General features: G+C 43.2%; 1 protein-coding gene across 1 annotated transcript; it reads left to right on the top strand.

Moving 5' to 3' along the window:
• The first annotated feature begins 12,029 nt into the window (after positions 1-12,029).
• Positions 12,030-38,617, top strand: ALG6 (ALG6 alpha-1,3-glucosyltransferase). The gene is made up of 14 exons (XM_056845327.1): positions 12,030-12,159; positions 17,140-17,224; positions 21,611-21,700; positions 23,466-23,554; positions 26,794-26,876; positions 27,912-27,976; positions 30,194-30,364; positions 30,868-31,003; positions 32,696-32,781; positions 33,126-33,210; positions 36,443-36,513; positions 37,419-37,487; positions 37,629-37,827; positions 38,344-38,617. The coding sequence occupies exons 1-14, from the start codon at positions 12,078-12,080 to the stop codon at positions 38,539-38,541; spliced, it is 1,509 nt and encodes a 502-aa protein (XP_056701305.1). The 5' UTR covers positions 12,030-12,077; the 3' UTR covers positions 38,542-38,617.
• The last annotated feature ends 33,472 nt before the right edge of the window (positions 38,618-72,089 follow it).

Here is a 72,089-nt window from a genome sequence, read left to right as displayed (position 1 = left end):
GAAGTCCAGGGTTACTGTGCAGAGGAAGGCACTGGCAAACCACTTCTGTTAGTCTCTTGCCATGAAAACCCCAAAAAGAGGTCGCCATAAGTCGGCTGCGACTTGAGGGCACTTTACACACACACACATAGTAAGGTACGGCAGCACAATATAGGATATCACTGCTGAATTTACACCAGAACACAGTGCAAGAGACTATTAGAACAGTACTGAAAATGCTACTTCTCTCTTAAAACTCAAAGTATGCTGCTTGCTTCATAACACCAGATGTCAGGTTCTAGGACTCCGTTGCCTCTCAGGAATCATCCACTTTACTCCAGACGTTAGCAGAGAGTTTAAAGTAGAATTTATTTGAAAGGAAGGGTACAGTAACCTATGAAACACAACGTTACAATGGCGCCAAATCATTTGGAGGGTATTCTTATAGAGTACACACACTAGCATGTTTACAAGTAACATCTTTGAAATGCAAAACATCAGAGGTTCCCCAATACCAAGAGAGAGAATTCACACCTTAAGATCAGAGCAGGATTACAATCAGGAAGTCACTTTGAAGTGGAGATCTCTCGAGCCTTTTGGCTGTTGCCTCTTCCTTCCCACGGGAAGGAGAGATGAAACGAAAGTCACCTCGCTATCCCGGGTCCGATTGCATGCCCTCGCTGACACTCCGCCTCCCCAAAGGCCCCCCCTCCAGATTTCCTGGTTTGTCCGGGTAATGGCGATGGAAATCCGCTACAAGGGTTGGAGCCTGTACGTGAACAGCGGACACCCACTCATCGTGACTGGAATTTAAATGTTTCCAACGCACAAGATATTCCAGTCGGCCCCTGCGCCTCCGAGAATCGAGCACCCTGGAGATTTCAAAGTGCCGTTCGCCCTGTACCATGATGGGAGTTGCCGCTTCGGGTTCGGGGTGCCATTCTGGTGCTTGTAGAAAGGGTTTAAGTAGACTCACGTGAAACACCGGGTGCACCCCTTGTAAGGATTTGGGTAGCTCCAGCTCTACCGTAACCTCATTGATAACTCTGGAGATAGAAAATGGGCCCACAAACCGTTGGCTCAATTTTTTACACGGGCGTAAAGACCTGAGGTTCTTAGTGGAAAGATACACCTTTTCTCCGACCCTCAATTCCCACTGAGGTGTTCTGTGTTTGTCTGCTTGTAGTTTGTACCTATCTTTAGCCTGTTCCAGGTTTTTTACAAGCCAGGGCCAAGTGTTCCTCACTGTGTGAGCCCATTTAGACACCTCGGGGGGATCGCCTTCTGGCGGGGTGGGTACAGCCCCTAATGGTCCAAAATCCATTCCATAAACTGCTTTGAATGGGCTCACCCCGGTTGCAGAGTGCACCGAGTTATTGTAGGCATATTCTGCCAGTGGCAGCAGATCAACCCAATTGTCTTGGTGATAATTAACAAAACAACGCAAATAACATTCCATCACCGCATTAACCCTTTCGGTCTGCCCATCCGTCTGGGGGTGATAGGCAGATGACAAACCCAACTGCACACCGACAATTCCTAAAAATGCTTTCCAGAACTTGGACACAAACACGGAGCCCCTGTCACTCAGGACCTTCCGTGGAAATCCGTGCAATTTGAATATGCAGTGCACAAACAAGCGAGCCAGTTTATGTGCAGATGGCATCCCTTCACACGGTACGAGATGAACTTGCTTAGAGAAAAGATCCGTGATTACCCACAGGACAGTCTTCCCCTGACTGGATGGGAGGTCTGTTATGAAATCCATCCCAATCACTCGCCAGGGTGCCTCGGGAGTTTCTAGGGGCTTTAATAATCCCGGGGGTTTTCCCATCAAATGTTTACTAGTTGCGCACACAGGGCAGGATTTGATAAATACTTCGATGTCTTGGCGCATCCCAGGCCACCAAAACTGTCTTCTTATTAGGTGTAAGGATTTAGCAAACCCAAAATGTCCCCCTATTGTTGAACTGTGGCTCCGTTCCAATATCTCCCGCCTCAGTTCCCTGGGCACGTAATGTTTGTTCTTACAGATACCGTTTTTGTCCGTCATCTGGGACGGGATAGATTCTTCCTCCCGCTCCCGTTGAAGAGCCTCCCCCCACCTTTTCTTGACTACCTCCGGGAGGCTTTCTGGAACTGCCCAGAGGCGGGGAATGGCGACATCCGACCCCGGCAAGGGGGTGGGTACCGGCCCTTCAGCCTGGTCCCTTCGCTCTATTTGGGAGATTCCCCCCCCCTCTCCAGCGGTAGTGGTTGAGAGTTCTCCGGGGACTGCTGGGGATGAGGAGGTGGGAGCGACCACTTCACGAGGGGAACTCGAACTCGAGTCCTGTGCCGCCGCGCGGCTTTGCGCTCTGGTCAGAACTCCTGCACTATTCCCCTCTGGAGTCAAACCCAGGTGTTCCCGTGTGAAAAGAGAACCCACCGGCCGCTCAACCTGACACTCATATTGCGGCATGCGAGACAGTCCGTCTGCTAAGCAGTTTTCTTTCCCAGGCATGTGTTTGATGGTAAAATTAAACTTAGAGAAGAAGGTAGACCAACGCACTTGTTTGGCTGACAGCTTCCGCTGACCCAAAATAGATTCGAGGTTGCGGTGATCAGTACATACCACAAAGGGCTCGGCAGCCCCCTCCAGGAACTGTCGCCAAACCGTGAGTGCATGTTTAATCGCCATTGCCTCTTTTTCCCCAATTGGCCAATTGAGTTCAGGGCCAGAGAACTTCTTAAAAAAATATGCGCAGGGTCTAAGCCTCCCTTGATCATCCCTCTGAAGGAGTGCGCCTCCCATCGCCTTGTCCGAGGCATCTACCTGTAAAGTGAATGGCCTGGAGCAATCTGGGTGCGCCAGAATGGGTTCAGAGGTAAAGCGCTCCTTAAGAGTTTCAAAAGCCGCCTGACACCTGGCGGTCCAAGGTACCTGGTATTGTGCAAAAGTGGCCCCTTGCCCCTTCCCTTTGGTTTTAAGCAAATCAGTAATAGGCAAAGCTATTTGAGCGAAATCCTGAATAAAATTTCTATAAAAGTTCGCAAACCCCAAGAACTGCTGAACCTGTTTGCGAGTTCTGGGAGGTTCCCATTCTAACACTGCCCTCACTTTCTCCGGATCCATGCTTAACCCTTGTGGCGAGATCACATAGCCCAAAAACGACAATTGGTCCTGGTTGAATGCACATTTTGATAACTTAGCATACAAATGATTGTCCCTTAGACGACGCAACACCTCCCGCACCAATTCCCTGTGCTCTGCGGGATCCTTGGAGTAAATGAGCAAATCGTCTAAAAAAACTACCACACCTTTAAATAGGAGGTCGTGTAGAATCTCATTAATTAATTGCATGAAGCACGAGGGCCCCCCAGACAGACCAAACGGCATGACTAAAAATTCAAACAACCCATAACAACAAGAAAAGGCTGTCTTAGCTTCATCCCCCTCCTTGATCCGGACCCGGTAGTAGGCTTCCGCCAGGTCAATTTTCGAGAAAATACAACCCTCCTGTAACACACTCAGGAGGTCTGGGATTAAGGGAAGGGGGTAGGCATTAGTTTCAGTAATCGCGTTAAGCCCCCTATAGTCTACACACAGTCTGAGATCAGATGTACCTTTCTTCTTCACAAAGAAGCAGGGAGAAGAAAATGCAGCTTTGGACGGTCGTATGAAGCCCCGCTCCAAGTTCTTGTCCAGAAATTCTCGCAGCACTGCTTTCTCTTGAGGACTCATGGCATAAACTCGGGCCTTGGACGGTTTAACGTCCTTAATCAGTTCGATGGCACAATCCGTAGTGCGATGAGGAGGCAATAAGTCACAGTCCGTCCCCTCAAATACATCTGCGAAATCACTATATTCTGGGGGCAACGTGGGTTCCTCCAAGGCAGCGGCGCTTCCCCCTTCGCCCCCGGGTAAATCATCCCGGCTGTGTTTTTCGCACTGAGGAGCTCCAAACACCACCCGCCTTTGTTCCCAGTCAATGCTCGGGTTATGTCCCGCCAACCAATTAACGCCGAGGACCACCGGGTAGGAAATCTTAGGCACTACCGTGAAGTGGATCTGTTCCCAGTGGTTTCCCACCCCCAGCCACATCTTGCGAGTGTGCAAATGAACCGGCCCCCCCCGCAGGTCACTCCCATCCATTTGATGGAAATGTAAGGGTTGATCCAGTTCTCGAGTCCCAATTCTCAGACGTTCTACCACCGCCTGATCAATTAGGGTCCGGGAGCACCCGGAGTCCACGATAGCCACAACGGCCACCGGTTCCCCCCCTTGGGGATTTCGTAATACAACAGGTATCAGCAATGTCTCTCCCTGGTCACTCACCCTACATGGAGCCGGTTTGGTTTCTTCCAAGGGTGCCCTCTGTGCCGGTTCCCTCACAGAAGGCCGTCCTCGTTTTTTGCCGGTGAGGGGCTTCGGAAGCTATCTCGGGTGCCACGATCCGATGAGGTTTCCGCTTGCAGGGCCGCCGCCCCCCGGCGACCGTTCGTCCCCTCCGCTCTCCTGTGCTCCAGGTTCCGAGGTGGTGTCGCCTCCCGCTCTTGTGTCGCCCTGTTGCTCGTCCCTTCTGACGGCGTGTTGGTACATCTTGCTGCAAAATGACCCATCTTCCCACACTGAAGGCAAGCTCCCTCCCTGAACCGACGTGCCCTGTCGAGACTGTAGACTCCTCGATGTCTTCCCTCTCGCCTGGGACCTGCTGCGCTGTCCCCTCTCGTGGGCGGAATAGGGATCGTCTTCGAAGAACGATCCTTGGAGAACTGGAGGGTAAGCTTGCGGTTCTCCACTAGAGCTGCCAAATTTACCCACTCTTCCACTGACTCTGGATCTCCCAAAGTCAAACAGCCATCCAGCACTTCCCACCGCAACCCTTCGCGGAAATGCTGGACCTTTGTGGCCTCACTCCACTCCCTTATCTTGCACGACAAAGATAAAAAGTCCTGTGCATACTCACTTACTGAGCGGGCTCCCTGCTTCAAACGACGCATGGCAATCTTTGCTTTTTCCCCCCGGTGGGGGTCTTCGAACCGGCGTCGTAGAGCGCACAAGAACTCATCCAGGGATGCCAAAACTCGGGGCATAGTTTCCGCCGCTGTCACTGCCCACTCCACTGCCTCCTTCTCCAGCAGGCTGATCACATACCTGACCCGAGCTTCTTCCGAGGCAAAGGTCTCCCCCTGGTCCTTCATAAAGCCGGAGATTTGGAGTAAGAAGTGAGACAACTGTGAGCTGGACCCGTCGAAAGATACCTTCAGGTCTCTGGCCGTAGGGCGTCTGGGCGTGGGAGCCTCCCCAACAACGAGCGGTCCTGTAGTCGGCCGTGAACCCGTTTGGGATTGTTGCACGGGCTGTCCAAGCCCCCTCACTGCCCCTAGAACGGCTGCCAGGTCTCGCTGCAAGGTATCTAGCTGAGTCTGCAGGTCCCGATTCTGCAGAACGAGCATCTGATTCTGTCCGCGTATCAGAGTGGCCGCTTCTGCAGTGAGGGTCGGGGTGTGAGCGAGCGTGGGGTCCTTCCACCCTTCCCCTTCTCCATACCAAGCGGCCAGCGGTCCCCGGTAGAAGTCGCCTCCTGGTTCTGACGCTGCTCTCTGCCGCTGCCCGGTCTCCGAGAATCGGGGGGTCCACGTCGGCCTCCCAGGGACATCGGTAGGCCCGGGTGGGCGCTGCTCCGGGGTCGCGGCTCCTTGACCAACCTCAATATCAGCGGGAGTCTGCCGAAGCTCCTCTCCCGCGTTGAGCGGGACCGAGGGTGGTGCCGACATCCTAATACTACTTCTAACCCGAAAACAAAAAAGGTTGGGATTGTAACGTACTGTCAGGTTCTAGGACTCCGTTGCCTCTCAGGAATCATCCACTTTACTCCAGACGTTAGCAGAGAGTTTAAAGTAGAATTTATTTGAAAGGAAGGGTACAGTAACCTATGAAACACAACGTTACAATGGCGCCAAATCATTTGGAGGGTATTCTTATAGAGTACACACACTAGCATGTTTACAAGTAACATCTTTGAAATGCAAAACATCAGAGGTTCCCCAATACCAAGAGAGAGAATTCACACCTTAAGATCAGAGCAGGATTACAATCAGGAAGTCACTTTGAAGTGGAGATCTCTCGAGCCTTTTGGCTGTTGCCTCTTCCTTCCCACGGGAAGGAGAGATGAAACGAAAGTCACCTCGCTATCCCGGGTCCGATTGCATGCCCTCGCTGACACCAGACAACATTCCCAAGGCACAAGTAGACCAGAATGTGGAGCTTCAGGAGTTCCACTGCTACACATCCGGAACGGCCTCATACGGGGGATGATTTGAAGTGGCGACAAGGAATGTATCTATTGATCCATGTGTGTGCATATCCTAGCCCATATATATTTTAACACCATTGCGTCTATTCCACAGTGGCCCGTATGGCAGAGTACGCTCCAGTACTTGGAGACAAGGTCAGGCTGTAAGGGGGAAGAGCGGAGAATCTGTGCAGCCGCCATCTTGTGTAGGTACTGCAGGGCAACATGCAAGGCTTAGAGTAAGACCTCGCAGATGCAGTGCAGATTCCAGACCAAGGGGTTTTAGCAGCTCATGCAAATTGATGATGTCAGGTATCAGAGGAAAGGAGCTTCGACTCTCAAAAGCTGACCTCCCAAAAATCTTGTTGGTCTCTAAGGCACCACTGGACTTGAATCAAGTTTTTCTAACAGTCTGTGTGGCACAAATTGGCACCATCAGTTTGCATGAGCTACTACAACCAGTTTCCAATCTCACTCAGGGAGGAAGCTGTCCATTTTTATGTTGATCTATGTAGGGTTCTATGCAAAACAAACAAACAAAAAACCTAGTGGTTCCATGTAGCTCCAGCATTTACTTTTTCTCCTTAGGGCACCCCCCAGTACTTTTCAGACCAGAGCCTGAAACCGCAAAACTAGAAACACAACAGCACAGTCAGAAGCGTTGGAAATGTACTATTTAAAAGTCCATTTCATGTTTTATATTAGTCCCAGAGTATCAGAATCTAGACTATTCCAGCCCGGGTTTTACTTATGGTTCTACACAGGCTAGGCAAGCTGCTGGGAAAGATTCTGGTAGGCCTCGTGTTCCTTTTCTTTGTTGATTTCAAACGGATCAGTTATGTTTTGTTTGCTCCGGAAGATCCTCAGGGATTCCTGAGCGATTGCGGGCAGCACCTGACACAAATCAACAGTCTAGTGGTTCTTGTGGGTTATCCGGGCTGTGTGACCGTGGTCTTGGTATTTTCTTTCCTGACGTTTCGCCCGCAGCTGTGGCAGGCATCTTCAGAGGAGTCACACTAAAGGAAAGTGTCTCTCAGTGTCAAGTGTGTAGGAAGAGCAATCCATAGTCAGAAAGGGGTTGGGTTTGAGCTGAATCATTGTCCTGCAAGAAGTATCAAAGGCAATGTGCTAATCATTGTCCTGTGAGTATCAAGAGAATGTGCTAATGAAAGCCTTCGACAATATTTTCAACAGTCTCGCTTTGCAAAGTAGAAAAGGGCCAGAGTCCAGGAGCACCTTAAAGACGAACAAAAATATTTTCTCACAGTGGGGAGCCGTGTTAGTCTGTCTGCAGTAGTAGAAAAGGGCCAGAGTCCAGGAGCACCTTAAAGACTAGCACAAATATTTTCCGGTAGGGTGTGAGGTTTCGTGAGCCACAGCTCTCTTCTTCAGCTTTGCCAAGGACCACGTTGCCTTCGAGCGGATTTCCGAATAAACGGCGGGACGAAACGTCATCACGCACGCGCGCTCTCCCACGCCTCCCGAACGTCCTGCGCAAGAGCCTGGCGGACGAGGCCGGGCTGGGAATCAGATCGAGAGAGCGCGTGCGCACGCTCGCTCCTTTACTTCCCGCTTCTCGCGGCTGTCAGTCTCGGTGAGTGGCGCGTCGGTCATGGGGAGGCCGGCGGGGTCGCGTCGAAAGGGCGGGAGAAGGCACGGCTGGGCCGGCGGGCGCGCGCGCGCCCACCCTGTCCGGCGGCGAGAGCAAGGCGTTTCCTTGCCTGGGTGGGAGCAGCGTGGGAAAGCGCTGCTAAAACCCTGCGGGATTTCGGGCCAAGCAAGTTCAAGTACGGGGAGCTGGACCTGTTACCCAGCATAGATAGGGCGGGGCTGGCTTCTCACATTCCCCCCTCCCCTTGCCCCCGGTGGGTCCTTTTTCAAGCAGTTGCATTCTACAGCTCAGCCTTTTCCTAACATGAAGATAACCGCGATGGCAGCAAATAAACCTACTGATATACTGCTGGAGGGGTTTTGAATGGTTAAGTCTCAAAGCACGTTGAGTAATAATAGAGAAGATGTTTCTGAGCATGTGCAGAATTCCTTCCCTTAATCACCGAGGAATTGCATATCGCCTCACGTGCAAGCCTGAGATCATTCTCCACAGGGTATTCAGCGGGTCTTTGCAAAGCTTTTAAGCTGCCTTATACAGAGCTAGGCTGTTGGTCAATCCAACTCACGGACTGGCAGCAGTTCTCCGTGTTTTCAGGCAAAGAATGGTTGTTCCCAGTACCTGCTGTCTTTATATGGGCCATATGAGTGATTTGAAGATGGGTGTGTAAAGCATGTGCTTTGCCCCTGAATTGTGCCTCTTCCCAAAGTGTAAACCCAGCATTTATCTTTTGGGGATTATCCCACAGTCCTATAGCACAGAAGGGATATTCCTTATTTCCAGCTGACTGGCATTCCATAGAGCAGTTATTACATACTACATACATTGCAACATGCAGTGACACCGCCATGTCAGCTGTTCCTCGCATCTAACCAATGAAGCATTATAAATATTTCTGTATTCATAAGTAGAGCTATTAGATCAAGTTGTCAACTATATGAAACAAAACTTATGTTTCATATAGTTGACAACTTGATCTGGTAGCTTTACTTACATGTAAGGAAATATTTATAATGTTTCATTGGTTAGATGCGAGGAACAGCTGACATGGCGGTGTCACTGCATATTGCACAGCTTTCTGTGTGGAAATATATATTTGAAGTGCCCCTAATAAACTCCAGGCACCGTTCTTTAGGTGTATCTAGCTTTTGTACGATAGTTGTTCATGTGGCAAATAAGGGCTCTTCGGAGCATGTCCGTTATTGCAAGTAGCTACAGTGGGAGAATGTTAACCGTGAGGAATGTGTATTATTGACTGTCCTTAGGAGTCATTAGAACTGCCATATTTTGTACTTTTAAGATCTGCACGCAAGCAGGATTTCAGCATGCGAAACACCAGTTTCTTTCTGGCGAAAAAGCAGCAATACTATGGAGGTTCTGGCCCAAGGTAGGCAAACTCTGGCATAAGTGCAGATCAGTGGCACACCAGGCCGTTTTTCTCGGCATGCAAGATTAGTTCTCTATCTAACCAACCGAAGCGAGCCCCTGAGGCTCTGGCAGTGTCGCTGGGGCTGGTGATGTGGAGGTGACAGCTGTGGCCTACCTCTTGTTGCCTCCTGGACCAGATAGCCACCACCTGGGGCTGAAATGAGCCTCTGAAGGCCTGGTAGCGCCATCGGTCAGCTTCCTCTCAGTGTGTCTGGCCAAATAAAACTCTCCTCTCTCCCCCCTCCCCGCATTAGGGTTGCTAGCATACCAATTGATTTGCATATAGATGTTGCTTTCCCCCTCTAGTGCTCTGGCAAACAGGTTGCCAATGTTGGTCTAGCCAGACTTTACAGAGCAGCAACAATAGCCAACCAATTTGTTCTTTGTTTTCTCTGCCGGTAGAGACAGCACAAGGCTAAGGAATGTGACTAGCTCCTACAAAAGCATGTCAGTGAGAGGAACAGCAGATGGATAACTGTGTGTCTGTCAACTTACTGTTGCCAGTGGCTGTGGCAGAGGGGACAAAGAGAAGAAGAAACAGAATAGGCAAATGCAACCTTCTCTGATCTGTGATGGCTCCACTTTATAAGTACTTACGAGGGTGAATTCACTATGGTTTGTGAATGTTTTATTGCAGGGGTGTCAAACTCAGTTGTTACAAGGGCCGGATATAACATAAATGTCACTTGATCGAGCCGGGCCATGCATCGCCAGCCCAGATTGAGAGTGGAGGGGTCTGCCTTGGCTGGCTCGCGGACCAGATAAGAGCTGTTAAGGGGTCAGAACCAGCCTGTGGGCCTTATGTTTGACACCCCTGGTTTATTGATTGTTTCCCTTGCACTGAACATTAGTAGCCATGGACTGACAGAATTAATCCCAGTCCCTATATTCTGGAGAAAGAGTAATAGCTTTCAGCGCCATGGGTCTAAAACCAAGGTGCTGCTTCTCTTCCATTTTTCACATCTTCACCTTTCCTTTGGTGTCTGTAGGCACCTTGTCAGGCATAGTCTTCCCATCTTCTATTTTACAGACTCCATGCTCTGTCCAATGGTGTAGGTTTACACTTATTGCTTTTCTGGATATGCATTATCAGTGTATTATCTTCTTAGCCATCGTGAGAAGCGGAGAAAAAAGACCGGGTGTGGGGGAAACCTTTGGATTCCTAAGCCAAGACTGTCATTTGATAGTTTGTAAATGATGCTGTATTGCCACTTAATATCACAATATTTGATTGCTGTACTGTTGAGACAGACAGGCCCTGACCTTTTCTGTAGGCTAGCAGTAACGCATAGATCAGTCAGAAAACTAATGTGAAATGACTGGTGACAGGTTTGCCATCTAGTAGGTTTTTCCTCACAAAATGTAACCCCCTTCAAATCTTTCTTTGAACATGTAGCCTTTGAGCTCCTTCTCTTTAGTTTTGAATCAGTGAAATAAGAGACCATCCTAAGACTGAGTTATAGTTGGAAATAAGGTCCATTGAACCTTTGAATAAATATGTATAGGATTGTCCTAAACATTTCAGTCATGATTTTGATCCCTTTAGAGCATGTCCTGAACCGGGGGGGGGGGGCGGGGGCGGGTAGATCCACAGTGCCCGTGGGCTGCCGAGCCACACCGCCTCCTCAGAGGCTTACCGACAGCCATGGAGGGGGAAAAAGCATTTTTCAAAATTAAAATAGGGAAAAAGGGGGGAAATGCCCAATTGAAAACAGCAAGGCTGCTCCATCAAATAGGTGGCCCCGCCCCGCCATTGCTCAAGGGGGCGTTCCTGGGGCGAAAGTGCTGTGGAAGCTGCCTAAAGGCAGCTCCACCCCCGGGAACACCTCCCCCATGCAGGCGTGGCCTTTCCCAGCATGGGTGCCCTGGTGGCAGGGGCTGGCAGCACCCAGACACTAGCATGTTTGCCCCTGTGCCAGCATAGATGCCACCTTAGACCATGGCGTGGGGTCACGCCAGCTCCAAAGGAGTTTCGCCCATCCTTCAGGAATGGGCAGTCCATCTAGCTGTCTACTTGTTGCAGGCTTTATATAGGGAGTCAGTGTGGTGTAGTGGCTAAGAGCAGCGGACTCTGATCTAGAGAACTGGGTTTGATTCCCCACTCCTCCACATGAGCAGCAGAGTCTCATCTGGTGAACTGGGTTTGTTTCCCCGTTCTTCCACATGAAGCCTGCTGGGTGACCTTGGGCCAGTCACAGTTTTCTCAGAACGCTTTCAGCCCCACCTACCTCACAAGGTGTCTGTTGTGGGGAGAGGAAGGGAAGGCACTTGTAAGCCCGTTTGAGACTCCTTAATGATAGAGAAAGTCGGGGTGTAAAAACCAACTCTTCTTCTTTTTCTTCTTCTAGTTCCATTGAGAGAATTGGAATAGTTTCTTTAATTTCACTTCTAAGAATTATCATAGGACTTAGGTTCCATTGTCCTTGATATCAGAGTTGTACCAGTCATCACCAGTGCTAAATTTCATCAAATCGCCTACCTCTTTCTCATGAATAGAGATCAGTGACAAAAACTTTCATTTCAGCAATATCTGGCTTCTTTTGAAGAATCTTTTATGTGAATCGTTTAAAGATTATTTTGCTGGTGAATCAATGGCATCACCTTTCCCATCACAGTGTAATAAAAAAGCAGTATTGGTTCATGGTCCTATCCTTGGGATTATCCTCAGATCATAAAATTCTCAGTATGTAAACTTTAGGAACAGAAGCTTGACTTGTGTAGCATCACTTTTTTCTGTTCTTGTTTTCAAGGTTTTTTTTTCTGATGTAGACTGAAGATCAGCTATGGAAAAATGGAGCTTAATGGCCGTTGCAGCCTTATTAGGACTTACTGTCCGTTGGACTGTGTCACTTGGTTCCTATTCAGGTATTACTTATTAATAGTACACAGAGATAAAATGCCTGTTAATAACTCTTCAGAGAAACAAATGTAACAAATTGGGTATTTGGTCAGTGCTGTGTGGTGGTTAGATTGTTGGACTAGAATCTGGGAGATCCAGGATCGAATCCCTACTCTGCCATGGAAGCTTGCTGGGCCAGTTACACACACACAGCCTAACTAGGGTTGCCAGGTCCCTCTTCTCCTCCGGTGGGAGGCTTTTGTGTGTAAGCATGCGCGCACCAACGCACGTGTGTTACTTCCGGTTTAGAACCGGAAGCAGCCCTTTACCACTCAAACTAAGAGGTATAAGGCCCCTCGCGAGGCGAAACCTCCGGTTCTAAACGAAGTGGCGCACGTGGTATGCATGCGCATGTACACGTTTGCCTGCCACCCCTCAGGTGGTCGGCGGGCAGAGGGGTCAATTGCCAGGGGTTTGCCCCCCAACAGTGGGCACCTGGCAACCCTAAGCCTAACCCACCTCATAGGGTTGTTGTGAGGGTAAAGTAGAGTAAGCCACTCTGGGAGCCCATTAGGGAGAAAAAGTTGTTTATAAATGAAATAAATAATGGAGTTTTTAATGTATGCATTGTCAGGCCATCCGGTGATGTATGGGTGTTCTGTCTTGATAAATACAGATATAGATACCATTTTTAATTTTTGAATGTAGGCTTTTATGATTTTAAGTTTCTATTTTAGTCTTTTATTGCTTTTGTTGTTGTAAAAGCAGCCTTATAAGCCTGGAAGTATTGAGAGAGTGGGATATAAATGTTTAAATAAATAATAAACATATAGAGACAATGTTGGGACACACACAGAGACATGCATAACTAGATGGAGTGGCATAATTTTTCTAGACTGGCAGTTATTTTGGTTATATAAAAGTCTGGTGTATGTCATAATAAAATTATGCAAGGAAGAGAATATTTTACAACCGTTTCTTGTATTTGTATGACTTTCTTAATCGTGTTACATATTTGAGTTAGCTTGAAGTGCAAAACCCAAAAATGGTTGTTTTAAAATCAAATATCATGTGTATCGAAACTAGCTAGAGTATCTTGGTGTTTGATCTCTTACTTTATGTTGGCCTTTTAACACGTGGGAATCACTGTTCTCTAGGCACAAAATATGAGTTTGTGATAGTTCCCAAACTTATTTTATTGGTGCTGGTCAATGTGAGACTACAGTCACGTAAGACTAGAGGTCCAAAGCTATTCTTCAAAACAGGCTGATCAAAGTAGTGCTAGTTCAGCATCGTCCAGATTTGAGATGTGGTGATAAAATTATCCACAGGAAGATTCCTTCCATTCCCATTCTTCTACAATTTCCATAACACCAAAATTAGTGCTTCAGGCCTTTGGGTTTTCTTAGTGGTTTTCTCATTATGCTTTTTTCTAAATCTTCCTGTTGAATTAGATTAGTAGCTTTGCAGAATATATTTAACATATAAAATATGAAGTGTTGACTGATTTTTCCCAAGAGTAATTCACTTTAGATCAGTAATTTCCAAATGTTGGTTATGACTGAGTACTATTTGCTCTGTCCATTGCGAGCATAGAAGCGAGCTAGAACATCTTGGTATTTGACTGACCTTAGGCTAGCTTTGTACTTTTATACTTGGGAACATATGCCCTTCAAGTGCAGACCTCAGTCACCATAAAAAAATGTGTGTCGGTATACTGCTTTAAGGGTCTGCTTAGTAATAATTGTTGGAATGTTACACTTTACAACTTTCTGCTCCCTGCTCCCAAAGGACTAGGAACACAGAATTATAACTGTCTGCTTTGGAAGTAGTTCCTTATCTGTACCCTAAGGCTGCAGTCCTGCACACATGCTGTTAAATCCCATTGATTTCATTGGCAGCCTCAATTCAAAGGATAGCCATGCAAAAAAGTATACACACAATGTGTAAAACGAAAATGAAATATTGTCGAAGGCTTTCACGGTCAGAGTTCATTGGTTCTTGTAGGTTATCCAGGCTGTGTAACCGTGGTCTTGGAATTTTCTTTCCTGACGTTTCGCCAGCAACTGTGGCAGGCATCTTCAGAGTAGTAACACTGAAGGACAGTGTCTCTCAGTGTCAAGGGTGTAGGAAGAGTAATATATAGTTCCATATTAACATACCATACCCTCATTAGCACATTATCTTGATACTTACAGGACAATACTTTTGCAGGACAATACTCAGCTCAAACCCAACCCCTTTCTGACTATATATTACTCTTCCTACACCCTTGACACTGAGAGACACTGTCCTTCAGTGTTACTACTCTGAAGATGCCTGCCACAGTTGCTGGCGAAACGTCAGGAAAGAAAATTCCAAGACCACGGTTACACAGCCCGGATAACCTACAAGAACCAATGAAAATGAAATACTTTCGATTTTTGAAAGACTCAAATGTTTAGCTAGCTGGTCAGATTGATATTTAATTACCTAGCACTAGAAGTGAAATTCAAGTACTTCTGACCTAGACCTGTAGCCTTTTTGTATCATACAAATATACCCAAAGCAGAATTTGTAACAAGTATAAGAAAGAAAGAAAGAAAGAAAGAAAGAAAGAAAGATGTTCGCTGATAAAACACTAACTCTTTCTTTGTTTACTTTTATTACTGCCAGGAAAGGCCTAGCAATGGCTGACTCAGGTCTTGCTAATATTTTACTGTTCAGGTCGTAGTTCCCTTTGGGTACTGTGATATTAAACGAAGACTGCATTTTCATAACTTCTGAGAGGTGGCATCACTAATTGGGAGCCAGCGTGGTGTAGTGGGTAAGAGCAGTGAACTCTAATCTGGAGAAGTGAGTTTGATTCCCCACTCCTCCACATGAGCAGTGGACTCTAATTTGGTGAATCGAGTTTGTTTCTCCACTTCTACAAATGAAGGCTGCTGGGTGACCTTGGGCTAGTCACAGTTCTCTCTGAACTCTCTCAGCCTCACCACTGTTGTGGGGAGACTCTTCTTCTTCTGCTTCTGCTGCTGCTTCTGCTGCTTCTGCTTCTGCTGCTTCTTCTTCTGCTCCTGCTCTTGCTGCCGTCGTTGTCTGGAGATCTACCAGAATTACAGTTGATCTTCGGATAACAGAGATCAGTTCCCCTAGAGAAAATTGGGGTGTTTTTTTTAGTGTAGACTCTATGGCATTATACCCATCTGAGGTCCCCCCCCCAAACCTTGTCCTCCCCAGGCTCCTCCCCTCAAATTTCAAGGAATTCCCCAACCCGGAGTTGGCAACCCTATCAAAATGGTACCAGCACTACATATTGCTGGAATAATAGATTGGTAGTAAAAGAATACACTGATCACATCAAGAAACCCTATTGGTCATGATGTTGTATGGATTTAATGGGACCCTTCTAAGGACACTATGCAATTCAGATTTTGTCTTACAGTACTCACATGGATTACATGCAGGTGCAGTGTGGATTTTTTCTCACTTGCTGAACTAATGTTTTCCTTGCGTTCCTCCATAATAACGGTACACAATCCCCAGGAAGTTACCAAAGTCGAAGGCACTGGCAAAAAATTTCCCATGGCAACTGTGCGTATGTTGGTATACGTGTGCCTGTGCACATGTTCATCTGTATTCATGTACTAATGCAAACAAAAACATGGCATAACAACTCATATTATGTACAATGTCCAGTTGTTAAGAAATACTACACCAGAACTTCAAAACAATGATGTAACGTGGTTCATAGTAAGGCTTAACTCCTATAGGTTATTAGTGAGTAGGGCACTTATGCCATTAAAAATCTTTCCCACAAAGGAAATCTGGGAGGACCATACTTGAAAGCTCTTTGCTGGTTGCCTGATACATTTATCATTTCAAGTGTCCATTGAGTGAGCTTTTATTCATAGAAGATCTGACCGATCTGGAAACATTATCTGGGAATGTCTTTTCTTGTAGAAATTGTCTGTGCTACCCAGGGACAAATTATATCCTTCTCTGCTGCTTGTGTGAAGTGCTCAAACATAGATCATATGAAAGAATTATAGATGGTTTTCCTATATTTAAAAGAAACTCTTCAATCTCCATGAGGCTAGAGTCAATATCTTAGCAGAAATAACTGTGTGTTCTTAATAGGTAATTACAAGAGACAGGAACTGAATAATTTGTATTTAATGTGATTAAATTGTTGCTTGGTTCTCGTTTAAAACAAAGCCATAGAAGTTTTGCATTGATAGCATTTTTATATCAAACATTAACAGAATTTCCTGACGAGTAATAAATGGGGAGGGGGAGATGGGGGTGACTCATCGTTTAGAAACACCGGCTGTAGGGCGAACAGTAAGTTGAAATGAGGCTGTGAAACCAAAGTAGGGTATAAGTCTGAAAACTGCATTTAAATATAGATAAAAGTAGCTGTAGCTTCTAACCAAATTTAGAGCTACAGCTTGAAAAAGAAGTATACTAAATCAAACACCGTATATAAGAAAATAATTAGCTACTGAATATGAGGTCCAAAGCTGAAGAGGAAAACATTTACAACTAGTACAGGCAGAAAGTTAAGTATAGGACTGTGTATTATAGTACATCAGTGAGCGTGTTTTTGCACAAGCCAGACACTATATAGCTAATATTTATGGTTATTTTGTAAGATGATAGCATTTTACTCTGTATCTGAAAACAATAAGAGAATAAAAAGGAATACCTATCAAAGAGAAAGTATTCTTCTGCTAATGCCTACCTGACAGATTCTTCTTGTGCTAAAAATGTATTATTGTAAAATACTCCTAGGTGCTAATTTTTGACCCACAGTTATTATTAGGATCATATTAATTTCCAGATAAACTGTTGAATTGGAAGTAAATGTTATATGATTTTACAGTGATTTTAGTCAAATTTTTGTAATGGCCTTTGGCCACATGCAATAAACCTGAACCTAAGTAATACGAGTGAATTATCAATAAGATAACAAATTAGTACACTAATTAACAAATTACTAAGCTAATACATGTTTGGTTTTGTAGGTGCAGGAAAGCCACCTTTGTATGGTGATTATGAAGCTCAAAGGCACTGGCAAGAAGTTACCTACAATCTTCCAGTCAAGCACTGGTATGTCTTATTTTAAAATTTTATATTTTCTTTGTACAAGGAAAATACAATTTTGTGGTACATGTTTAGAACACAGGAATTTTAACTCTCAGCTTTTAAAAACAGTTTTTGAATTATTCAAAATGTATGGTTATCTGTGTTACCTTTCAAATACATATATTTTAAAAGCATTGGAAACATTGGGCAATCAAAAAAGATGTAGAATCAATCATATAGCACTTAAAAATAACAGTGTGATCTATTCCCATTGGAGTTTTAGCAAAGTTGTCACAAAATGTTCACTTCAAAAAGATTTCTGCAGTTTAAATTTTAAAAAAAATTATTTATGCAGATTTTTAGGCAATATGAAATCTCTGGAAACCTGGAGTTCAGACAGAAGTAGTTGATTTCAGATTTTAATCTCTACCTCTGTGCCATTGTTTCTGTTCAGCTAACTAAGTAGTTTTATTGTAGACCTCGAAGGCTGACATAATGTTTGACAAATGTCATATTACAGGCTCATTGCCCAGTTGGTGAGCTGTGCCACAACAGGGAAAGGCAAGGCACATATAAAATTCTGCAGACAGACAGGCTACTAAAGATGTAGTGAATCTGTAAAAGTGAAAGAGGGTTCAGGTTAGGAGAAGAGAGATGGGAGGGTTCAGGTTAGGAGAAGGGAAGGTGGAACAAGACAACAAAGGAATTAACAGATGAAGTAGGAAGCAGAATTTATAAAAGATAGTCTTACGATAGGTGCAATTTATTTATTTGTTTCTCCGGTTCAAGGAAGCGGCTGGAGGCAGCTGACAATAAAAGAAGTAAAAATAATTGTACATCAAATAAAGCAACATTCAAACAATGTAAAACACTAAACCCATCAATAATAAAACCAGTGATAGAACTAGCAATAAAACTACCGTAAAAAGGCATAAAAGCAGCAGCAAAGGAATTTCAGTAGAGACCCTAGAACAGCAGTCAGGAGGGATGTTGGTAATAATGAAACAGACAAGTTTAAAAGGAAGGGATTAAAACTTCAGTTAAAATCTTCAGTGCAATCCTGTACATTTACTCCAGTCTTAGCCCACTCATTTGATTGGGCTTGGACTAGAGTCACTGTGCATGGGATTGCACTGTTAGCCTGGTGAGCCTCAAGGGAGAGGGTGTTCCAGGGGTGAGGCACCACCACTGAGAAAGTCCTGTCTGTAGTTGTCACCTGCCTCACCTTCCCAGGTAGTGGCACATGGGATGAAGATTTGAAATGGAAGATCCTTGGCAGTATGAGGAGGTGGTCCTTCAGTCACCCCATTTAGGCAAAGAGATGATGCACTTTTTCCAGAGCCCTCAGTGACCAGTAAACCCACAGCTCAGTAGTTAGGTTTTTGAAAGGAGTTAATGATCTCCAGTAGTAAGGCTATAAAATAACCTCTACTGGAGACCATGGAGAGTTGTTGCCAGTTACTGGAATAGTTAGTCAGCGGTCTAATTCGGTATACGGCAGCTTCATATATGCCATTGTAAAAGTTTGTGTGTTGGTGACAGATATGCACAAATAATGAAACGACTCATGATGAAATTGCAAGGATGTTCTTATGTCTTTCCGGAATGGTACGTTAGAGGAAGAAGAAATGGCTGTAAGCACTATCAATATTATAAAGGTTTATGGAATATAATTTGCAGTCAAGGGAATGTAGAGCAATGAGGGTATATTTGTCAATGGTAGGTACTGAACATTATAGCCAATGGGTGCTTGATTAATTGCTTGTTTAATTTTGGAAAGTTACAATTATCAATCAACTGCTTCATAAAAGCAGGTTATTACATTATGAAAAGTGTAACAGGAAACAATTTGATCATATTTGGGATTCTTGCAACAGCAAATTATGATCCACTGGAGTCAGGCGGAAGATGTCATTTCCTGAAAGTTAATACTGAAAAGTCTTTGAAAAAGCTTCACTATTAATATTATTCATGTATGCTCAAATGATATTGCCATGTACTTCACGTTCACTTCTTTTTTCAGAAACAAAGTATATTAAAAAGGTAGGCTGTAAACTACAAATGTGATTTGTATGTAGTTTTCCTGGATGTGATTTTTCTGAGCCAGAGGCACGAATTTAAATCTTTTTGCCTTTTTCCCCTATCTTTCTCTGGAGCCCATGCATATTTATCAAAGACAACCTTGACAGCATCTTTTCTTATATTGCTAGTTAAAAAGGTCTCTATTCTTATCTTTCCCCCTACCAGCATACACAAACTTTTTCTGTGGAATCTAACACCGAATAGGAGCACAATGCATGAAGTGAGTGGGATACTAACTAGTACATTGCAGAATATTAAAATTCAAATCAAGGGGATAAACTATCCTGGCATGACAAATTTTGAATGGTAGGATGAGGGGCAGAGATGCAGTTTTAAGAAATATGATTTATCATGAATTGTTCATAAGATACTTCAGGCTGCTCATAAGGTATTCAAGAAATATCATTTATTGTAATAAATGTCAAAAATTGGCTGCATTTGAGTGGATAGACTGGAAAAGCTAAGAACTTGCCCCATGGCAATTATAAAATACTAGTCACTCAGTTTCACAGAGATTTAAAGGGTCTGATGTCTTATTTTTGTAACTTTTATTTTCGTTGAATAAAACCTTCCTTTCAACTTGAAGATGTTGCTAAATTCTGACTTCAGTCTATGGAAAGATAAGTACAGGAGAGTCATATGAATGAAAATCTTTTGCCTTTGTACTCTCATATTGTCCTCTAGAGGTTATTTTATTTGGCTAGTTTGGAAGCCTAGTTGAAGGTGTTATTACTTGCCTGTCTGAATAGGTTCATGACCCTTGCCTCCTATTTAAGAGGCACTGCATCAATAAGTGACAACAGTTAAGGTATGGTTAAGTATTTAGAAACTCCTAATCCTTCTATAAACCAGCAGTACAATCTGGATATGCTTGATCTGGAGTGGTATTCCCCCCCACCCATAAGCGCCATGTTTTCTGACCATAACTGTCAGACATTTTTCTCAGAAGGCTGGGTTGTGTGTGTGTGTCCATTTAGGGGGGTGTTCTTTTCCTTTTCAAGCAGACAGGGTGGCTTTAGATCTGTGAAGCTTGCCCTGACTATTGGATAGCCTGAGCTGAAGATTGCAAAACGACTAAGTAAATGTGAATTAAGTAAGAATGGGTTTTGGTTATTTTGAGAGAAGTGAAAAAACACACAAATTGTATTTCAGGTATATTTACTACCCCAAGCAAAATTCCAAAGTATCTTGCCATAGTAAAATGCCACAAAAATCTGATTGAAACTTGCTGTGGGTGTTGTGGAGAACAGTGAATTCCGCCCCCACAAACATCTGCCATTATTGATCATGAATGTTTTTGGTATTTGTGGAATTATTTTTCTACTCCAAGCTCATATTTGTCTGTACTGAAGTAAATACGAAGCTCATTGTTTGCGCCAACCTACAGATAACTATAAACTGTAAGTGGCTGTATGAAGGGACAATGTTTATTAATGTTGAGGTTACAATTTCTTAAACGGACTAAGTTGTCGAGTCACTTCTGTATGTGTTTTGCCAAAGAAAGGCAACTGGAGCGGCTGCTTGTCCCAGCATTTTTGCTGAACAGTTTGCTTATATAACTTGCACAGAGAATTTGTAGTTTTTCTACACCTTCATTCTGCAGTCTGCCAGTTGCAAAAATATACTTAGAAAATGTTTTGATCAAGAAATCTTTCTAATGGGAGTGTTGTAGGATAATGGAAGAGTCCCTTTAAAGGTGCAAACTGAAGACGTTATAAGAAAATCGTCTCTATAAATAATCTAGCTTGAATACATTTTTTTTCAGTTTTATTTTGCACTCCCAAATTTCTGTTCCCTTTTCAGTTGCACCACTTGACTGAGTGCCTGGTGCCCTTGTTATGACAGGTGAATGGCCACCCTGTCAAGGCAAGCCCAGACCTTTCTTAAGTGTTGGTACATTCACGTCCAGCTCAAGATAACCAGTACAATTTGGGCATATTCACGCAAGTAGATGTAAATGAAATTAACAGAAACTTTTTGCAAGGAGAGTTTCTACCATACTACTCATACACCAATAGATTTTGGATTGTTCCATCTTTAAAATCTGTTTCTCCATGCATTTTAAAATGAGTACAGGAACAAATCACTCTGGGCTTCTCTTCTACATTACCACAGACATCAACAATTGTATGCAGAGTGAGCAGGAGCCCAGACAGGGATATCTGCAGAAAAGAACCTGCAACACAAATTCTGTGGGAAATAAAATTCTGAGACTATATATATATTGAATGGAAGCTTTGCTTATTAAACCAAAGTTACATCACGCAATCTTTTAAAGATGTAGCCTTACATGAATAAATTTAAAGGTTTTGTTTTGGTTTTTTTCAGGTATTTCAACACCAGTGACAATAATTTACAATACTGGGGCCTTGACTACCCGCCACTTACTGCTTATCACAGCCTTTTGTGTGCTTACGTGTAAGTTAATTACATACAGATTATTTTAAATACATCTTGTTTCCCCAAAGTGAGAGAGAAATGAAGACTGATGTAGAGGTTTGTTGCACGCATGGGAGTTCTGACATTCCACCTACACAAAGGCTTTCTTCAGTGTAGGCATCACTGTCAATCTGGACCAAGTGACCCAAGCACCTAAACCAGCAGAGGGCAGCACCAGGGAAGGAGTGACAGGTGTGGCTTACACCTGTCAACTGTGCCCAGAGTCAAAGGCAGGCTATGGAGAGCTGGAGGATTGACATGAGAGAAACTCCCCCCACCTTTTGCTGCTACCACTGGGTTTAGATCACGAATGGATAACTGGGTTTGGGGTGCAAAATGGGTTGAGCTGGCCCTCCCTTCAGTCTGGTAGTGAATGAGGAAGACTGTGTTCTCTGGTAGTTCTGTGGCACTGGAGTGCCTGCATAACTTTGGATGCTACTGAAAAGCATGTTTACCTGTGAAACTATGGGGACATTTTGGCTTCATTTATGTAAATTTTAGTAATTCTGTATTTGCTTGATGCTGGAGTAGAGAAGGGTTACCCATAAGCAGTGTGTGGAAACTATATTACTTTCTTACCAGTATAAGATTACTGTGTTTCAGGTCCATCTGCAATAAAGATGTTGTGCGTATCCAGTAAAATAAATGTGTGTGCACCCATTATATGTGGCAACCTACAAACTGTTGATTCAGTCTTTTACTATATTTAGTATAGTTACCAAATGTTTGGTGGATAAGAATATGTGTTGTGTCTAGTCTTATAGTGACATATTCTATATCTATATCAACAGCAATCTTTCTTTATACAAATATTTGAACATTTGAGATACCTCATTTGATACATTTGAACACAGAGGGCTATGTTGTATTTTACGTTTTGTAGCCACATGCACTAATAGGAATTTTGGGTAGTCTTCCACGCTTGGAGGAATTTTGAGTGATCAACAGAAACTATAAGGCCGTAGTGAAGGGTTCAGAAAGTTAGCCTTGCTTATTCATGCCAATATTTCCTATTGTGAGCTGTGGAAAGGGAAGGAGGATCTTGGACTCCACACCAAGGGGGAGGGGCTGTGGCTCAGTGGTAGAGCATCTGCTTGGCATGCAGAAGGTCCCAGGTTCAATCCCTGGCATCTCTAGTTAAAGGGACTAGGCAGGTAGGTGATGTGAAAGACCTCTGCCTGAGACCCTGGAGAGCCACTGCCGGTCTGAGTAGACAATACTGACTTTGATGGACCAAGGGTCCGGTTCAGTATAAGGCAGCTTCGTGTGTTCGTGTGTGTTCACCCTGGCAGGTGTTGTTTCTCAGCTGAAGGGATGGATATGGGGAAGATGCCCGTTAGTTTATTTGAACTGTCAGAAATCATATATCATAAGATTGGACATGTGATGTATTTACTAAGATTATTTCTAAGGTGTTTTTTCAACATGGCCTTCAGTCAGTAATAGAAAGCCTTCAGTAAATCAGATTTATAGAGGAAAATAATTCATACAGTTTAATCGAAGGCTAAGAATATTAATATAGGTGATAGATTTGTTCAAAATCCATTGTTTTCAGTATCTTCGTTTACATTTTTTTAGAAAACCCAAGTAATCTTGTTTTATAATATGTGAAAGAGGAGTTGTTTTCAGTTTACTTTATTGCTCATCAGTGTTTAATTACTATTCAGTACAGTCTGTCCATGTTATTTGTACTACTGAGTTGAACAGTTAGCTGTGAGAATTCTTTCCTTTTTATGTTTTACAGGGCAAAGTTAATAAATCCAAACTGGATTGCTCTGCACACTTCCCGTGGGCATGAGAGTCCGTCACACAAGTTATTCATGAGAGCGACAGGTAGAGAACTATATTACTTCAACATGAGATCAAAACGTTCCTATGTTCTTATAAGGGGATTGGACAGATTCATGGAGGAGAGGTCTATTAGTGGCTACTAGCCATGGTAACTGAAGGTCACCTCCACGTTCAGAGGCAGTAACCCTCTGAATACCAGTGCCAGGAGGTGACATCAGGGGAAGGCCCGGCCTCTGTGGTCGAGAAACTGGTTGGCCATTGTACAAGTCAGGATGCTGGACTAAATGGACCACTGGTCTCATCAAACATGGGTCTTCTTATGTTCTAAAATGTTGCAGCTCAATCATGCTAGGAATGCTTTCTGAGTGGGAAAGATGCATGGAAATAAGTGGGGGGTGACTACCAACAATTTTTTTGTATTAAAATCTGGAGTGGCCCTAGCCTATGCAACTTTGTATTGACAAAAGTACTGTAATTAGGTATCTAGCAGCATGGCTTTAAGGACAACTATGTTACAGTGTTGCCCTAACTTGGATAGCCCAGGCTCACCTGATCTTATCAGATCTCTGAAGCCAAGGAGGGTTGGTATTTGGTTGGCAGACCACCAAGGAATATCAGGGGGCTACATAGAGGCAGGCAATACCAAACCACCTCTGAATGTCTCTTGTATTGAAAACTTTTCCAGGTCCCCATAAGTCAGCTGCAACTTGACAGCGGGGAAAAAAGAATTGCAGAGGTAGAATGTTTGCTTTGCATGTGCAAGGATCCATGTTCAATTCTAAACACCCTGAATTAAAAGATCTTGAGAAGCAGTCTTGGGAAAACAACTTGGCCTGAGGCACTGGACAGCTGCTGCCAGTACTGGGATAAGTGGACCAATGGTCTAAGATGGCTCTATATGTTCATAGGCTATATGATTGTGCCTGTGTAGCCAGGGATATAGAAAGAGCTGCTCTTAGAGTATGATATCTAAAGGTTACCTTATTAACAGTTTGCCTGTTTGCCATAATAGTTTTGTTAATTCCTGCTAGAAATTATTACCCGTGCCTCTTAACTTTTCTACAATATTAAGATAATGTAAAACTTGAGGTAGAATTTTGAACTGACCAAATTCCTTCTATCTAAATTAGAGTATTCATACTCTAAAAATGTCTCTGCAAATGTTTGGGAACTTTCAAGAAGCAATGTAAAAAGGCATAATACCTGAAACTGATTGGCTTGGTGAAAGTATTATAAAAAATTGTTTACTACCAATTTTGAAATAAAGAGCGAATGACACTGAGGGCTTTTTAATATTTAGGTAATGAAGTCACTGGAATTACATAATATATATTTATATGAAAAAATCAAATAATTATAAGTACTCAGATCAGTAATTCTGTTGTTGTATTATTGCTTTACCAACTTTCCCAGAACTTTCCAATGCACCTATAAGTAGCTGTAAAGATTGGTGTTCATTTGCCTTTATGACTAAACCCAGTGGGGAAAAGACAGCAATTATTTTCACAGATGTATTAATTGACAGTTTGTAGTGGTTAATGAAGAAAAACTACAGTGAACTACAGTGTCACTTATCAGGCAGCCTAAACACCTCATTATTAGTTTATGTTCAGTCTTTCTCATCTTTACTAGAGTCCTGTAAAAATCCCTTATGACACGTCAGTGTCTTCTTATTGCTGATTATCCTGGGCAGAATCAGACACTCCTCCACACCACCTCTTGTGTTGGCCACAAACCTTTCCATCTGGTCTCTAGTAATTGATTATATTTTAAAAATCACTAGAACCAAATTACCCTTGAAATGGTCTTTAATAATGCTCAAATCAACACGCTTGACAAACCATTGATGTACAAACTAAGAAAATGGATAGACATTCTTTTAACAATAGCCATTAAACTAGTGCATCAGGGTTACAAAATTCAATACAGTTAACTGTTGACCATTAGTTTTACACATTTTAGAAACCTCTATCTTCAGCACATGCGCAGAGAACAAATTCTGCCAAAGACATTGCCATATAGGAGTCTGAGTCTTCCAGAATAAGACATATGGAGAATACAAGTCAAGGCATTAGCTTTTATAGGATCAACTCACAAATCCAGATGATTTGCAAACTAGTTAACTTGCTTAAACATACCTATGTGGTAGTGAATTCTGCAAATTAAGTGTTCATCGTATGAAGAGCATTGTATGCTGCCTTTTGTCTGTCCAGAATCAACTGCCTGTCATTTTTACTGGATGGCCCCAAGTCCTAGTGCTATAGGAGGGGAAGACGTTCTTTCTATCCACTTTCTCCATATCACGCATAATTTTTTAAACTTCTATCATGCCTCCCGTTTAGCAACCTCTACTGAACTCCCAGAAATTGCTCAGACCATTGATATGAGATGAGATCCAGTGATGTGTAGTGGTTAGAGTAGGATCTGGGAGACTCTGGTTCAGATCCCCACTCTCCCATGGAAAGTTGCCGGGTGACCTTGGGCCAGTCACTTTCCATCAGCCTAACCTACCCCACAGGGTGGTGATTGTGGGGATAAAATGGAGGAAGGAAGAATAGTGTAAGTTACATTGGGGCTCCAGTGAAGAGAAAAGCAGATGTATAAATAAAATCATTTCATGTAGTATGGTATACCTAGCATTACTTCGTATAGGGTTGTCAGATCTTCTCTTGGAGATTGTGCCTATACCCATAAATGTTCAAGCAATAACAGAGGATACAGCTGCTGCACTGGTCTCCCACTGATCCCTCCACCCAGTGTCCTCCTTGGCAGGAGTTTAAGTTTTATCACAGAACAAGTAGAGAAGAAGGTGGGGTCTAGATGAAGAGCAGAGTGGGAGGTGCAGCTGCATCCTTTTTCAGCACCTTGGTGCATTTAAATAATATAGACCCACTTCCATTTGATCATATAGGTAACCCTAACAAAAAGTAATAAATATCTAGTAATGCCTGGATCCTTTTGCAGCAGAAGGATATTGTTGCCTCTACAAAAAGGGTCAAATATTGATCCAGTCCTGCTCTTTTGAGGGCGTTTGCAGCCTAGCATTTGTACCTGGGTTGAACAGTGTATAGGTCTAGGTTACTAAAGGGTTAATCCTGGCTGACTTTTGTGTTTTGTTTTGAGAAATTCACCTAAATCTCAAATGCAAATAGAAGGTGAGAATACCAGGAATAATTCGGTAACAATCATTAGGCATCATAGGAGGAAAAACAAACAATATTGTCTGTAGATTGATAAACAATATTAGTGTGCTTTTTACACATAATTTTTTTGTCTTGCAGTTCTTGTTGCTGATATGCTAGTTTACATACCTGCAGTAATCTTGTACTGTTGCCATTTAAGGGAAACCTCAACCAAGAAGAAGGTTGGTCTGACTTTTTTTAAGCATCTTGCGAATGAAATGTTTTGTTCAGAGGCAGGAACAAAAGTGGTTCATGTAATGTAATCAGAATATATTTTCTGATAAAATTGATAAGTATTTGTTCATTTATTGTTAAAATTGTCTTGACAGCAATTATTGGGATAAGAATAAAATCCACCGCCTGTTGAGCCAATGTGTACATTTACAAAAAATGTGGACTAGAAAAAGCCCAATTTCTTTGTAATTTACAAGCTGGCTCAATTTGAGATTTCTGGGCTGGATCCTATCTAAATCCATGCACGAAAGCACAACTTAGGGAAGAAAGCCAAAATGCCCCTGAAATGCTGCCCCTAGAGAGCAACATGCAGGGGGAGCTGGAAGGCTGTCACAGGAGGGAGGAATTATCCCCCCTCTTTCCCATAGGGATCTTTTCAAAAGGATCCAATCCTCTGCTTTCAAAATCACAACTGAAGCAGGTCAAGATCTCATTGTGAGGAAATACACATGTGCTGGAGGCAATTTCACTAATTCTTCTGCTGAACATCTAAAATTATACCTAGACTGACCAAAAGCCGTGAAACTGGGCTGTAGTGTAGGGAGAGAAGGATTTAACCCCCCCTCCCCACACTGTTTTCCATTGGGAATAGCCCCTCTCCCATAGCTGTTGCTTGCCCTTCAGGAGGAAATCTTAGAGGTATGTTTCTCTGGGGTGAGCGGGGAGTGTTATATTGGGATAGTAGTGCACGGGGAAAGACAAAACCCATTTTCTCTGACACTGTGGCTCTGATCAGAATTAAGGCTCCTTCTCCCCATGGCTGGGGAAATCCTGATCAGGAATCTTGCAGTCCACGTGCCCTGTGGCCCTTTGCTACTTTTGTGAAATGGTGAAACAAAAAAAGTTGTGCATTTGACATGGTCTTGCTTGCCTCTTTTTAGATGGCAGAAGTGAAGCGTATTAGCTGATACCCATCATATGTTCTGTTTAGGGCACGATGATCTATGACAAGCTTAAAAAATGAATGTCTTTTTATTTCACAGATTGCTACTGCTCTCTGCATATTGCTGTATCCAGGCCTCATTCTCATTGATTATGGACACTTTCAGTATCCTTACTTATTCTATGATGGCAGAATATCTGCAGACTTATGTTATAACTCTACACCATTCTCTTTACACAGTGAAGAGGGATTAATGTTGCCTATAAAGATCTGTATTTTGCATACTTCCCCCCTATGATTACACCCCTTAATATTTGTAATTGTTATGGATTACTTTTGTAATCCATAACAATGTGTCTTTCTCATGAATTTCACCAATCCCATGAATATATGCACGCATTTTTATAGGATTAGTGAAGATCTTGAAAAAGACCCATTGGGTCTTTTATGTAGGTAAAGAGGTAAAAATACATCTAGTGATCTATTCCTTATGCTTTCTCACCAGCAGTCACTTCCAACTCCCAGAAAATGAATTTATTCCTGGGGCCAAGGGTCCTGCATGGATGAAAGACCATAGAGACTGGGGGTGGGGGAGGCTGCTCTGGGAGGTGGAAGGGTTGAAGCTTTTCTCCTGTCATGTACTGCACCCTTCGTCTGCCAGGTATGGTCAAAATTGATTCCCAGTTCTACTAATAATGGTGGTTCATCTTCAAAATTGCTTCCATAGAAGGGGAGGATGGAGTATAAGTTGGTGATGGCTGAAATATCTGACCAGTGTAAGGCTGTTGTTGCTGCATCATCTGTATTAGCAGAGCTGGCATTTGCAGAAGAGGGGAAAAGGAGGTCCCCCTTTCCACCTCCTCAGTGTACCCCCTGGTCTGTCTGGCTGTTAATCCAAATGGGTTCTATGATACCAGGAATACACTGCTGGATGAAGGAGAATGCTTGCACCAACGGATTGCAGGATCCAACCCAGAGTTATTATGCAATCCCAGTGAGCTGTTCCTGGTGCACGATTGTGACAGCATGCACTCAGAGCCAAGACAGATCTGACACTGGGAGGTCTGTGACGGTATTTTCCTAGCATTTATTATCTGCTTGCAGAAGGGGTTCAAGCCTTCTACCTCCACGTGATTTCATTTATTGTCCCCGTACCTGTTGTTACTTATGGAAAGGGGGGGGGAGATGCAAGAGAGGGTGCCTGTCTTTTTTCCCCCACAGCTAACTAACAGTATGGGAGGCAAGGCAGTTTCAATTAACAAAGCCTTGAGGGGTTGCACCTCTTCTCTGCCACCCTACCTGTGGCTGATCTAAATTGAGCTGCTGCATGGCAGCTATTAGTCTTTTAAAAACACTGGAAAGATCTGGTCAGGAATTTCCCAGTGTCATGTCTGTTTTGGCTGTCATACAATATGAAGTGGGTGGTATAAGCATCAGTGAGTTCACATATGCACGTGTGTCACTTGATAACTGAAACATGAGTTTTGTGTATTAAACACTAGAGACAAATGCATGATGTCACCTGCAATTTTATCAAAAATACTATTCAGTGGATCCAGTGTACAGGCTTAGTAATGAGTCATCAAGTGATGTGCATACAGGTTGAATATCCCTTCTCCAAACATCTGATATCTGGACTGATCCAAAAACTGGACCTTTTGAGGGGGCATGCTGACATTATTCACAGGCCCTCAACAGTGTCATTGATGGTTCATTGTACACAAAATTATTAATAATATTGTTTAAAATTACATTCAGGTGATGTGTATAAAGTATATATAAAACATGAATGAATTTCATGTTTAGACTTGGGTCCCATCCCCAAGATATCTCATTATGTATATGCAAAAATTCCAAAATATGGAAAGATCAGAAATACGGACCACTTCTGGTCCCAAGCAGTCCGGGTAAGGGATACTCAACCTTTATGTAGCAAACTAGATAAAATGCCATTGTCATGACAAGCTGGAATTGGGTGAGTGCAAAACTATGGATTTCAGGGCTATTGTTATGTTATCTAAACTGCTCTTCTAAGATTGCTTCCCTTTGGGCTCCAGTGATGATATACTGGGAGAGGTTATAGGATAGAGACAGACAGTGTGGTTTCAAGCTGTATCTTTTTAGATCTGGAATACTCAGGGTACAGTTCAGCCAAAGTCAACCACTTTGAAGTCACATTGATATCAACTGGAAAAATTATGTACTATCTCTTCCTTTTAAAACAGTGAACCTCAATGTTTTGGCTGGATCCTATTGTCAGTTTATGGCAAAGAAAATCCTTATTGGTAGCCAGCAGTATATCATCTTGCTAAAGTATGTTCTTGATCACCTAGTTATTAATGGATTTGTCCTTAACATGAAAACCATATATAATTCTGTGAGCCTTGGCTTTGCTTTGTGGGGGGTTCTTTGCCTGTCCTATGATTTGGATCTTTTGGGCTCAATAGCATTTTGTTTAGCTATAAACTATAAACAAATGGAGCTCTATCATTCTTTGCCCTTCTTCTGCTATCTTCTGGGAAAGTGTTTCAAGAAAGGCCTGATGGGAAAGGGGTGAGTATCTAGAAAATGGATCTGGAATGCACTTAGGCAGCCTTGCCTTGGGAATTTGTGCATGTCATTCATTTCTCGATTAAGCTTTTGGAGAAGAGATTCATGTCATTATAATTCTTCACTCCCCCTTCCCCCAGTAGAACATGTTTCTCCTAAGTCATTAAATAACATATTAAATAGTTTTAAGAGTGTCCGTAGTGTATCAAAATACACACAACTATCTTTTCTCTTCAACACCTGTCATTAGTTAAGCACAGGTCACAAATGGACACCCAGATTTAGAAGATAAAAAGTTTAGTGTGTCTTTTGACATTTAACAGTTTTCTTATCGCTGATCTCAACTGCTGGTAGATCTCTCACTTTTGGTTATTTATTGCATGTTCATGCACATGGTGTTAAGTCAGCCTTCAAGTCTGAAAATGCGCAAACATTATTATTAGTTCCTTTCCTGCGACCTTTTGGTTTTCTTTTTCAGGCCTGGATTATTTTCTCTTATATTACAGATTACTGTTGTTAATTAAACTGGGTTCTATCGTAGTTGTTTCTTTTGCTCTCTGCTGGCTTCCGTTTTGTACAGAAGTGGAACAAATCTTACAAGTACTTAGAAGGCTCTTTCCAGTTGATCGAGGTTTGTTTGAGGTATGCTTCTTCTTCCATCCCCCCCTCCCCTTCCAAGCTTCTTGTAAATGTTTTATATTTTTAGCTCCCTTGAGAAACCTTCAGTTTGACCCTTAGGGATTTCATGTGGAAGATACACCAGAGGGCGAGTAATCTGATCTGGCTTCTCTGGCCGTCATTTCTTGCCAGTTATTTAATCCAGTATTTAACCCCTAGCTCAGCTGGTATCTTTCGGGATATTATATGAGTAGACCGCATTTATTCCATCGTCAGATCTATAGCTCAGACATACATTTTTCCATTCAGATAGATTCCATAATAATTAAGGGTGCCCTTGCACTATTATCTTATCTAGAACATCTAAAAAAATGCATTAAATTAATTGTGTGCTTGCTTTTTTTTACTATTCCAAAATAGTCTTTGGATTGATGCTCTGGTGCTACATACTTCAGAAGGCATTGAAAGCCCTGATTTGATAGAAGTTAAAATGTGTCAGTCAGCCTGCTTCGATGAAGTAAAGCCTAGAGGTGTCGAGAGTAATGTAGAGTGGTTTGGTTTACAAACATGACTGATCCATACTAGAGATTAATAGTGATAGACGTTGGTAGCAGACCTGCTTTTGAAAGGCCTGATGTCCACAGTCGTCGTGGCGCTGGCATGGTGAAAGAAAGAAAGAAAAAATAGGATCTTCTTCCTCACTTGTGGGTGTGAAGGGTGAACTATATCGAACTTTTGGTCAGCCATTTGGTGTATGTGTTTATTTTACGTACTGCTAGATTTTACTGACAAAGGCCTAATTTTAAAATAATGAAGAGGCTTCATTCAGTTTATCCAGGATATCCCAAGAATTTGGGTCTAAAGTTAGCTGAAATATTTTCAGAGCTGACCAAGGGAGTGACTGATTTAGACATTAATCTGGATAAACTGAGAAACTGTCTATGTAAGCAATGCACAGTAAGTTTATACTGGGGTGCCTGTGACAGGGACTTTGAATTGGTTCCCATTTACAGAGATGCCTCCAAGTGCTGATAGTTGTAAAAACCTTGCCGGCTATTAAGCAGGCATCTTATGTGTTTTGTGGGCGCTGCCAAGCACTTGTCACCTTCATCAGCTTGGCAATGTGGGCCCTGTACACTCGCAGGCCAAGAAGAAGGGGGTGGCTCAGTTGTTGGTAGCCAGTAGCTTTCTCGCTGTTATGTCTACACAGCTGTGACTCAAGCAGCTGTTTAGGGATGAGTTTCATGAGCATGCTAGCTGTGTGGTTACAAATTTAATTTGGAAAGTGATCCTAGCACAACTGCTAATGTCTTTAGACTTCTTGATTTATTAGGGGTTAACTCTGTCATTGCTAGCAACAAGCAAGCAGAGCTAAATACGTTCTAGTAATAGAACGTGGCAAAATATAGCATGGCTTCGCATTTGGAAAGAAAAGGTTCACGTTTCTCATTTTTTAACCTGAAAACTTCTGGGTGTGGATGATTTTGTATTTCAACATTTGCAATGAGTGTGAGGAAATATGGCTTTTTGTCTAAGTATGTACTTTTGTTTATTGAATGCTTGTTTTAATCAGTGTGCACAATTTTGAATCAAGGCCTCACAAGTGCAAGCGTTACACTTAATCTCAGCATAAGACTTTCATCTGGAGGGTCTTTGTAGTTCATCATGTAAATAATGCCCATCAAAAATAATGCAGCATTTAAAATATCTTTTCAGGATAAAGTAGCCAATATTTGGTGCACCTTAAGTGTCCTTATCAAAATCAAGACAGTTCTGTCATCCCAAACACAGTTTAAACTGAGGTAAGTGAATAGAAGTGCTGACTGGCTTTCAATTATTTTGATTACATTTTGGAATGATTTCAAGAGTATTTTAGCGTATTGTAGTGAAGTAAGATTGTGACACCAGTTCACCCATCTGTAAAACTGGTTTAAATAGTTTTAAATTGCTGCTTTTTCCTTGTATTTTAACTAGTGAGACAACTTATCAGGAGATAATTTTTAAAAGAACTATACACATTTTATTAGTTTTCATATTCAATAAATACAAACAGTAGTAATACCTAATTGTATTAATAGGTGAATCCAAGTGTTACTAAATCAGTGTGTTTTTAATATGTTAAAGTTATTGTTTTGTTGCCTTACAGCTTTGCTTTAACATTTCTGAGCCTACTTCCCTGTTGTATAAAACTAACCTTGCAGCCTTCTCTAAAAGGATTTAAATATGCTTTGGTAAGTGTACAACCAATTGTTCTGTTTAAAGTGTACATTTTACAATAAGTACAAATCTTGACAATGGATGACCTCCCCCACCCGTCATCCCTACTATGCCTGTTTAGAGAGAAATGCCTGGGGAAGGCAGAGCAGAGGAAATAAAACAAGGAGACACATGAAAAAGGGAAGGATAGTTCTATCCACTGAAGATTCAGGCATTTGTGTTGTGTGACATGAAGTACTTCTCAGGCTCTTGTATGCTAATACCACCTTCCCTGTTACATCAAAGCCTAGGAGGTCCTCTGGCTGATTTTCCAGTGACCATAGTTCAGGTTTCCAGTTTGGTAGGATAATTGATCTGGCCAGTAGGGATGCCCTTGAAAACCACAAATTGTCACTTTTAAGGGGTCTTCTAGGTCAGAATGTATTATCCAGTGTGAACCTGTTGAAAGTAAATGTCTCACAGTCATGCTAATGTTGCTGTCCCTTATCTTTACAAAATGGAGCTATTGTTGGAAAAAACTAAAAGAAGCTTCCCTAGAACCCACTGCATCTCCGAGCCACGACCAAATCAATAACAGTGGACCTCTGAATATTGGATCAGCCACAGCCTGAAATCTGTTTGATTATGTTGTATTGATGCATGAAGCAGTCTGTGACTTACCGAGGTTTTAGCAGTTGCTCATCCTCCTTCTTCTGGGCCTGCATAAGGGGTCCAGCTGGGATTTAATGGCTTTTGTTGCATGGGAGCAGAATGTTATGGCTAGATATAATAGAGATAGGGCCTTTAATAGCTAGAATGCACTTGAAGAGTCCGAAGCTGTACATGCTGTTGACCTGAGTTGCAACATCAGTTAGTTGAAATGAGAATTGCAATGATTGCCTACTAAGTGGAAGAAGGCAGAGCAGAGAAATTTTTCTTCTCCAGTCTCTAGATGTCATCTACCAGTGGGTGTTGCTCACAAGTTGTGAGACATTATTTGGTAATTGTGACCGTATTTTTTCACATTACTGGTTTATTTCTGTTCTTTTTCAGTCAGGATGTCTCTGGGTGAAGTAGTCAGTCCAGTCTAGAGACCTGGGTAGCAGGGAAATAGACCATATAATCTCTTAAGGTAGAGGTAGACAACCCCCAGCATGCGTGCTGACAGAGGCACTCCAAACCATTTTACTTGGTGCTCAGGGCCTGATCTCCACCCAAACACCTGAGGTGCTGCCAAGCACTGTTGGGCCAGTGGTGTAGGAGAAGGCAACAGGCATGGTTTGTGCCTGTTATCACTTCCCAGATCTGCACAGTTACCAGCCAAGTCCAAGAGATGCTGGCATTACCTCTAGGGATTGGCTTGCCCCATGTACAGTCCTCATTTCCCTGCCATGTTTTGTTTGCTGGCACATCTTCACAGGTAGGTGCTGCATTTTTTATGGCACTTGGACCAAAAAAGGTTGCCTGTCTTTGTATTAAGGCATCTGAAAGTTGACCATCCTCTGAGGTGCTCTTTCTCAAAATTGACCCTTTCTTGCTGCTCTATTGTTGTCTGCGTATTGTATTTTTCACTCCATAAGACGCACTTTTTTCCTCCTCAAAAGTGAGGGGAAATGTCTGTGCATCTTATGGAGTGAATGTGTGTCTTGAGACGGACCCTAGCCCAGTCCATCCGGGGCAGGAGCCGAGCAGCCCGGACAGCCCGCAGAAGCCAGGGAAGATCAACTGGCTGGGCGTGCCGGAACAACGCGAGCAGGCATTCCCCGCCCCAACGGCCAGCCGGGAGGCGCGCAGGGCCGCAAAGAGCTGGCTGGGCGCGCTGGAACGACGCGAGCAGGCATTGCCCGCCCCGACGGCCAGCTGGGAGGCGGGCCGGGCCGCACAGAGCCAGCTGGGCTCGCCGGAACAACGCGAGCAGGCGTTCCCCGCCCCGATGGCCAGCTGGGAGGCGGGCAGGGCCGCACAGAGCCGGCTGGGCGCGCCGGAACAACAGAGCGGAGGCCGAGGAGGAGAGCAGTCAGGAGTCCTCTAGCTGACGTCAGTCAGAGTGAGAGACCCTGGCTTCCACCGAGGAGAGCGACTCAGATTTTTTTTTGTTTTCCTCCTCTAAAAACTGGGTGCGTCTTATGGTCAGGTGCGTGTTATGGAGCGAAAAATACGGTATTTGTTGAAACAAGTAGAGTAATAACTGTGGAAGAATAGGAATCATTCTTCCATCAATTGCACTGGCAAACCACCCCGTAAGCAAAGTCTGCCTAAGAAAAGTTGGGATGTGACGTCACCCCATGAGTCAGGAATGACCCTGTGCTTGCACAGGTGACCTTTACCTTTTTACGTATATATTTAAATGTATTTATTTAGATATTTCTGTCTTGCTTTTCTCCCCAGTGTGGCCCAAAATCACCATAAACATCATTATCTATTTTATCCTTGCAACAGCAACCCTGTGAGGTAGGTTAGGCTGAGAGAGAGAGATACTGGCTCGAGGTCACATAGTGAGTTTCCATGGCAGAGTAGGGATTCAAACCTGGGTGTCTCATATCCTAATCTGATACTCTGCACCAGCCTGGCTCTGAGATATATACAAGGTTCAGGATTTGCCCTTAACATATATGGAAATTATTATTATTATTATTTTGCAGTTAAGTCACAGTTGCCTTGAAAACCGTACTGGGTCGCCATAAGTCAAGAGACATTCGGAGATGGTTTGCCATTGCCTGCCTCTGTGCTATGACCCTGGTATTCCTTGTAGGTCTCCCATCCAAATACTAGTCAGGGTCAGGGCTGAGTGTGTGTGACTGGCCCAAAGTCACCCAGCAAGCTTCCATGGCGCAAGTGGGGATTTGAACCTGGGTTTCCTAGGACTTCGTTCAACTTCTTAACCACTATACTACACTGGCTCTATGGAAATTATAACTAAGGCTAAAAATAATTTCCATGCTAAGCCCAAATTCACTTAGTGAGTCCATTAAGGGGCTCAGCTTAATCTGACATTATATACACACACACGTACATACACATTGTTGTACACAAGGCAAGATAATTTATACACACAAATTTATACATACACAAATTTTTCAGTCTGTTGGCCAGTTGTCCTCTTTTATAAGAAATATAAATATGTGCAGTGACTTGGCTTTCAATGTGTAGGTATAAATACATTAGCAGCTGTTGCTGAATGAATAGTAAAAACGTTGACATGGTTGTGAAAATGAAAACACCTTTGTTGCACCATAATTAATACTTTTCTGACTTTCTTTTTAAAAGGTGACCTGCGCACTGTCCTTCTTTCTCTTCTCATTCCAAGTGCATGAAAAATCTATTCTTCTAGCGTCAATGTAAGTATCCTTTTAGACACAGACATTATTTTGCTCCTTACCTATTGGCATAAGGAAGATCTATGTGTGATACAGGCCAATTTTTAAGCAGCTGTGCTGATTCGGTGGGTCGTGGAATTTGGCTGAGAATACGGCTTGAGCCCTTGGAGCAAGGGAACCACTTGCACCCTCCTTTAGGAGGGATTAGCACATCCTTGTAATTCCAGGGTCTTTTTTTTAATCCAAAAATTGAGTATAAAATATTTAGAAGGTTGGAATAACTAGACATCTTTATAGCACTTCCTCAGAGTGTGTGTGAAAAAGCAGCTGGTACATGCAGCCCAAGGTGGTGACCTTTATGTCCTTGCCTTGTAAAACTAAATCCTGCTTTCAAAAGGGTGATGTTACAGAGTTCCCCCTTGGGCTATGGAGTCCTTGCTTTCCTTTCACCAGCGTGGGAAAGAAGATCTGGAAGTAGGAAGGTTATTGAGAGGCGGGAGAAGAAACGACTAAATTATGCAGTTTTCCCATTTGAATATTGAGCACGCACTGAAGTGGCACATTGTAGGATCCGCAAAGCCCGGTGCCTCCATCATAGTCTGTTAAATCTGAGTTTTGGGGACCTGGTTCCAAAAATAACATTTTTAAAAAAACGTTCTGGGTCTACTTCTAAAGTCGCTCATCGGCATTGGGCCTAGCAAAATTGCTATTACGTGTTATAAGCAGTGTGGCCAGTAGTAGCAGATGTATGGGCGGAAAAACTCTTCACTAACCCTAATAGGAAAATGCCCAAGTGGTCTCTTGTGGGGGCATATCCACAGTAAGGCTCACTGTGAGAGGTACTGAAGCAGTGCTCCAGCCGCCCTGGTATTCCTTAGCTAAAATGTTACTTTGACAATGTTTATTTGCTTCTGTTTTCCCCTTAGACCAGTCTGCTTAGTTCTAAACGAAATTCCTTTTATGTCTGCATGGTTTCTGCTTGTTTCAACATTCAGGTGAGTCTTGATGTTAACATCGCTAAAGAATTGCTTCCAACTTGACTTTATTAAAGACTTTTTAAAGACATGTGCCCCTTCATAAATTGTTGGAAGTGTAGTCTCAAGAGAACATACATTCATTTCTGTGTGTCTCAACAGCATGCTCCCTCTTCTTCTGAAAGATGGCCTGCTCCTTTCTTACATTGTGACAACACTGGCCTTTCTTACTGCGTGTACAACTTCTTTTTCAATGTTTGAAAAAACTTCTGAAGATGATCTGCAGCTGAAAACATTTTCAAGTTCTGTCAGGAAATACATTCCTTGGTTTAGAACATTTCCAAATGTTATCAAGAGTTCAGTAAGTAATTTATACAAACTTTTGTCCCATCTTCTGTGCATTAGTTTCCAAAGGGAAACATTCTTTAATTCTGTTTCTATATTTGAATGTATCTCAGGCCATCATCATATAGAGCTGCCAAAGTATCCTTTCCTCTGGTTTGACTATTGCCCACTCTGTGTAAAATCTGCTGCTGGAACACTTAGGCAGAAAAAAGCACTTCGTAATTATAACCATCAACAAAGAATGATAAAATGGAATCCACCACAGTGCAATAGCACCCCTCCCCCTTACCGAAAAGGTCAACTTTTGTGCACAACAGATATTAGAAATCCTTTGCTGTCAGTGGTTATATTGTTACTTAATGTTATCAACCCTGGCAACTAGAACATAAGATGTCATGTTAGAGACACATTGTATTTACTGAAATATCCTCCATAAGGATGATGAAAACAGAGCACCTAAGCAATGAAACTACTTATTGGACATTGTAAATCAGTGGTAACCAGTCCACCTTTTTTCTCTTCCTCCTTTCAGTTCCTTGTCTCAATAACTCTGATGGGCATCCTGACTTTAATGAGCGCTACACTGGATCCTCCACAAAGGCTACCAGATTTATTTCCAGTAGCTGTCTCAGCTGTATCCTGCTTGCACTTTCTGTTCTTTTTGCTGTATTTTAATGTCATTGCAATATGGGAATTGAGAGACAGCCGAAATCAGAAAAAATCTCATTAGTTCCAAATGCCAGCCCTCAAACATTAAGGATTAAAATTGTCAAGAAACACACACCCTTTTTAATTTTTCTATTTATATAAATTGTGTATAATTTGAGACATTTTTGTTGCTCACCTGTTTCATGTGTTTCCTTGAGATAACCGGACAAATGTTTACATGTCAATTAGTCCTGTTTCTAGACTGTAGATGTTACTGAAGTTTATTTGAAATGGACTTTCCCCTCTATGTATGCAATAAAAGAACCATAATTTTAGATGCTGTGTGTGTGCAAAATGAAAAGGCTACTTCTACCCAGGAAATCGTTAATGATGACTCGGCAACCTGTACCAGTTTGTTTAAATAAAATCTCCCAAATTAACTTAATAGTATCAGTGTATCAATTTAATGCACTTCCAAAAATGAAATGTGTCACAGATACAGAACTGTATGTTACAGCAGTAACTCATGTCTGTTGCTACTAAGCACTGCCTCTTATAGCCTATTTGATTACATACATTAAACTGCCTTGTACAATATTTCACTAGACTCCATATGATATGCTTAAAATCATCAAGGCCACTGCACTAATATTCATGACTTGGTGTCATGGTTCATGCTTACATGACAGTCTTATTTCAGCATTAACCTCTATACTAGCTGAAGTCCATAACAAGAGTTCCAAGGTGCAATGATGGCTAACGTTATTTTTCATATATATATCCTCATGTAAACTTCACAGTGATGGAGATCTGCAAATTTTATAGCCAAAATAAAATGATCAGTCTTTGTATATATTTTGTTCTAATTCAGCACTTCAGCCGGAACGTATAAGCAGCAAATCACCAAGACCCCCACGAATCCTGCTGTAGAATCCATCTTTCTGTAGCACTTTCTTGTAATAGCCTTGAAATTCTATAGTGCCTCCAATCCAAATGGTGCACTTTACAAATGAAGTTGATACAAAATGTGCAATCCATTTTGGAATTCTTTGGTGCTGTATGTTTATCTCCATTCCCGTATGTCTTGGGGTGGGGGCTGCACTGAAAACACATGCCTGATGTATGGAAAATTAGGCAAAGTAAGTTCTGGCAGCTACTTATGGAAGAATGGAGAGCAGCTCAGCATTTCTACTCCATATACACACCCTCATTAGGGACAGGAAGGAATAAGTGACTTGCTTCTAGTCCCAGCCATCCATGTTGAGTACACCTTATGCAGTAACTTAAAATATAAAATGCAGCTAGCTTTTAGGATTCACGATTGCTGAGCTGAACCGTTTTGTTTGTGGGTAAAGTGCCATCAAGTCACAGCAGACTTATGGCAACTCCTGGTGGGGTTTTCAAGGCGAGGGATCAATCAGAGGTGGTTTGTCATTGCCTTCCTCTGTAGAGTCTTATTTGGTGGTCTCCCTTCCAAGCACTGGCCATGCCTAGCTTCTATGATTGGGATATACCATGCTGCCGTCCCTCCCTTGAACCATTTAGCACCCTGTTTAAGCACTGATTTTTTTGCACGCTTGTTATCAACACAGACTCTTGCATGGCAACATATAACCATACAGACCTTTTATAACCCTCCAAGTAAGGACACACAAAGGCTACATCTCATTTCTGAAATAAATGAAGTATGGAGTTTGTTGTCATACAAAGTGCATTTCAATATGAACGAAGCTCTCTACAAAATGCAAGCTGGGCAGTATCCTTAAAAAAAATTTTTTTTTGTATCCATACTAGTTTACAAGCCATTGTGCAAATAAGATTGGTTTGTGCTCTTTCCCTTCAGTTTTCCCTAGATGGAACCCCTGTATACTATCTAGTTCTACTATAAGAACAGCTATAGTTCAGAACCCTACTGTATAATGGACACATGACCTTAAAGCATTGGCATAGTGGTTAAGAGCGGTGGAGTCTAATCTGGTGAATTGGGTTTGATTCCCCACTCTTCCACATGAAGCCTGCTGGGTGACCCTGGACTACTCACAGTTTTTTCCGAACTCTCTCAGCCCCACCTACTTCACAAGGTGTCTGTTGTGGGGAGAGGAAGGTAAGGTGATTGTAAACTGCTTTGAGACTCCTTAAGGTAGAGAAAAGTGGGGTATAACAACCAACTCTTCTATTAAAAGTAAAGATAACACAGCTCAGCCTTACTTAGGAAGCAATCCTAAGCAGGTCTACTCAGAAAAAAGTTCCATGTTGTTAAGGGGGGCTTGCTCCCAGGAAAGTGTCCTTAGGTTTGCATCATTTCTTAAAGTGGAAAAAATCATATGCCAAGGAAACAACTATTTTGTGTTGGAAACCACGACTTCTGTCCCCAGAAGTATAAGCATCTGTACACTATGTACAAAGTCTAGTTTTAAATGTGTACAATCAATGTGTAAGTAGATGACTGGCACAGTCAACCTATGTCATCACTTTGTTCTATGTGGTTTGAATCCAGCTAGAATCCCCTCAATATTGGCTAGCTGAAGGATGGGTAAGTGATCATAGATACATGTGGAAAGGAGCCCACTGACGTGTGTGCAATTTTCTAATGCCTGAAGAATTTGGATTTACTTTTGATTGGAGAAGGCACCAAAAGATGAATGTGCAGTAGCACTCAGTAATGAACATTTCATTCCAAACAACCGTGTATCTATTGGGTACACATTTATTCAAATTATTTCTATCATGCGGTATTCAGCAAAGGTGTCTCACAGATAATTAGAAAGACAATTTAAATATGCATGCATTTTACATTTTTAAAAAGCACACTAAGACGGGGGAGTAGCATTTATTTATTAGTTCGATTTCTGACTCGCCCTCCCTGGCGGAACTGGGCTCAGGGTGAATTACAACATTAAAACAATATACAATCATCTAAAAATTTTAAAACTATAATTCTTCAATCTAAAAACATCGTGTAATATTAGATGATGCTAAAATACAAACTCCCCAAGAGGGCAGATACAGACCAGCCCCTCCTAATTCTGAGAAAACAGGTAAACAGGAGGGGAGATGTAGGGAGGCCATTACTGATGACATCTGTGGCTGTCCTCAATTGTAGGCCTGGTGGAACAGCTCTGTTTTTAAAGGCCCTGCGGAACTGTTTCAGGCCCCACAGGGCCCTGATGTTACTGGGAAGAGCATTCCACCAGGCCGGAAAAGCCCTTGTCGAGGACAGCCGCACACTCTTAGGGCCAGGGACCACCAGCAGATTAGCATCTGAGAAACGTAATGTCCTTGGGGGTGGGGTGTACAGAGAGAGGCGGTCCTGAAGGTACAAAGGTACCAGACCGTGTAAGGCTTTAAAGGCCAAAACCAGCACCTTGAACCTGATCCAACACCCCAGCTGGAGCCAGTGCAGTTGCGGAGAACTGCTCCTGGATCAAGGCCCCAGTAAGGAGCCTCGCTGCAGCATTCTGTACCAGCTGGAGCCTCCGAATCAGTGGCAGGGGCAGCCCTACATAGAGCAAGTTACAGTAATCTAACCTAGAGGTGACCATCGCGTGGATCATTCTTTAGGGATCCTTAGCCTTTAGCTGCTACCTCCTAAAAGTTGACATGAAAAGCCTATTGAAAGAATGCTTCCATGCAAAGCAATATCAAGATTAACTTTGCTTTCCTCCCTTTATGGTTGGCAACACTGAGAGGCACAGGGGCCACGACCATTGAGGAGACTGGCACCATGAGGAGTCACTGTGACCCAGCACAGGACACAGCTCAGCATTGCAAGAGGTGCCTTAAGCCTCAAGTCCTAATTGTTTATTTAGAGCAGTAGTTCCCAAAGTGGGCAATACCACCCCCTGGGGGGGCAGTGGGATTACCTAGGGGGGGCACTAAGAGGCAAGAGGACAACATGGGGGCACTAGAGGTGGGCCCCTTCAACTATGTTGTTCACTAATTTACAATAGATCAAGCTATGGCAACATGCTGGCAAATTTGGTAGAAACTATCAGCATTTTTTCCCAGATTTTGAAGAGCTGGTACCACTGGATCAAGTTCATCAGTTTTGTTGAATAAATTTTAACTAAAAAGTTTTAATTTGATTTTCAATAGATGCCAATTAATTGTTACTGTTTTGAAATTTTATTGTTATTATCTTCTTTAGTGAGTCATGCAAACCCCTATTCTGAAGAATGCTTTTTATAGGATAAAGTAGGGTGCGCTGGGGTTGAGTTTGTAGAACCAAGGGGACAGTGACCCGAAAGGTTTGGGAACCACTGATTTAGAGCCCGCCTTTGTTGCTGAGACTTAAGGCAGATGACAAAATATAAAAAGTGCAATCAGCGTGAGACACCCAATAAACAAAGGGATACAGATTACAGTATTAGAAACCAGCAGAAGCAAAAGCGAACTGTCTAAGGTGTGGTATATAATGCAGAAAATGGATTACAAATAGCATAGCATTTTTACTCTGGTTTTAAAAAACGAGCGAGAGTGGGCCCTGACTGGTATCAAGGCACACACAGTGGTATCTTGAGCAAGATAATCCATGGCATTTTGGGAAAACTAATCCCTACCGTTCTTCCCAAATCCAGATTGGTAAAATACTTCTAAGAAACTACAGCACTGAAAGAATTTTTCCAAGGAGGAGGAGTGTGAAACAGCCACTCTTGATGACAGGGCAATCATCTCACATTTCCATTACCCTTTCCCTCTTGAAGTCATTAGAAGACCAGAGCAAGTGTTCCCCTGCATATAAAAACATTAGTTTTATGTGTATCTCTTTTCTTTGTCCTTCAGATGGCCTTCAGGGGTGATAAACTGAGAGTTACATGATCTACCTTATGTAGAACTAGGAAATGGTTCTTAATAGACCCAGCTGTTTCTGAAAAGGGGAAATGCTTAGTATAAGAGGTCAAGAAACAGTAGCTGCTTCAGCAGGCTTAGGCTGCAGCCTTACGCTCACCTACTAGGGAATAAGTCCCATTTAAATTAATGGAACCTTCTTGTAAAGAAATATGGTTAGGGTTGAGCTGTTACCCACGAAAAGAGTGGAAGAGGCGGTTCTATCATCATACACATTGATGTAGGCCCACTTTAGGTTTTAGCAATACATCAATGTAAAATGTGATTTTCTTGCTTTGAACATGATTCGTTGGATATAAAGGGTCCCCTGTGATTATACAACAGGCTGTAACTTTCAGTAAACACCCGCAGAAGACTCCTACATTGTTACCCAAAGTCCCTGGATCTTCAGGAGCAGCTTTTAAACTGTAGAAGGAAGCTCAAGGGGGCAAAGAGCCATATGTGAATCCAATATATATATATACATATGCATGTATTCACTTCGGTGGAACCTCATAATTAGTAATCACCTTAAAAAAACTTCAGTCATTGAATTGACAAAGTGATATTAAATTTTTAAATTATTTTTCCATTGGAAAATAATATTTTTAAAGTTTTATTGTATGACGAAGTAACAGAATTTGCACCGGTAGATATAAGAAACGAATGATGAGGTCAGTGGCCGTTACTAGGCAAATACACAGTATTGCCAGCCTTCAGGATTTGGCTTCTGTCAGTAAAAGGCGGGGGGAAGGAACAGGGCCCTTTCCAGGTTTATTTTAGCCTTTGAGAGAAGTCTCATTGGGGCCAGGCCCAGCACCAGTTGGGGCCAGGTGACTTGCTACCATGTGACTTGCTACCATGTGATTTGCATGGCTCATGCAGGACTGGTTGCTTGCGACCCATTCAATAGTAGCTACCCCAAGCAAGTGTGTTGTAGTGGTTAAAGTTTCAGACTAGGATCTGGGAGACTTACCTCACAGGATTGTTGCGAAGGTAAAATGGAAGAGAGGAGAATGATGTAAGCTGCATGGGGTCCCCATTGTGGAGAAAGGGGGATTATAAATGTGTGGTGCCAGTCACTGGGCCGGCCCATTTGCATGGTATGGAACCCTCAAGGACTTGTGGAGGGGGCACCTCACCTTCCCCTGTATCCTCCTCCCCACACCATTTCCTCTTCCCCTCCTCCTGGCAACCCCCATATGAGAGCCAGCGTGGTGTAGTGGTTAAGAGCGGTGGTTTGGAGCGGTGGAGTCTGATCTGGAGAACTGGGTTTGATTCCCCATTCCTCCATATGAGCGGCAGAGGCTAATCTGGTGAACTAGATTTGTTTCCCCACTCCTACACACGAAGCCAGCTGGGTGGCCTTGGGCAAGTCATTCTCTCTCAGCCTCACCCACCTCACAGGGTGTCTGTTGTGGGGAGGGGAAGGGAAGGCGATTGTAAGACGGTTTGATTCTGCCTTAAGTGGTATAGAAAGTCGGCATATAAAAACCAACTGTTCTTCTTCTTTTCCCTTTTCTTGCTGCATTCTCTCCTCCTCTGCCATTTACCGACCTATCTTTTATTTGCCTCCCATCTTAGCTATATTTATAATTATTTACTTCATTTGTATCCCATATTTCTCCACAGTGGCAACCAAAGCAGCTTACATTATTCTCTTCTCCTACTTTTTATCCTAAAGACAACCCTGTGAGGTTTGACCCATCCACCTGGGTAGCCTGATTTTAATGATGAAATATATCCCCATGCAGGAATGAAGGCAACAGGTAACAGGAAATTTGTGTTTGTCTGGGAAAAAGAGTCCTCTTCTGTGTTCCTCCTTGTGTTCTATGGGAGGTGTCATATGAACGTGATGCACAGCACACTGAGATGAAGTGCCAAAGCTGTATCAATGCAATCAACACAAGGGGAGTTGACACCCGTGCTCCTCTGGCCATTACCCCGGCCATGGGAAGCATAGGAGCGTGATTGGCAAAGTGGTGTGAGTGAGAGGAGAGGCAGGAATGTGCTGGGCACCAATGCCAACTTTGAGAACACCCTATTCCCTCTAAAATATGAGGCTCTTCCTCTGGGTAGTGCTCAGATATACCCCCCTCCAACCCAGGCATGCTCATATTGACAATGGGTTTGGTTAAGAATCAATTTGCCATCTGGAATCAGCACTGTGGGAAACCTGACAATTTTTTAAAAAATTGATATAAAAACAATGACAACCTGATTTGCAGGGACAGGTCAATGCTGCTTCCCTACATAAGGGGGGGACAGAAATATCTAGTGAATAACCCACCTGAAGTGTCTGAATGGGAAAGAGATGATGCTTGGCGGGCAGTAAGGCAAGCAGAAGAGGGGTCATAATCCTGTTGGAGCTCCATAACCCGCAACAGAACCCTCCATCCCGTCACTTCAATGCAACACAGGCAGTTAAAGAGTATGTGTCCCAAATCCACCCCCCTCCACGTCCCTGCAACAATGATACACATCCAGAAAAAAAAGAGAAAGCTCATTAGGAAATTCTTTTTTAAAGAAAACATCACAAGTTGGTAGTGCTCTCCCCACAACCCCGAAAAACCACTCCGAACATAAGGCCCCATTGTGAACTCCATGTATTTTGTCATGACATCTCAAACCCTCATGGTGGTCTCCATGAATTTTGTGAGAACATCTCTCGCTACTTTTCCCTCATCATGATGGCGCGTGTCCCCAGGGTTATACTGGATGGGACGTTCCAGGTGCACCTGCAAAGATTCAGGGTGTGGCATTTCACCGAGGGTCACACTGCCCTCGTCCCCACCGCCGAGAATTGCATGGCCCCTGTCCTCACAAATATTATGTAAAACAACTCAAGCCGTTATAAAAGAGATTGCATTCTCCTCAAACACCACAATTTTTCCTCCCAGGTACCTCCACCTTGCTTTCAGTTGCCCAAAGGCACACTCCACCACGTTTCTTGCATGGCTCAGGTGGTAGTTAAAGTTTCTCTCTCTCTCCTATTGGTGCATGGAGAGTAAGGTTTCAAAAGTCATAGTCTCCTGGGGAAAGCCCCATCTGCAATGATGATCGGTGGCACACTGACCCCATCCAAGGTCAATGTTGGGTTCCCTGGGACAAAAGCACCGATGTCCATGGTGCCACACAGGTATCAGTGGACAAACGGGAAGGCATTGTGGTTCTTGCCGCTGTAGCCTACAGCAGCATTAATAAACCTTCCAGGATGGTCAACGGTGCCCATAAGCAGGACGGAGGAGACATTTTTCCTGTTGTGATACTCACTCACCTTCCCGCCTTGTGACCTGATGGGTGTGTGAGATCCATCCTCAGCACCAATGCAGTGTGGGAAACCGAGCCTTGTGAAACCATCCATGATCTGTAAGGATAGAAGAAAATTAAGGAAGTATGGAAATGCATGGGTAAAATGATGTCATTTTGAAGAAGAGCAAAGTTCACGAAAAGAAAAACGTAAAGAGGGTGCCTACCTCTCACTTGATCACCCATCAACTCATGAGACATTATAACACACCCATGGACTGGGTGTGACAGAAGAGCCAATGAAATCAATGGGTGTTACTTCTGATTAGACTTGCACAGAACTGCACTGCAGATTTCACTGGCGGAACTTATTCATAAGTAAATGTGCAGAGAAGTGCAACTTAGCTCAGACATTATGAGCAGCACAATTAATTGCATGTCTCCTCATTAATGTCCTTAGGGGTTCAAAGTGGTTTATATATAGATAACAGAAGAAAGTTCCATTGAACTCTGGAGGACTTATTTTTGAGCCAATTTATGAAATGTAGAATGGTAAGTCAAATATAGGCAGCATGTCATGCTCTGCCATTCTCCATGTGCATAACTTCAAAAAAAAAAAAAACAAAGAAAGGAAGCTTTTTCCCCAGTGTCCTAACGCACCCATTAAAATAATGGGGGGGGGATTACCTGTGCAGTATTTGGCCCCAAGAGTACTATCTTCTCATACACGACAATCTCGATGGCAAAGCAAACCTCCAGCACAATCTCGGCAGCCGTGGAGACTCCCATGCCAAACTCCTGCATCACCAAACGGTAAGAGGCTGTATGCGCGAGATACCACAGTGCCACGGCTACACGTTTTTCCACCGGTGTTGGTTCATGCATTGGCGTCCTTTTTCACTGAATGTGACCTCGTAGAGCATCCACAATTTCATGGAAGGTTTGGCTAGTCAAACGGAAGTTCTTCAGCCACTGCTCAGGATCCCATAGACCTAGGACGTAATTATTCTACCAGTCTGACATCTTTGGAAAAACCCAAAAATGAGGTGACACTGGGGTGCATGCAAGCTCATACCCACCAACACTTTGCCAGATCAGACATGTTGGATCCCGAGTTCATCGCTGCCTTTCTCACCCACATTGCTCTGGACACCGTTCTCCAATAGGGAAAGCTCACAGCTCTCAAGAGTGCGGTGCCTTGCGAGCATCCTGCGCCAGTATGACACAAAGAGACTTTGTATATTAATCATAAGTAGAAGCATTACATGCATTGCTGATAACAGTAGAAAATGCCGTGGATCCATGGCCGAATGGCTTCTCTGTTCTTGCATGTAAAATGAGCCGAAAGTCCGGGAAAATGGCACTCTGATAAGAGACTCTTGCAATTCAAACAAGGAAGAAAGCCAATCACATCGTCCCAACGCACCAACATTTTAACGCATGTGCAAAAAAGAAGAAGAGGGGAGGCAGGGAAGCACCTGTGACATCAGCATGACATGTCGCTCCCCCCCCACACCCCCCCGCTCAGTTCCTCCATGTTATTTTTGAAGGTGCAATCTGGCAAAACAACGTTTCAGAAACAGTGGAGATGGAGCCAAAACAACTAGGTGCGGTAGGGAAATTGGAATACACTTCCAACACGAAGGGACTGATAACTCACTTATTTTGGCTTGAGGTGCTTGGTGCGGTAATAGCCCTAGCTTCAAGGGAACAAACTTGTTTCTTGACAGTCAAGAGCTCCATGCACTAAGCACACATGCACAATTTATGCCTAGTGGGCAGATAATCATACATATTGCACTCCTTGCAAAATACTGGCTAGCCCCAGTTCCCTGCTGGCTTTAACTGGCCTGGTTGTTTGAAGGTGGAGCTTGTATGCCCTTCTTCAGAAAACTTGAGTCTATGGGGATTATCTCCTGCTCTCCTCTCAACCGCCCTCACTGAATTCCCAAGCTCAACTCCCCTGTTAGAAGCCCTGTTTGAAAGCATGGAATGCAAGTCCCCAGGAAATCTATGTGCCTTCTTAAAGAGTCAGACCTCTAATGACTCACTGGGCAACTTGCTACCAACAGCTTGTATGACTCACTCAGACCTGGCTGCTTGCTGCTGTTCAGCAGCAGCCACCCCATGAAAGCCAGTGTGGTGTGATGGTTTGAATTTCTAATTACCACTCTGCTATGGAAGCTCATTTGATGACCTTGGGCCACAGTCACACACTTTCAGCATAACCTGCCTTCCAGGGTTGTTGTGAGGATAAAATGGAGAACAAGAGAATGATGTAAACTACATTGAGTCCCCATTGTGAAGAAAGGTGGGATATGAATTAAGTAAATAAATTATATAGCTGTAAATAAATAAATTATATAGGGGGTTAGATAAAGATAGGTGGGAAACAGAAATGGCAGCAGGGGAAGGTGAGGATATGGGGGCTGCCAGGAGGAGGAAATAGTGCGGGGACTGGGACACAAAGGGAACTGAGGAACCCACCACAAATAATTCCCCAGCCTGGCAGCCAGAACTGTGCAAAGTTTTCCTAGGGAGAGGCTTCCAGGGGGTGGGAACGTTGGAGATGGGGGCAGATAAAGATACCTTGGCTGGTGGGAAGGAAAGAAGGAAAAGGGGAGAGCCTATGGGGGCTTTCAGTGAAGGGTAAGAGTAAATGGTGGAGGAAGGGAAAGTGAGATACCCCCTGCAAGTTCTTAAGGGTCTCCTGCTTGTACTCTTCTAATTCCAAGGTTATTACACAATTATTCTGAATGAATGGATTATCAGTATACACTGTAAGTCGTCTCACCAGCTCTTATGTCTATAGTTATTTCAGCACACAAATGTTAATCTTTTTAGTGCTGAATTTTAAAACCATTATAACACAATCCTCGGCAGGCCTACTCAGAAATAAGGCCCACTATATTTAATGATACTTCCAAGTAAATCTGCACAGGACTGCAAATTTGGAAATTGTTATTGTCTTCTAGCACTAAAAAATGAGATTTCTATGGTATTTTCTTAACTCAAGGGATGGTAATAACTAAAAAGGACATTGGAAATGCTTTGTTTGCTGTAAAGCAAATGGCACTGGCCAAAGAGCTGCTTGTGTTGTCAAGTGTTGATAAGATGCATAAACAATGCCCCACAAGTTGGCAAGCAATCTTCATTGTTTGCCGTAAAACTGGCATGCCTTCAGAGGGAACCTGGAGCATATAATTGCTGTGAAATTTTCAGTTTGTTTGAAGGCCTGGGAAATAGTGCCCATCTCGAAGAGGAGTTCTCCTTCCCAAGTATGAGGAAAAACTCACTGAAGCATTTTCCAAGACAGTGCAAGAACTGGGCTTTGTAACTACACAGAAGTAATTCGACTTGTGCCATTACCCATTTGCATAAGAGAGCTACGGACAAGTATACTATTTACATTAAGATTATGTGGTTGTGCAGATTGTAAAGTTTAAATTAGATGCAAGAAACTGTATCTAGATGTGCACCTGCCTAGTCCACTGAGGAATCCTTAGCTGGTATTTTTGGGGAGATAGATTTACAGTGTTTCTTTTCAACCTTTTAAGTAGGATTGGGCAGTTGCAGAATCTTGCACCCAGGGTGAGTTACTCTTCAGTTAGGGCTTGGTTGGTTAAAAACAATGGAACAACAATTATATACTGTTTCCATTTCACACATTGTTCATAACTACACAACAAGTCCTATTACATATTCACACTGCATCTAAAATGAGACATTACACTTCCTTCGAAGTATGGCAGCACAGTGGATGTGAAAAATGCCTCCGTTTTATTTCAGTTCACAATTTTACAATAGGAAAGGACGTGAATGAGCTCAATATATCAAGAAAGGAAATTTGAAAAATGTATAATCAAAGAAACAATATTAGTTTAGCAATAACTGAATAGCTGCAAGTCCTCAGGACCAATCAGAAAGATTAAGTCACAAAATACAACATCTGGTATCTTCAGGTACAGACTTGTCCCGTGATTAAAATTACCTGTTTTTAAAGTTTATCTGAAAGAGCTGGAGGTGATTTTTTTCCATGTTGAAAAGTACACTGTTGTACTACCGGGCAGCAGAGGTAAACTTGCATACCCAGACAAACTTCTAACTAACAGCTTCTCGCATGTAACTGGTACTTTATTCTGACTTCAGGTTTTTACACTGATCAATGGAGGAGAAACTACCAACCAGTACTGACAGTGCCATCCTAAGCAGAGTTAAACTCTTCTAAACCCATCAACCTCAATGGACTGGGTAAGATGTAACTCTGCTGAAGATGGTACTGCAGCAGACTTTGTACCAACTTTGTCCTGAGACTTCAATTTGCTTATCTGACATGGACAACCTACTGTGATGTATACAGCACAATGAGCATCAAAAGGAAACCGGAATTCAAGCACAAATAGCCAATATGCACGTAGCACAGATGTGGGGGGAACTCTACACATAAGCACAACTTAGTTTTAGATGCTCTGAGAGAGGAAGTGGTTCAGAAGAATCATGGCGAGGAGGCATCACTCAGAGTGGAATGACAGCACAGATCAAATTTGAAATAACCAGCCAGATCTTTGTCTGGAGGAAAAATGGGTGTTTCTTTCTTATAATGACATGTGGCATAATTCAATTAACAGTTAAATTAATTAATCCCCATTTGGAAAAGACGTCCTGCCTTCAAAGATAAATATCAAGTTAAAAAAAAGAAATTCAATTCAATTAATTTGCTAAACATTTCAAAGTGTCACAAGGCCTTATAGATTATAGGAAGACAAAGCGGCTTTAACGGATCTCATAGCAAAAATGCTTGTATGGCTGCAGTAGTAAAAGTAACAGCATCCGCAATATGCAAAATGACTAAGTCTTCTTCTGATTTCAGATCCTACCATTGGTTGCAGAGTTGCCAGTATGGCAGTTGTTACACAGTTGATGCAATGGAACTAAGTCCTTTTCATACACTCCAAACAGATGACAGTAGTACCAATGGCATCAGTAATGGACAATTAACAATTTACTGTGCTGGCTTACCTGAGATCAAGGAGGAATTTTTATTTTAGCACTGCTTGACAAGAAGACTAAAGAATATTCAAAGCAACTAGTTCAGTTAATACAGAACAAAGAAGACAATGTTTCAAAGCAAAGCCACTATGATGCAACACTGCAAGAATACTGCACTTGGAAACTAGGTACTAGGTACAAATCCAGAGGAACAATACGAGTTCTTGTTGCAACTGTGAAAGCTGCGGATTTTATAAAGTGTAATAAGAAGCTGAAAGAGCCTGTGAAAGCCATATATTTTGATGGACTTGTCACTTCCCTGACAAACCTTTTCTGGCTTTACTTGGGGGGACTTGGCTGACATATTTGACAGACTCAATGAACTTACTGTTTGCCTACCAGGCAAGAACCGGGACTTCTTAATTTTGCTTCAGAAAGTGCAGAGTTCTATTAAAAAATCATGCTGTGGAATAATTGTCTGCAGCAGGATGACTTAAGTATGCTTGTCTTGGGACATACCCTACTAATTTTTACCTCAAAACTTGGCAGGGGAGTGTGATCATGATGCCTATCACATTCTATCCACTCTTCTAGGTCAATACATTAGACGTGACACTGGAATACATGCAAGAAGTGTAAGGATTTATGAGTGCTCAAAGGACATGAAATCTTTGCTCTTCCTCCACCCATAGATGACTTTCCATCACATTCAACCCATGGATTAGGCAGGAGGCAGGCTTTGGAAGAAGGTGCGATACTAATCAACCATCATTGGTAGAATCTACATGCTTTGAGATACATGTGAAGGACATTGGCAATCTCAGCTGTTCAAGATAAAAACGTCATTCATGAGTATTTTCTTATCATAGTCGGCAATTCAGGACCTATATTAATTAAAAAAGAGAACATAAACAACAGATTTTGCAGAAGCACAAAAGCAATAGTCGCTTTGAACAAGACAATTTAATTGTGATTGCAAGTAATCCTGTTTAAAACATAAACAGCACTATCCTAAGCACACTTACATCATTCTAAATCCGCTGAAAACAATGAGTTTATAAGGGTTTCGACCCTTTGTGGTTCTTAAGGTGGCTAGAATTCCCTTCACTGCAAAAAGTAACTGAAATACTGGTGGACTTTGATTTCCCAAACAAATGCACACTTCATGTGTTAACATTCCAACAAATACTTATATGTACAGACAAATACACAATTTTCTTATGACGGTTCAAGTGCTCCAAATGTACCAACATATAGAATTATCTTAACACAAAAATTTATGCATGGATAAACTAATTCCTTTTAGAAACCATTACACTGGAAACATCTCAACTGTGCTTTAGTTTTGGGGATCTAGATATATCAGTGTGAAAAAAATGTTAATTATTATTAATTTTGAGTGCTTTTCTGTTACTCAGAGTGAATTCCATGAACATAAAGTGAATGCATGAAAACTATGTTATCTTTATGAGCCATCAAGAAGCAGTACCAATGACAAAGTTGTTATTGCTCCAATACTTTCTAGGAGTTTCCAGTAAATGCTGAATTTCTAATAACACTTTTAAACTACAATGCTTGCACCTCTCCATTAAAATACAAAAGCCTCCTCACCTTATTCAATGAGGGATTTAAGGAATTCGAAGCTGTTGACAGGTCGGCGACGTTCTGTCAAAGAAATTTTCACTTATTTTAACACTTAACAAGGAAAACACTAAAAATGCAATTGGATCCTAAGCATCACAAACAAAGAAAGGACCCTTTTGCCTCTCCTTCCCATTGCAGCCCTGTGTCCTTTGAAAAACCATTTCTGAAGGCTGGAAACTTCAGAAACAATGCCGATGTGGGAAGCAGAATCTGCCCCTCATCCTTCTCTTCCATGAATGAAGCAAAAGCTCATGCATAAGTGTAAGATGGACAAGTTTTTACCAATTCCTCATTTCTACTGCATTGTCCTTGAGCTGTATCCCATTTCTTTCTTTGTTGCAATCGAATCCCACACTTCCTCCAAGAAGCCTTTTAGCCCCACAACAAGATCAGCTAAGCAGAGAGAGATATACACTTGCCAAACAGGCAGCTTCATATCTCTGCAGGGATTTGAAACTGGATTTTCTAGCAATTGTACCCTACTGGATCTACACTCTAGCCCAGGGGTGTCCAAACTTTGTTCAAAGAGAGCCAGATTTGATGAAGTGAACATGCGTGAGGGCCGACCATTTTTGCCTGACATTCTTAATTAAATTAATTAAATGAAAATTAACTATTTTATGCAAAGTTTATTGCAAACGGCATACTTATTATGCCCATAACCACAGACTGCACCACAAAAACCATGGCTACATTCCTTCCTTTCCCCAAAGCCCCTTTCAGCTCACCAGTGGTAGAGAAAGTGGGCATATAAAAACAAGCTCTTCTCTTCTTCTTTCCTTCTGACCTCTTTGTTCTCTGCTCGGGGCTTTGACCTCTGGAATGAACACAAGTGTCCTCTGCAGATTCGGCCCCTTCTGAACGCGCCTCATTTACAAACACGATACATGCCAGGAGTCATTTATTTCCACCAGCTCATCCCTTCTTTCGAAGCAGCCACTTGCCTTGGAGAGAACCTGCTGGGGACTCCAAACACTCCCTGCCCCCAAATCCAGCCCCCTCTCCCCCTGCCTTTCCTTGACTCACAATCTCCCCACTCAAGACCCATCCAGTTTCTCCCCTCCTCCCACCCACCCTGCAAATCTGGATCCCTCGCGAGGACTCCGCAATGCAGGGAAGGGGCTGCATCTCCCCACCACCACCCCAGCCTTCTGCAGAGAGGAAGGAGGAAAGAGGAGAGCCAGATGGAGCAGCCCCCCCACTCCCAGGCTTTTTGGTGTTTGTGTGTGTGTAGGGGGGGTGTCTTTCCTCTCCAGGGTTGGGGCCAGCATCTGACCTCCCTTGCATTTCCCTTCCCCCCCCGCCACCTTTCCCACCCTCGAGTCCCCCCAACCCATCCTCAGGATCCCCCTTGACCCACTCAGGAGGAGCTGCTGCTGCTTTTCCATGCATCAGAATAACAAAGGCACGCGCGGGCTCCGGGTAAGAAGGAAGTGGCCTCTCTAGGGTTTCAGACTCACTGGCCTTCATTCCGGGGGGTGGGGCTGAGACAGCCAATCGAGGCGACCCTCCGCCCAAGCATTGCCCCCTCGGTCAGGGATGCAAAGCACAGGCGCAGCCCCTACGCGCTCCCTTTTCTCTCTCTGCAAAACAGGCTGGGGGCCGTATTAAACCGGCCCAGGGGCCGCAATTGGCCCCCGGGCCAGACTTTGGACATGACTGCTCTAGCCAGATGTCAAGCCCTGCCGTTGGCTATCCTAGAAGGAAAATACAAGATTCCAAGATCAGAAAGGCTATGCCCCTGCAGGTCAGGAGACATCGAAGCCACCGAGCATGTATTGTTTAGCTGTTTATTCTATCACGAGGCCCATATTAGTCATTGCTCCCCTGATCAGTGAATTCCCCGATAAGCCAGTAGAATTCCTGACTAAGAGGCTCCTGATGGGTGAAATGCCACACTTTTCGCTCCCAGCTGCCAAATTCTGAGCCGTCACAATTAAAATTCAAAAAAATAGAATGGAAAAAATTACTAAACCGGGCTATACTTTTAGAAATATTAAGTTATTGAGTTAAATCTTGTGATTTGTTTTAATATCCTACATTTTAACTTCATTAGTCTTTTATCTAATTTTGTAATTTATACTAGTTTTACAGTTTTATTAAATCAGATAATGTTATATATTAACCTTTGTCGAACAGACCATATCAATAAATATATATATATATACCCTACTGGATCAGAGCTGAATGGCATCAACTGTTGTGGTGTGCAAAAAGGTCGCCAGGTCCTAGCCAACAATCTAGGAGCTGCACAAGCCTTGTGTAAAGAATAAGAGTGGGGTGGAAGAGACTTCCGATGTCCCGCAATAGCAAAATCAGAGGTCATGATCTAGTTGAAAGTTTACTCCGCATGCACACAAGTTTGAATGCTTTAAAACACTGAATTAAACTGGACAATGAGATGGGGGGAAATGGCCATCTGCTGGGTAACATGAAACCAATCTCCGAACTGTGCCAGGATAATTTTTCTCCACCTCAACCACAGTTAAAACCTTCAGTCTATTCATTACTGTCCTTTTATAGTATTTTTATTTAATAAAACCTATTAAGACTACCGTACAAATCTCTTTACTTATGCTTTTATCTTTTAACTGATCAATTTTTATATTGCTGACATCCCTTCTTCACCATTTGCTCATTTAAAAATTCATAGTACATGAGCCATGTCTCTGGAGAAAATGTCTATAAAATTTGTTACAGCTGGCAAATGTGTATGAGTCAGTGATAGCACATGACTAAATGCTTCACAGAAAATAAAACTTGTTTCTGTAGTAAGCAGAACTGTTTAAATGTTATTTATTTTTATGTTTCAAAGAAAATATATTGTGAAGTGCTGCATTGATTTAATACGCAACAGTGTCTGTGTACACGCTGTACAAGGAAAATTTATGAAACCTTTGCACAACTCCTTTAATTGAATTTTCCAAATCTCTCACCACACACAAATAATCAATATCTTCTGCAGAGAAAACCAGTCAGAATTATTACAGCCTTTCTTTTCAATTTTGTTGTCATCAGCACATACAGAGCACCTGGATATTTGTAATGTCTGGATTGCAAGTTATTTATGCTTCTTAAAATATAATTGCTATTAAATGAGTCCAAACCGATGTTCCTTTTCTTTTCTTAAAATTTAAAATAACTATTGCATGTCCCAAAGAAGAAATAGGTGTTTAGGAATCATTACAGTCATGTAGGAGCTACTATACATGGTAACGATATAATGAATAGGTTAAGTTTTCATTTAGCTTGATAGTCTAATGCTAGATTTTGTAACTCATGTTTTTGGAAAAGAAAACCCATGTGTAAAACAAATACATCAAAGACTATGAATTAATGTTGCAGGGCAGATCCTCATACTCAGAATGCAATTTGACAGGTCTCCTGTGTGTGTATGGGTGGTTATGTATATGCCTGAAGGTTGTAAGGTTCATATGCATTTGTATGTCTGCCACCAACGATAATAGCTTAATATTTCATCTACATAGTATAGGATACTAAATCATCACAGAAGTTTGGAGCTTGCCTCCCAAATATCTATCATCCATCAGTCTCTGATGCTACCTGCACTGAAATTTGATTTTTAAAATTCACACCCTAATTATAGCTGTGTCATGTGTTGACAGGCATCTTTTGGGGAAACAAAGCAGTCTTTCAATTCCCCCCCCCAGTATACCCAATCACGCACTATTTATGGGTCAAAAGAATAACGGAGTACAGATCATTTTTCCCTATTAAGTAACATTTCTCACCCAGACAGATTAAAATCACCTGAAGGGGAAAAATCCTTACAAAAATCAACACAGCCAAAAATGTGCCTCTTACGAAATCATTGCGAGACTGACTTAGCCTCAAAAGGAACTGAACGGGTCTATTCAGAATCCTGAACTGGGTCTGATTCCCCACTCCTCCACATGAGTGGCAGATGCTAATCTGGTGAACTGGGCTGGTTTCCCCACTCCTCCACATGAAGCCAGATGGGTGACCTTGGGCTAGTCACAGTTTTCTTAGAGCTCTCTCAGCCCCACCTACCTCACAGGGTGTCTGTTGTGGGGAGGGGAAGGTGATTATAAGCTGGTTTGATTCTTCCTTAAGTGGTAGAGAAAGTTGGCATATACGGTATTTTTCGCTCCAAAAGACGCGCTTTTTTCCTCCTCAAAAGTGAGGGGAAATGTCTGTGCGTCTTATGGAGTGAATGCCAGCTGGGCGCGTGTGCGTCGGGACGGCGAGAGCCGGCGTTCCCCGCTCCGACGGCCAGCTGGGAGGCGGGCAGGGCGCACAGAGCCGGCTGGGCGAGTACGCCGGCTCGCGCCATCCCGATGCGCACACACCCAGCCGGCTCTGTGCGGCCCCGCCCGCCTCCCAGCTGGCCGTCGGGGCGGGGACACCGGCTCGCGCCATCCCGACGCACACACGTGGCTCTGTGTGGCCCTGCCCGCCTCCCAGATGGCTGTCGGGGCGGGGAACGCCGGCTTGCGCCGTCCCAACGATCCTATTATGTAATTTTTGCACAGCTTGATGTGTCATGTTAATACTTATGCTGCGCTTCAGTTATTTTTTTAGATTTCTGGTTGGTTCCAGACTTCTACAACCCTAATGCATTGTTTATTGAATGTCCCATTTTGTTGTATTGACTCACTCTGTGTAATCCACCTTGAGTCCCCATGAGAAAGGTGGACTATAAATAATGTAAATAAATAGTCAAGTGGTTAGGATGATTAGTACTCAGGTCAGAGGCTTTTGAGTTAAAGGCCCTGTAGAACTAGCTATCCTCTAAGACCTGACCTTGTAGACCATGTATGGCAATACAAATATTTTACCTGAAGAAGTTTTAAAAGTGTAGCTGATGTATGAATGAAAATTTTATTGTATACAGCCATTAGCCATCACAATTTGCTAAAACAAATAAATAACAATACAAATACTGTCATACCGCCCCTGCGGGGTCTCTGCCTTGGAGGAGGTTCGGGCTGGAGGAGCCGCCTCAGACCAGTCCGAGGGAGAGTCAGAGCTGTCCCCTCCCTTGGACCCCTCCTAGGTTGACGAGAGTTTAGCCCTTAGCCTCTCCAACCTGCTGCTGCTTCCTCCCCGGCCGTGGCTCCTCTCTGGCCTTATATCTTCTTCAGGCCAGAGAGGTCCCACCCTCTCTCCACCCCTGTCCCACCCCCCGGAAATCCATAAAAGGTCTGGCAGGCTTGTTCCCCGGTGGAACACGCTGCTGGCCTTTGGGCTCTTCCCAGCCCCGCCCTCACTCTTCCAACGATCAGCTGTTGAGCGGGGCGGGGCTCATCAGCGCGTGGTTTCCCGGTCCCGGTAGAAGCTGGGTCTTGCAGCCCAGCCACAGCGTTGCTCAGCCAGCTGACTCTCTCCCTTCCTCGCCGGGTGCCTGGAGGGAGAGAAGGAGAAGGTGCGGCCACTTCTTTCCCACCCCGGGAGGGGCTGTCTCCCCTGCGACCCCCTCCTGCCTCCCCCGCGGTGAGTGTTGCGGGGAGGCCCTGTTGGGTGGGGCTGAGGCCCGGGCGGGCTGCAGAGGGGCCCATCCAGGGACAAATACAATGGATTCACAAGTAAAATATTAACTAGATAATGGAATATGCTAAAACATTTCAATTTAAAAGATAAGTAGCTGCTCCTTCCGATACCACCTTATTTTCTTTGCTGCAAGAGCAAACAAAGAAACTCTATATGATGCATATGCATATCAGATAACAGACATACAATTTTCTCTACATCTGAGTGTGTATTGATACCGGATAATATTCCTGCCAAAAATTTAGCCTACATACAATGGGCAAAAAAGGATGTAGTGAGGCAAGTCCTCCAGAGTTGAGGATCCACAAATACAGACACACTGAGCCCTTGGTGTTCAAGAGTAGTGCCCCGCCAATAAAGCTGATGTAGTTTTCACTGTATTATTTTGAAGACACTAGAGGATGGATGACTCTATGGGGCATGCTCAACTTGCTGCACTTTTTAAAAAGTGGATGGATGTTGTATGGCAGATGAGATGAGGACCTGAGCCTACATGAAAATTTTAAAATCAATATGATGGTCCCTGGATTGTCGAAATTACGTACCCTTCACCTATACCATTCAGTTGTCAAAGACAGGAAAGTGGGCAAGATGGACTCACCAAATCAGGCAGCACGCATCTTATGTGCATTTTATGTCATGTGCATAAAATAAAAGGACAAAGATAGATTTCCTGGATTTTTTTTAAAAAGTGTGCCAACCTTTGGTGCTTTGGCTTGCAGAACATTCTGGCTGATGATGAATAGTTTAGTGGACAGAAAGTCACTTGTAGATCTGGCACAAAGCAATGTACTTTTCTCAGGCATTTAACTAGTGTCTTAAGAGTCAGCAAGATAAAGGTTTATTTTGTTTGTATTCACTCCTCCAAAATGCTAAAACTTTTAAACTTCTCTTTTGAAATAAGCAGAGTGCAGCCTACGTATAGATAAAGCATGCTTTGGACGGCAGTAAAATGACTAGATTTCATCTCCTGGCAGCTGCTCTAACATTTGCTTACATTCTCTTCAAAAAACATTTTGTTTACTGTAAATGCTAGTCATGGACAAACAATGGTGCTATTTTTTATGCTACTAATGCAAAATGATATACTAAGATCTCCATAATGCTGCCCATTGACAAAGGAATGTTCTGAATTAAGTTGTTTTAAGTAGAGGCTGTTTATGTAAAGTAAATAAATTTCATGCCTCACCATGTGATGATAATGTGACATTCCATCTGTATCAAGCCAAAGAATAGTCGTAGGTTTTATGTCCTGAGCGTAACTAATTAAAAATAATTATGGAAAACCACATCCAAAACTAAAAAGCAAAAATGCAAGAATACTTGCCCTTACCCCCATCCTTTATGCTTTTACATCTGATACGCTCTCCATTAGGACAGCCCCATGCCTCTATCTTTATTACAGCAATATTAATTTTAAAAATACATCATATTGACCTACATGGGGGTATCAGAATCCTTTTCAGTACTAGCAACCTTTCTTAATTGGCAAGCTCTTCTGCATTAAAATATTTAAGAGAACATTATAATCCAGCATGTTTAATCAACTGTTATTCTGGAGCACAAAAGCCCACACTTTGTTTCGGTATTAACTCCTAAGATAGTTCCCAAAATTAGGCCTATGAGATAACAGTGTGTGTTCTCTGGCTTCTTTAGCTCAGATGGTAGTGGAACTATTTCATCAAATGGTAACACTAACATCAAGGCCTCAGCCAAACAATCAGGAATTCTGTCAAATTAGGACAGACCTTCAACTCAGTTCTCTGACTTGTTTTTAACCTCCATACAGCCAGGGGACTGTATCAAATTTGACTGACGTTCTAAACTTACAGCTGCAATACCTATATGTGACCAAGATGAGAAAGCCAGGCTTGATTTTGGTTATGGATATCTTAGTAGATAATTTCTCTTGCAGCTATTGTACAGGATACAGCACAAGGCCACTTTGATTTAACAACAGGATATTCTTATTCAAATTCTCAATTACTGATAGATATCGAAGCAACCCATGTGACTGTACATTGTGAGCCACCGAGGTCTAGAGGCTAAGAGTGGCAGACTCTACTCTGGAGAACCAGGTTTAATTCCCCACTCCTCCAAATGAAACCTGCTGGGTGATCTTGGGCCAGTCACAGCTCTCTCAGAACTCTCTCAGCCCCACTTACCTCACAAAATGCCTATTGTGAGGATTGTAAGCCACTTTGAGACACGTTAAGATAGAGGAAAGCAGGGTATAAAACCTACTCTTCTTCTTCTACAAAGAATTAGAGAAACTTGATGTGGAATGGAATAGGAGAGAAAGCAACAGATGGATGGCCTAATTTTCTGTAGGGGGGAAGGGAACATTTATCTAAGGAAATTTGGAATGCTTGAGAAATGTGAGGACTACTTGATACTACTCCTTTTTACAAAATCTGCACCACTGGCCCTTTTCCCCTGCTGCAGTTATTTTTTGTGGCTGCCATTGCAATCTCAAATGGCCTGTGAATGGAGGTAGCAGAGATGGCAGCGGGCAAAAAGAGATGAGGAGAGTGGGAGCCAGAAGGGAGGAGGGGAGGCAGCGAGTGGGGATGAACAGCCAGTAAAAGTGGTGGTGACAGGGGGCAATGGTATTTTCCTACCCCACGTCATATAAGCGTCACATAAGTCCCCTTGATTCCGGCAAGCACAACATTCTTTCTTAATCCTGAAATACAATTCTGTAACAACACTGAATTGGAATTTTAGGACAGGCACACAGATACTAAATACTGCAACACAATATAGGAAGCATTTCAAATACTGAGGAGGATATGAATTACTTGAGGGAAGTCCTACAAGCACAGGCCAATACATGCAATCATTACCCTATGGATTCTGAAGGCAAAGTTTCTGCGGTTCAGGTTTGCACGTACAACCCTCACCACAAAATTCTGTCCAACGTGTGGCTGTCAGACTGACCTAATCGCAAGTGCCTGGCAAGAGAACGGTCACAATTCGGCTGCCTTACCACATGCAGGCTCAGGACACCTGGAACCTTGGGTGAACTAAGGTCTGTTCTCACACAGAGGCACCAAAGGCAGCTAAGACGTATTGACCTTCAAAGTAAAAAATTTAAAATTACTCCAAAGGAAAGTCTGCCTTTCCTTTGCCTTATGAACAGAAAAAGCTCTTTTCAAGAATCCTATTACAGACACAAAGCAGCAAAAGGTATGTAACAAGGAAGGGAAAGACAACAAAAGAATGTCGCTTGTTCGCTATATGTTAAAAAGTAAAGAATGAGAAAACACCACTCAGTGCATCTGACACTTCATAAGCGAAGTCTTAATCTTTTAAAAAGGCCTTCATTCTGTTTCTTTTTGAAACTAAATCATAACCACCAGGGGAAATTAATCTCTTTGATCAAGATGTGCAGTTGCCTGTCTGGCCCCAAGTACATGCTGCTGAGCTACTGAGATTTCAGTTCATATCGATATCAATGCTAAATGACTTCAAGTGTGGGGTGGGAGAGGAAGTATTGCCTGGTGTTTAAGGCACAGGATGGGGAGTCAGCTGTCTTTTCCTTTCAGACTTTACCTGGGATACTGGACAAGCCATCCTTCTTCATAGCCTCTGGCCTTCACATTTTAACAGAAGACCCTGGAGCTCTTTCCTTACCGCCTGGAATAATTGCTGGTGTGGTTCAAATTCATACCCCATCACTAAAGCATATTCTCTAAGCCTACTTATCTATCATGCCAAGAGTCTCAGTCTCATAGCTTTTATCACTGCAATCATCCTGTAGTCCTCCATCTGACTTAAGAAACCTGATTCATACCTCTCAAAGATGGTATTAGCTGCTGAAGGACTGCCCACTGTTTCCACCTGCAGTTTTCATCTTCCCTCTTAAAGGGAAACTTACAGTAACTGTGTGATTAGCCTTTTTTGCAGGATGATCAACCCAAAACAACAGACAGGAGAGCCACCTCTGTTTGAGAGAGGACTGTTGTACGCTACTAGACTGGACTTCCTTTTGTTTCCAGCAGTGTTGCCAAGAGTTTTGAAGGGTTCTGAGGATGGGGGAGGGCAGGAGGGGGAAATGCTCCAGCGTGGTGGCGTTTTAGCTCTGCCACTGAAATTGCTTGCTGGGTGGTTTGTGACATTGAGTTCTGAAAGCATAGTTAGCGCGGCTTACAGGCGGAAACCTATAGGAGTAGGAAGAAAGTATTGAGTAGGGGAGAGAGTAGATGTTCAAGAGCTTGCTACCTGCCCAAACTCTGACCCATCTACAGACATGTAGGTGGAAAGGTTCTCAATTAAACTCCTGCTCTGATCTTGATGCTGTGCAATGCCAGACAAGAATATCTCAATAATTCATGATTTGTTGATGGAAGAGTTTACTGACATGAATGTGTGACAGATACTTGGCTAGAAAGAGGTGTGTGTTATTTTAGCACATAAAACAGCGTCCTCCATCAACCCTGAACTAGGGAACTGCATGGAGGAAAGATAAGCCATTACCCACTGCAAGCTTCTCCCTTTTAGATGCTGCTGTTGCAAACAGTGTCTGGCATTGCTTGCAAGCGCTGTGTTGGGCACCAGGGCCAGGTTAAGGTTGCTGATTTACCATCCGCCTGCCTTAAAGCGCATTCCTGAGAATTGGCATAGGGGAACAGTGAGGAGAAGGCGCAGGTGAGCCGCCTCCTAAAACTGTTCCGGCTACGCCGATAAACAAAAAAAAAAGGCTTTTCGCAGCTTTTTTTGTTAAACGGGGCCTTTTGCCCCATAGAGAACAGCGAGGTTGTGCCTGCTAAAAAGCAGGTGCAGCAACACTGTTCTCGGTGCCAGTGTAATGGGGTGAAAGGGAACAGGAAGCCGCCTACTGGCGGCTCCTCCCCCACCCCGCCCCAGGAATGCCCCCCCCCGCTGGCACTGCAAGTCTCCGCCGTGGTCTGCGCCACGGAAAGACTGCGCCGGAGGAGGAGCGGCATGCAGCTCCGCGGTGCTCAGACGACGAATGAACTGCCCTCGCTGCCAGTATAAGTGCGTCTTGTGCCGTGATTAGATGCACTTATGCTGGCAGCGAGGTCTTGCCACCTCCTAACGAGATTTGGCCATTGTCATAGTGCTGTTGATGGCCCTCACCCCTGACTCTACGTGTGGAGGCCAGATTAAACTGGTCCACCCTAAGAGGCCAAGACATTCAAATGGATTCCAAAATGCTCTGGGGAGATTTTAACTACTTGGAAGGCAGTTCTTTAGAAACCAAGGTAGGAACTTGACATGAGAGGTTAGACCAGCCACAGTCCAGGTGGTCTTCTCCCTCAAATAGTGCCCTTGTTTCCTGGATTATTGAGAAGTTGAGGGAATTTCAGAGGGTAAGGCATGAATCAGACAAAACGTGCCACAGAGTCCAGCTGAAAGCCTGTGAAGAAGCAATAGTAGCACCCATAAGGGTTTTTTTTCCCTCTGCTACCAATGCATCTCCTGACTTTACTTAGGATAGCACAGAGGTTGACGACTTCTGGTTTGTAAAGACTCAGCAAACCCAACCACGCTGACCCATGCCACTGCAACATCAAGGATGGATTACTGCAATGTGAGCTTTTATAAGACCGAGGTCATTTCTTCAGATACAATTCTTCAGATACAGTACAACCACTGTATCTGAATAACTGAGCTCTGGCTCTTGATAGCTCATATTGGAATAAATGTGAGTCTTCAAGGTGCCACTGGATTTCTGATTTGTTTTGCTACCATAGACTAACACAGCTACCACACTGGAATTACTGCAATGTGTTCTATGTGGGGCTGCCCAGGACAACATGGCAAGAACAGATCGTTGAAATACAGAGTGTCATGTTTTGAACTAACACCTGTTGCTGCTACCATGTTACACTAGTACTAGAGCAGCTCTGACTGTGTATCTGTTTCTGGGCTTAGTTCACAATGCTGGTATCCACTTTTAAAGTAAACAGAAATCAAGTGGCACCTGTAAGGCAACCCGAGTTTATTTCAGCAGAGAGCCAGCATGGTGTAGTGGGTAGGGTGCTGGAGTAGGTTCTGGGAGACCCAGGTTCAAATCCCCACTCTGCCATGGAAGCTTGTTAGAGGGCCTTGAGCCAGTCACACATTCTCAGCCTAATCCACAGGATTGTTGTGAGGATAAAATGCAGGAGAGCAGAATGATATAGGCCACTTTGAGTCCACAATGGGGAGAAAGGCAGGGTATAAAATAAGTAAATAAAGAAACTTGAGTCAAACCTCAGTAATTCAGATGCCTAATATGAAATGAAAATTTCACACAAATATTTACAACCACAGTCATGGGCTCAGGGGGGGGAGCGGTGAGGAGAGGAGGAGCAGCAGCACATGACGTTTCGTAGTCAATCACTCTGAATGATTCTACGTGTCAGCGGCCGGTAAGGGAGCCGCTCTGATGTGGTTGTTACACTTAATTAATAACGAAAGAGATCACAGGTTCTAGCCTCTCATAGGACCGAGCTAGAGAGAGATAAAATTGCCCTTAGATAAACCAAAAGTCTACATAAAAATTGCTTCCAGGAAGGCTGGTTAGCCTTAAAGATGCCACAGTTTGTTTTACGTTGCTACAATACGGCTACTCTTTTGAAAGTGTAACCTTTAAAACCTGACATGGCCTGGTCCCACCCATCTGAAGACCACCTCTTCCTACACGGGCCTGTACACCAGCCACACTCTTCATGCCATCTCCTCCTTTTACAGTCATCCTTCCTCTAGGAGGGTGAGGAGGACTGCAGTGGCCAAGCCCAGGGCCTTTCCAATGTTAGTCCTGGAGCATTAGGAGACAATTTATCAGCTGGCAGCCAAAGGATATCTGGGCTGCACCATCTTTTTCTGCCTTAGATAAGCTGTGTAGAAAGGATTTAATTAAAAGGGCTTTTTATTTAATCATCTGCTATATTGTTTTTCTCATTTTAGGCCTCGTTTGTATGCTGTTGAAGTTTTAAAATTGATTGTACTTGTTTTTTGTAAACTTGCCTTGAGTTCCATATCTGTGGAAAAAAACGGCAGTATATAAGCATTTTAACAAACAAACTGCATTTTGAAACATTTCAGTACCCTGGAGTAACACTACTTATGGTAGCCACTCATGCAGGCAAGAAATATGTGCTTCCGAGCGAGGAGCTTCCCAGATCCACTGAAGCGCTTTTCTGAAGTACACATAAGCATGGACAGGATGGTAAAACCGGATAACAGTAGTTATGGGACCAAGGTTGTTGTGGAAGTGTGATATGAGGCCGGTGTGTGACATGCATGTGGCATTTAAGCATTTGAAAAGAAATCTTCCGAACTGAACTCGAATTTAACTTTGACAACCTTTTAAAACATCTTCTGTGAAGGGTGGCAGGAAGAGGTAGTCCACAGAACTTCATGAAGCAGCTCATTTATTGAACCTGGTCATAAGTTTGCACAATGAATGAGTCTGTTTTCAAACCTATGTCTACATCTTCACTTGGACCCCCGACTGAGAAAAGCGGTGAACACCATGACACTACTAGTACTCTTAATGCAAAGCATGTTCTTAAGTATCTTGCCGAAATGGGACTTTATAAAGTAGAGATCATACGTCTTTGGGATGTGGCAAGGCTGTATTCATAAATGTTTGCAAAGTGTTCTCAGCTCCTCCAGTGATAGACACTGTAGAAATATTATTATTGTTATTAAAGCCTTGAGATGCATCAAGGCTTTACTGTTCACTCAAAGATCTGAACTTAAGACAAGGTGACATGGGTAAGGAGGAAAACGGAAAGCTAAACAAGGAGACAGCACAGAACCACAAAATTAAATTCTCTTCTCCATATGACAGGGTGTCCATATGGTGGTGCCAAGAACAGCTCCGACTACAATTCTGTACCCAGTTATAGATGTTTAAGACCCTGCTGAGATCAGGTAGTTAAATATACATTTCTGGGTACACGACTTCAACCTGAATTCTGTTAAATGGGGAATGGATAATACTCCAAACTTAATCTGTATTAAAGGTTCAGCCCTTGACCATGCAGATAAGAAAGGGGAGCACTGAGCACGAGCAGAGTGCATTCCCCTCATCACTGGCAGCATTTACATAGCAGAACCACATTTGCCCACTCTGTCTTCCTGACGTGTACCAATAGCAATCTAGATATGAATCTGTCACACGTTATGGTGCCCACCTGAAACCAAAGCGACACCTGGGCAGTAAAGTAGCCTTGTATTAAGCAGCTGTAAGTAATTATGGATACCGAGAGCATGCATGTCTTGCATGAATGGGCAAGGCTTTGAGATGCCCCAGCATCCTCTCCCACCCTTCAAAGAAAATAAATTCACACATCTAATCTGTATTAAGACATGTGACATTTATACCTCTTGCTGTAATCAAAAAATTAACCCCCTCAAAAGACAGCTGCCATATTGAGGGACCCTTTGTGTGTGTGTGCAGAAATCTGTATGTTAGCAGAAGATAAAACATACATAACGTGGGGCTAGCAAGGCCTCTCTATGATCTTATATTCTAGTCAAAACTAGTGCATTCCCTTTTTAGCCATCCCCAAATAATTATGTGTTCAAATACTTCCCAAAGTGAAGCACAGTTTCTGCTCCAAAGAACTGTTAAATAATTTATGGAAACTGGGTGAGTGGCACCTTTTGAAAGACAAAGAAAAAATGCTGGAAACCTTGTCCCCTGAAAGAAGACCAACCATCCTGATGCCTGCAGTAGAAAGACTCAATGTGAATGCAAATTCTTCGAGGCACTTAATCTGGCAAAGTTGTCTGCCTCTCTTTCTGGGTCCCTAATGAATATTAGTTACATGCACATGACAGTCAGCATACTCAAGGATGTGAAACAGGAGGCCTGGCAACAGCTGATGACACTCCTCACCAAAAGGAGCTTCACTGATTACAGTGAAGAAGTGAGGCCCAAACCACACATGATGGTGGGAACCACATTCAGATGCCTGTGGATGCAACTGAGCTGCCTAAAGCAACTACAGTGCTCCCCCTCCCCCCACCCCGTCACAGGCTCTTCCCTGGATAAGAAATGCCCCCACCCTGGGTTGCTATAAGCTCTGAAAAGGGGAATAGGCAGACACAGTATGGGTATTTTTTCCCCTTTGGGGGCTTAAAGCAGCCTGGGAATGGGGAGGGGAATTTCCAACTGAGGAAAAGTGTTAAGCCTCCATGTTCTCTGGCCCCATCACCCTGATCCATATTCCACCCCACCCCCACCCCCCGGTTACTGTTTTCTGCAGTTCAGTTATGTGTGCGGGGATACAAACACAGATCCCCAGACATAAGCATTATGCCTCTTAGAAGGTTGCAACTTCCACACATTTCTAAGTGAATCTCTGGTTACAAGTGAGTCAGGTCTGTCACATGTTGAATTCTAGATCACTAAGGAGGGGATCCCAACATTATATAAGCTGCAGATTACCCTTTGGCACTCAGCGCTGGTAATAAGGACTAGGCAGAATCTGTGCTTCAAGTACAAAAAATGGAACAACTCTACTTCTCGATGCTTTAGAAATGAAATACGGGTCCATCAATACACCACAGAGTCACTGCTAGTATCACATGGGCAGATGCCAGAGCCCTGGTGTAGTGGTTAGAGCAGGAGGGTCAAACAGACAGCCCGAGGGCTGGATCCGGCCCCTTCAGAGCTCTTCTCCGGCCCATGAGCCAGCCAAGGCAGCCACCCCCCAGCCTCGATCTGGTTTATATGCCAATATAGGCATGTGTTGTGTGTGATCTGGGCTGGCAAGCCTGTTGTGGCCTTGCCAGCCAAGGCAGACACCTCCTCCCCCCCACTCTCAATCTAGGTTGGCGAGGCACGGCTCAGCCCGACCAAGTGACATTTATGTCCTATCCGGCTTTCGTAACAAATGAGTTTGACACTCCTGGGTTAGACTGCTGCGCTAGGAACTCAAGTGACCCAGGTTCAAATCCTCACTTTATTACAAAACTCACTGGGTAACCTTGGGCCAGTCTTTCACCCTGACCAGCCTTACAGGGTTGTTGTGAGGTTAAAGTGGGAGGGAGGAGAACTTTGTAATCTGCCCTGAGCTCCTCGGAGGATGGATGGGACAAAAAAATTATGTAGCAGAAACAGCCTCAAGTCTACAGTATTTGTATTTTGGTCAGATAGGAGCTTCTGCTTTCAGATTACATAAGCAAACAGCCCAAGCATCTTACAATCAAAAGGGGGAGGGTGGATTTAGTCTGGCTGCAATGAAAGCAAATCTGACATGGTGTTGTTGGGTTTTTTTTGTAAAACAATGTTTCAAGTGTTTCAGAAGAAACTCACTAAATGGAACCCTTTGATAATGGCCCATCATCAAAGCAAACACTACACAGTGCTTATTTTTTTAAAAAATGTACCTTGGGCAGGAAGGCCTCCCTGGCTTCTTCTCAGCTGCTTCCGTTTTGTTACTCGTTTCACTAATAAACACAACACATTCAGAGATTATGAATACTTTACTCATGTGATTTTAATTCGCAAAAGCAGTAAAACTATGTTACCTCCCCTTTACTCTCCAATACAACAAATTCAATTTAAAACTGTTATCTACATAGGTAGCTTTGAGCACTGTAGCATCTAGGCCAAAAATGAAAATATTACTGCCCCTACTCAGCTATTCAGGATTTCACATGAAGCTGCCTTATGCTGAATCAGACCCTTGGTCCATCAAAGTCACTATTGCCCACTCAGACAGGCAGCGGCTCTCCAGGCAGGGGTCTTTCACATCACCTGGCCCTTTTAACTGGAGATGCCAGGGATCAAACCTGGGAGCTTTTACTGAGGCCCTTTCACTGAGCCATAATCCCCCGGAGCTCTAAATTACCGTCTTGTTATTCCTGGTGGTTTGTCAAATTCCTGCATTGACCAAATTATTTTAAATGTTATTGGAATCTGAATAGGGGGACAAGCTCTCTGGTTCAGTTCCCGGTGCTGCCAGTGGAAAAGAACAGGTGTTTTGAAAGACAGATACCGGAGAGCTGCTGCTGGTCAGAGCAGACAATACTGACTTTGATAGACCAATGATCTAATTCAGTACAAGGCAGCTTCAAGTGTTATAGATAATTTCTAGAATTATTTCAAAATAATTCATTGGGAGACACTGCTTGATGGTCAAAGGAAATATGGGCATTTTTTTCTTGTTTTCAAAGAAAGGGGACATTTATTTTTATATCACCTGCTGGTATAGCCATTCCTGAGTTTTTGTGAACGTCATAATAAGATTTCACACTGTGGTATTTAACTCCAGATACATTCAAGAGACTATATAAAGCTGAATCCTGGCAAATCAATAAGGAAGTCAGGGGTAAAATGACCTGGATAGCCCCAGGCTAGCCTGATATCATCAGATCTCAGAAGCTAAGCAGGGTCAGCCCTGGTTAGAATTTGAATGGGCAACCTCCAAGGACTACCAGGATCTGATGCGGCGGCAGGCAATGGCAAACCACCTCCAAACGTCTCTTGCCTTGAAAAAACTACAGGGTCACCATAAGTCAGCTGTGATTTGATGTCTCTCTCTCTCTCTCTCTCTCTCTCTCTCTCTCTCTCTCTCACACACACACACACACACACACACACACACATACACTTATCTTGTTAACATGATACACATATGGGCATCCGCGTGCACGCGCACACAATCCATGGTGGCCATAAAGGAAATCAACATTAATTAATCGAAAACATGCATGCCATCCCTGAAACTGCTTACTGGAATCTTACATTTCCATTTGTGTTTCAATAGCTTAACATACAATGGATTTGGGTGTTATGGTCATTCTTATCTGTTTCATACAAGAAGTAATACATTCAGTTCAATACGAACTCACTGCATTGCATTCAGGGTACAGAATTATAATCTAAATCACCTTGAATTGTATATGCAGTGATCTTTAGTAAAACAAATTACAATTATTTTGCTTAATGTGAATATCTTTAGAATTTTGTAGGCTGGGTGATGACAGTGGCATTGGGCAGGGGGCTGGACTTGACCTCCAGTGCCCTTCTTAATTCTAACATTCTATGATTCTGTATCACTGAATCAATGACAAGTATATATAGCATTTCCCATAATATGCTTATGCAATATATTTAAATACATGAAAAATATACCTCAATTCTATCACAAAAAGCACTTTTTAAAAAGGTCTTACTTAGTTCTGTGTATTTTCTCACTTCGCTTTTTAAGTTGATGGAGTGGTCTGAAACACCTATAATATTTTCAAGCTCTCTGGTGCCCTCCAAAGCCTGAAAGAAGAATTAAAAGAATTAAATCTCATTCTTGAAGCTCATAAAGAATGTAATCCTAAAACCTACCACACTTTTTGTTTTACTAGTTTCAATAGCCCCCCCAAAATGCACTGTGTAATTAAAAAATACTTGCATATGACCAGACACCCAATAACTGTTGTAGAAAGACCAGCCTGAGGGAAACCACCATGCCATTTTGCATTACCAGCCATTTTCCTTGCCTGCTACCCTGTTCGCTGTTGCTTCCCACACCTGCTTTCTTCTCAGTATCCTGACCTGGACAGTCCTTACCCAAGCCCCTCTATCATGCTGTGACCTTCCGATAAGCTGTGCTATTGGCTCTGGCTTTCAGTCTGGACCAAAATTCTTTGTACAGACTACCTAATTAAACCTGCAGCATCTGGATTATAAAATGCTATGCGCAGAAGGCAGAGGAGAACAAAACAAGCCCCTAAGTGTATTAGGAACAACCACTTCCCGAACTCCATTCACTTTTTTTATTTACTTAATTAATAGCCCGCCTGTCACAGATGGACAGATGTAGTCTTCTGACTCTGGATTTTTCTGGACCTCTCAGCAGCTTTCGATACCACTGATCATGGTATCCTTCTGGGCTGCCATTCTGGACTGTAACTGGGAGGCACCGTTTTGTGGTGGTTCTAGTCCAACCCGGAGGGTAGATATCAGAGGGTGGTGCTGGGGGGATGGCTGCTCAGCCTCTTGGCCTTTGGCCTGTGGGGTCCTGCAAAGGCCCATATTGTCCCCGATGCTCTTCAACGTGAAACTGCTTGGTGAAGTTATCTGGAGATTTGGACTGGGCTGGCAACCAATATGCAGATGACACACATTCTATCTCGCACTTCCAGAAACTCTGAACCAGTGCCTGGAGGCAGTTTTGGAGTGGATGCGGGCCAATAAACTGAAGCTTAATCCTGACAAGATGTAGGCGCTAGTGGTGAGCAGAAGGTCTGACCCAAGACTTCAGGTGTCACTTGTTCTGGATGGGGCTATACTCCCCTTGAAGGAACAGGTCTGTAGTCTGGGGGTGCTCTTCGACCCAGGCTTACTGCTAGATAAGCAGGTGACAGCTGCTGCCAGGAATGCTTTTTGCCAGCTGCAAATGATTAGCCAGGGGCGGCCTCTCT

Source organism: Euleptes europaea, chromosome 2, assembly GCF_029931775.1.
Source record: "Euleptes europaea isolate rEulEur1 chromosome 2, rEulEur1.hap1, whole genome shotgun sequence".
NCBI lineage: Eukaryota > Metazoa > Chordata > Lepidosauria > Squamata > Sphaerodactylidae > Euleptes > Euleptes europaea.
Note: the sequence above shows the minus strand (reverse complement) of the source record. Positions and strands in the feature narration are given on the sequence as shown.

Coding starts and splice junctions, on each gene's coding strand:
- ALG6 (XM_056845327.1), top strand. CDS start 12,078: ATGGAAAAATGGAGCTTAATGGCCGTTGCAGCCTTATTAGGACTTACT. Junction 23,555..26,793: donor GTTATTCATGAGAGCGACAG/GTAGAGAACTAT, acceptor TTTGTCTTGCAG/TTCTTGTTGCTGATATGCTA. Junction 27,977..30,193: donor ATTGATTATGGACACTTTCA/GTATCCTTACTT, acceptor TAATTCTGTGAG/CCTTGGCTTTGCTTTGTGGG.